The sequence below is a fragment of the Lactuca sativa genome, chromosome 7, assembly GCF_002870075.4.
Source record: "Lactuca sativa cultivar Salinas chromosome 7, Lsat_Salinas_v11, whole genome shotgun sequence".
NCBI classification, from domain to species: Eukaryota; Viridiplantae; Streptophyta; class Magnoliopsida; order Asterales; family Asteraceae; genus Lactuca; species Lactuca sativa.
In genome coordinates, this window is record NC_056629.2 from 3,058,152 (window position 1) to 3,130,240 (window position 72,089).

The 72,089-nt window shown below is 34.9% G+C and overlaps 5 protein-coding genes and 1 long non-coding RNA gene across 6 annotated transcripts; 3 read left to right on the forward strand and 3 right to left on the reverse strand.

Annotated features, from left to right (window-relative positions):
- Nucleotides 1–17,233: 17,233 nt before the first annotated feature.
- Nucleotides 17,234–18,751, forward strand: LOC111894616 (mitochondrial carrier protein MTM1; the record flags this gene model as incomplete). Its single annotated transcript, XM_042896403.2, has 4 exons — nt 17,234–17,641; nt 18,338–18,453; nt 18,542–18,627; nt 18,725–18,751. Coding segments are annotated over exons 1-4 (240 nt in total), but the record flags the coding sequence as incomplete, so codon positions are not given.
- A 32-nt stretch (nt 18,752–18,783) lies between these two features.
- LOC128127089 (uncharacterized) lies at nt 18,784–19,499 on the forward strand. Its single transcript, XR_008225144.1, has 2 exons — nt 18,784–18,902; nt 19,047–19,499. It is a non-coding gene; the product is annotated as an uncharacterized LOC128127089 (long non-coding RNA).
- Nucleotides 19,500–19,998: 499 nt separating this feature from the next.
- LOC111894617 (arabinogalactan protein 20) lies at nt 19,999–21,177 on the reverse strand. The gene is made up of 2 exons (XM_023890700.3): nt 20,887–21,177; nt 19,999–20,203 (listed from the first exon to the last, which is right to left on the reverse strand). Exons 1-2 carry the CDS (start codon nt 21,008–21,010, stop codon nt 20,100–20,102), a joined length of 228 nt encoding a protein of 75 aa, XP_023746468.1. The 5' UTR covers nt 21,011–21,177; the 3' UTR covers nt 19,999–20,099.
- Nucleotides 21,178–25,165: 3,988 nt separating this feature from the next.
- On the reverse strand, nt 25,166–28,253 carry LOC111894598 (tubulin gamma-1 chain). Its single transcript, XM_023890674.3, has 11 exons — nt 27,906–28,253; nt 27,430–27,630; nt 27,221–27,332; nt 26,700–27,100; nt 26,579–26,632; nt 26,389–26,493; nt 26,241–26,315; nt 26,117–26,161; nt 25,882–26,010; nt 25,490–25,594; nt 25,166–25,408 (listed from the first exon to the last, which is right to left on the reverse strand). Exons 1-11 carry the CDS (start codon nt 28,032–28,034, stop codon nt 25,340–25,342), a joined length of 1,425 nt encoding a protein of 474 aa, XP_023746442.1. The 5' UTR covers nt 28,035–28,253; the 3' UTR covers nt 25,166–25,339.
- A 14,368-nt stretch (nt 28,254–42,621) lies between these two features.
- On the forward strand, nt 42,622–53,669 carry LOC111894567 (midasin). The gene is made up of 35 exons (XM_052765457.1): nt 42,622–42,750; nt 42,945–42,986; nt 43,150–43,277; nt 43,365–43,708; nt 43,795–43,885; nt 43,981–44,276; nt 44,359–44,472; nt 44,584–44,753; nt 44,855–44,963; nt 45,053–45,173; nt 45,278–45,356; nt 45,463–45,585; nt 45,668–45,752; nt 45,831–45,927; nt 46,013–46,147; nt 46,237–46,293; nt 46,388–46,564; nt 46,652–46,777; nt 46,850–48,520; nt 48,583–49,989; nt 50,070–50,250; nt 50,341–50,406; nt 50,529–50,611; nt 50,700–50,951; nt 51,276–51,411; nt 51,505–51,590; nt 51,690–51,775; nt 51,876–52,017; nt 52,097–52,171; nt 52,271–52,391; nt 52,468–52,622; nt 52,697–52,810; nt 52,904–53,053; nt 53,142–53,321; nt 53,418–53,669. The coding sequence occupies exons 3-35, from the start codon at nt 43,173–43,175 to the stop codon at nt 53,613–53,615; spliced, it is 7,332 nt and encodes a 2,443-aa protein (XP_052621417.1). The 5' UTR covers nt 42,622–42,750; nt 42,945–42,986; nt 43,150–43,172; the 3' UTR covers nt 53,616–53,669.
- A 128-nt stretch (nt 53,670–53,797) lies between these two features.
- On the reverse strand, nt 53,798–56,985 carry LOC111894544 (midasin). Its single transcript, XM_023890614.3, has 7 exons — nt 56,736–56,985; nt 56,305–56,648; nt 56,128–56,218; nt 55,737–56,032; nt 55,541–55,654; nt 55,260–55,429; nt 53,798–55,172 (listed from the first exon to the last, which is right to left on the reverse strand). Exons 1-7 carry the CDS (start codon nt 56,838–56,840, stop codon nt 54,940–54,942), a joined length of 1,353 nt encoding a protein of 450 aa, XP_023746382.1. The 5' UTR covers nt 56,841–56,985; the 3' UTR covers nt 53,798–54,939.
- Nucleotides 56,986–72,089: the final 15,104 nt, after the last annotated feature.

Sequence of the window (72,089 nt, forward strand, 5' to 3'; positions counted from 1 at the left end):
CCAACTGCTAACTAGTGAATGTTATGGGCCACCCCCGCAGTCTTACATCACTTCCACCCTTCCACAATCACCGCCTAGAACCTTACTGCTAATCTAACAATTCGAACACACCCAGAGTCAAGCACACACTCGACCGAACACCCAAGTTGAACTCGAGTCATGAATGGAACCCAAACCGAGTTCCCCAAAGCCTGCTATCAAACACCAAGAGAACCCGAGCTCAAAGTTGGTAAGTTTCCCGAAGTTCCAACTCACAATCCTCAATTCAAACAGCCACTTGGGCCGCCTTCCTCCCCGACGGGGATGCGAAACTCATCCTAGTTTCAAAACCGCTCCTGCTCCTAAATTCCAGGACGATTCTCCCTCAATTTGATTTGACTAAATTCTCACAACATACGAGAATTGAATAATTCTCAATCCTTCTTATTTTCCAACGAATCGATCCGCTGACAACCTGCTTTACCAATGCTAGTGATCCATTACTAGCCAACTTAAAAGACCACACAAGCCCTGAAGACCTACTGAAGATTTCCCAAATCCCCGCAACACTGATAATCCAAGATGCTTAAAATGATATCCCACTCAAATCTTGAAGTCCAAAGGACGAATGCCCCAACCAAGACCTCAACAACAAACCACTTCCCTTGGCACCTCCAAAAGCCAATTCAAGCACAATTGCTAAGACCACTAATTCCTGGCGATACTGGACAACTAATCCGCAGAATCCTGAACATAAACCTTCCACATAATGCCCCCGAACCGATCCCGACTACAACCAACATAACACAGAACACTCTAAACCCGCTATAAGAGAAACAACCCTTCACTAAACCACTAATGATTCATGGCATGCAAATGGAATATAACATGTCTTGAAGATATAATCCAATCATAAGCAGAGAAATAAACCAAAGATAACGTTTACCCAAAATGATATGGAATACAAAGTATGAAAAGCACGAATAACAACCAAATAAGGCAAAAGATAACATAACCGCAATATTGACCGAAGAAACCCTGAATCCATCTTTTTGCCGAAGTACCTGCGATGAAACATGAGTTTCCCCAACCACTAAACGGGGGCAATTCGCCATGATATGACCATATTGATGACAATGATGGCATAACTCCACTTCCAATGTGCATTATTGGCGGTTGTGACCCTTCCATCCACACCTGCCGCACTTAGACCTGTTGCGCATATCCTCATGTGTCCCTTCATCCCTCGTGCTACCATCTCGACCTCTCTAGTCTCTAATTCTAGCTATGGCAGTGTCCAACTACTCAGATCGTCGAGCTAGACCAAAATTCTGCTTCCTCTTCCCCAACTGCCTATCTAAACTAATCACCTGCTCCCGGGTTACCCCGACCACCCCATCAACCGCCTGAAACACTGATGCCCGAACTTTGAACCTAGAGACCACTCTATCAGTGACACGCCCAACGATGTCGGGTAACTCCTCGCGAAGGGCTCGCAAAACCTCTGCGACAATCCAATCATGTGGTTGACTCTCTTGAAGACATGGTGCATAACTCACATCCGATCCCACATGACAAAAGCTAACAATAGGATCCTCCTTCCTGAAGGATTCTAGGGATCCATAAGCCTTGGGCTCTAGATAATTCCCTAATTGCCCTGCTATAAACTCGGCCTGAAAGGCCCCTAGACGACTATCCAGTAGCTGCCCTGCTATAAACTCGGCCTGAAAGGCCCCTAGACGACTATCCAATAGCTCCAAAATCCCATCCTTCACTGAACCAATGATCACAGGAGTCTGATTCAAAATACCTCAAGTAATCTCCGACGAGATGAACTCCCGCATTGCTCACTAATCGGCTCAGCACCTGCACCTGAGCCGGAACCATAACCTAAATCACTTCCCTGAGTGCTCATCATTCAAACTGAAATACAACATGCCGAAGATCAGAACATATCCAAAAATCCTCCTCCCATAAGTTTCTTAGATTCTCCAACACTCTCCCTGATTCAAGTATGGATCATGTGCTTTTAGTAGTGCGTGCCTAATACTACCCTCCACACATATCCATACTTTCCTCAGGAATCATCCTGAATCCTCTAAGCACCATCTCCAACTGATGCACCAAAAACTCACTAAACACACTACCAAACCCACTGAAGCATATCCTAGGCTCTCCTAGGTTACCGACCTCACCCACCCTCAGCTGCTGAAGGACTCTCACCAATGTCAACTAGCTTCCTCATGAATATAGCCACATGCAACTGAGATCAGATAATACTTTGAGTAAAAGACTCAACCTTAGAACGGTTAGATTGAGACGAGAGTTGCGCAATAGAGTCGAATCCATCACTCTGAGATTATTTAACATGTGCCACATATGGCTTAACATACTCACTTAGCAGCTGATTCACATCATTGAGGGTCCCACAAAGCACAAAGCAAGCAATATTCAGGAAACAAAAAATCTAACCAACATACTCTAATCAAGCCATTCTATCCACTTATCAAATCTACAGACTAGCATGCGATACTAAATCTCATACAATTAGGCATACAAAAAGGCATCTCTCCTATCATTAAATACTGAGAAGATCCTTAGCCCTAATCTAGCATGCAATTCTCATAATCATCACATATATCATAATAAATGTGTATTGGTATTCTGGGAACCACTTACTTGAGTTGGGCTGATTGCGCGCATCACACCCTTTCTTTGATTAGAAATTCCTTTTTAATTAAATGTTTTTTTTAAAAAAATCACCAAACTCTCAGTTTGAGTTCAGACACACCCGAGAGTATGCCCGAATCCCTCAAACCAAGGCTCTGATACCAACTTGTGACATCTTGAAACTCAGGGGTAAAAATTTCATTTGTATTATAGTCAAAACACTAATATAACATTATCCAAACATTCTGAAAACATTTCAAAATAAAACAATTGTCAGAGTTCATTCCCAAAATCACATGTTGCGGAAAACACGGGTGTATGCACAGCGATCAAGCCGGGGCAAAAACCACAAACTGTAAGCACGAAGCTTAGTGAGTTCCCCAAGATACCTCATACCATACATATCGTATAACGGGCCCCGCCCAAATGAGATACATGCCAAGCCCACACTCGATAACGGGCCCTGCCCACACTCGCATAACGGGCCCCACCCACTAAACATATAACCATATAATCATATAACATTCAAACACATGCAAAAATCACAAAGACGGTAGCATACAACACAATCATCGGGCCCCCACTATATACCAATCATATATGCACAACTAGATACTAGCATATAGAATAATCATCGGGCCCCGCCTAACATACATATAAATACATACACATGCAAGAGTCACGCAGACAACTGACATCCTAACATAATAACCATGAGCCAGTATCGGTGCTTTCGACTTGCTAAAGACAGTGAGGAGACTCACCTTGAATGCAGAAGCACACTGAAACAAATCCCTAGCTACTGCCCTGACGACACCTCTGAACTATCAGATCAAAATAACACCCAATTAACAATTGGGTTCCAATCCATAACCACAACTTCATACTTGGGGTAAAAAAAAGACCATTTTAACCCTAACCGAGCCTTGCCCAAATCCATGACCCAAAGTTCAATCTGAAAGGCCCAAAGGCCCACTAAACAATCAATGGCCCAATTCTCCAAATTGGGCCCAAACCCCATACATGGCATTGCCTTAAGGTCCAACCATTCTTTCTAGCCAAACACTTTGTATCCCGATGGCCCATTAATAACTCAAACCCAAAATACCAGAAACTACTAGATCCATAAAAGCCCTCTAATGGCCCAATGTTCCAAATTGGGCCCAACCCCATATGGGCCTTATCCTAAGCCCATAATTCCTTTAATTACAATTCAGATTACCTCAAGTACCCTTTGGGACAAACTTGTTATAAGACATAAATTGAAAGTCAAAGTCAACAGTCCCAGTTGACCCAACTCGTCGAGTTGTCCTTCAACTCGTCGAGTTTCTCCATCAATTGCACAGATCGGGAAAAACCAATTCAACTCGCAGAGTTGTCCAACAAACTCGTCGAGTTCTCCCAAGAACCAACAACTTAATGCATTAAGCTGCCTTCATCGAATCCAAGGGCTCCAAAGCTCAGATCTCGACCAAAATGAGATCAAGAAGGGCAAAGTTTCCAACTTTACCCTTAGGAACCACCTAAATGGGTCCAAACCCAAACCCTAGACTTAAAAGAGTGAGGGCTTAATCATTAAGCACTTAATCATCAAAGACAAAACCCCCAAAATGCAGATCTGACCCCATAAGGCTAGATGCCCATGTAAAGTTTCCAACTTTACGCTTAAGCATGACTAAGAGGAGCTCAAAAGCTCAAAAAGGGCTAAATGAAAGACTTAATGAATGCATGAAGCCCTTAACTCCATAAAGTTGGCACCTTTATGCCAAAATAGTTCATGTAGACCTTAGATCTGAAAGAATAATCATTTAGGACGTCCTAATCCCCAACATCCACCCACCCATGGCTAAAAAGCATAAACTCTAACCCAATAAGAGATCTTAAGTAACTAATAAGCAATGTGAGAACTTGATACCTCAAAAACTTGGCAAGCGAGACAGAGATTTTGGATCCAAGACTTCTTCTTCAAGCCAAGCAACTCCTAATTCCTTAGCTCCTTCGACAAGCACAAAAAATGAACTCTCAAGGCTCTCCCCAAGCTCTTACACTCAATGATGGAAGATAAGGCTCGATTTTAGGGTTTCTGGACAGATGAGGTTGGTAAGGAGGCCAACTAAAGAACTTAAGGCATTTAAATAGGGTGAAACACCCTAACAATTTGGGTTTCTCAATCAGCGTCCAACTCGTCGAGTTCCCTTCACCAACTCGACGAGTTGGTTCATTAAAACGCACATCCCAAAAGCCTCCAACACGTCGAGTTTCCCACCATCAACTCGTCGTGTAGGTCCCTAGGAAAGGGAATTTATTTCCACAATTAATATTCTAGATTCCGGGTGTTACAGACATATTACACTCCAAATTTGGATGTTGAGAAGTCATACTTTATAAGCTCTAAAGAAGGATACTTGATGAAAAGTATGAAAAAACCCAACTTTGATCTTTCATAACTTCGCATATGGACTTCGTTTTAGTTAAAAAAAAATTCATTGTGTTCGTTGTAACACAGTCTATGTATAGACATATTTCAATCTGAATTCGGATGTCGGAAAGTCATATCTTTTAGCTCCAAAAAATATTATTCGGTGAAAATTATGGAAAAAAAACTTTGTAATTTTTGCATACAAACTTCATAACAATTATTAGACCATATGAGTTCTCACAATCACAAGGATAACCTATAAAAATCTTTAAAAAAAAAAAAAAAAAAAAAAACAATTTAAAAGACCATGCCACCTAGATTTTCACAGGTGTTGCCTGCAATTTTTTTTTTTATTTTTACTTTAGTTTAAAAAAATCGTAGGTCTTTTAGATTTTTTTTGGCGGTGACTTGCAAAAATTTCAAGAAAAAAAAATCACTAACTACCTAGATTTTCGTAGATGATGATATACGAAAATTGTGGCTATTATGATTTTTTTTTTTTTGCTATTATGGGAAAACTATAAAAAAAAATGGCAATTATGGTTTTTTTTAGAAACATGGCCTTTTTCTTATTAAAAAAACGTGTTAGAATAGTTGACATGAATCTTTCCAAATCATTAGTTTTGCTAACTTTAATGCAAACGTTCATAAATTTAAAATATGTCTTAGGACCAAAATATGATTACAAACGTGAAACATTTTCATTAGCAAATTATAAAAAATATAAATGTTGAAACAACAGTTATTCTTGATTTTTTTTAATGCACTGATCTTCATATGTATAAACTTGACACAAATAACCATAATTTGAGATAATGAACGATTACATATGATTTTCAGAAACATAATCACATAAATAACTTCCGTGTATGGTGCACAAGATTGATAATGTTTGCCAACTGAGTTATGCTATATTTTTGCAAATACGCTGTTTTTTTATGACAACTTTTTTTAAACGGCAAATATCCTACTCTTAATTTATACCTCAATACCATTATGTATTCCAATAAAACTTGAATATATGACTTCTCGTTTAAAAAAATCACTGTTTATAATAAAAAACCCTTCTTCGATTGATGATAGAATTAAAAAGTAAATAAATACTTAATGTTAGAATTAAATAGTAAATAAATACAAGTGTTCAAAAAGTAATCTTTAAATAAAAAACAAGTATACTAAGAATTATTGATTGGTCGAAATCTCAAAGCTTTGGGCCAACAAAATCTAAAAATGGGGCAAAACACATGATGAGCCATCATTCATAACCCCTTTGTGTGATGGCAAAGGGCGGTCTAATCCTAACCCTAGCCCACTTGAGCAAACTTTCAGACAAATCACAACTTACATCCACTAACTCTAACAGATTTGCTTTGTTATACCCTCTTCTCGAAAAAGATGCTTCGAAAAAACAAAAAGGTTGTTACAAAATCATGGATCCAACTATTTGGACCCTTTTTATATTCTTAAAGGACCTTTGATAATTAGTTTAATTTTTTTCCTAAAACAAACTAATTATTAACCTATTAATTACTGTAACTTTTTTTATTTTTACAGGATCCTCTCATCTCTCATGATTATTTTATATTTTATATTAAATAACACTAATCATTACATAATAAAATGGTTCAATATCAAGATTTGTTTATAGAAAAAACAATTCATTTTTATAAAAAAGTATTAAAATAAAAATATATTTATTTTTTAAAATCTATAAAATAAAATATTTTAAATAAATATTTTAATTATTTTTTCTATTTTTAAATAAAAGGAAAGAATGAGATTTTTGGTGTGTGTTTAGATTTTTATTTTAGATTGATGTATGTTTGTATATATACTTGAAATAATGGTCGCTATAGATATATGTACCGTCACTACATTTTCTATTAATAATACTTAGTTTTCATTTAAATATTTAATATCATTTTATTTTTATTTATTGGTTTATAAAAATATTAAAATTTAGAAAATATTGAAATATATAGAAAACGTTGACATGTTTTATTATTATTTGATTATAAAAAAATAAAATATATAATAAATAAAAGGTTAATAATAATTAAATGATAGGTACGAGTTTCAAAAAAAAATAGCTTTTAGTAATTACGGAAATTTATACCTAAAAATCATTAATGAGAGGTCCCCGAAGAAAATCTGAGGTCCAATTAGTAGGACCATTTTTAAATTCACTTGTATTTTACAATATAGAGGATAATTTTAAGGCATACATATAAAATATGAAAATAGTTAGATTCCATTAAGATAATATATCCTATAATTGTTAAATTAAATTATAAAGTTTCAAATAACTATCTAACTAAAAAATGTCTAGATTTAGAAGCGAGTATAGACAGATATTCGGTCAAATATATCGGAACGGAAACCAATAGTTATAAACAGGCTCGACTCAAGCTATGGGAAGCTATAGGCAGCTTGAGCGACAGCCAAAATCAACAAAGTTATGAGGGGGCATTAATTTTAGTTCAAATACACGTAAAATGATACTTTTAGTTAGACCCGATTTTCATATCTATTCCAAATGGAAGATAATTGTTACACTTAATAAATTGATTTATCCACATAAAAAACATCATATTTTAAAATATCGCACAAGTGAGTAGAACATATTTTATGTGAATAAATCATTTTTTAGGTGGAATAATAGCTCTTATTCCAAATCGACACAGCACAAAGAGAAGGTAAAATGAAAATCAAACAAGGGCTACACATAGAAGACCAAGAGATGATTGTTATATCCAAGCTCGGCCCTAACATTGGGGGGGGGGGGGGGGGGGAGGAGGGTACAACTTGTGCGACCGAACAAAGACCCGTAAAAATAGTCAAACTATATAGTTAGTATGTTAATATATATATCATTTTACATAACTATTTTTTAAAATAACTCATAGTTTAATTGGCCAAGAGCATCACCTTTACTCCTTCCTTCTAAATGACGAAGGTTTGAATCATGCTTCCTCCACCTACCTACTGTGTTTTTTTATTAATCAGTTTGTCATTAATATATATCATTTTACGTAAAGAATATCAAAAACACTTGTAGTATTGTTGGCCAAGAATGTCACATTTATCCCCTTCATTTTAAATGATCAATGTTCATCTCTTTTAAAAAAATAATCCACCCTTACCCACCTTAATCGATTACTAGAACCCATTAGTAGTATTAATGAATTTTGCTTATACACAGAAAAATTATATTTAGAGGATCGTTTTTATTTCTCGCATAATGCCCTCAAATTCAATGAACGTGCCTTGATTATAGCCGATAATCATGCCCTAGGAGGTTGCACTGTCTTAGACGATTGACAACTCCAAGAAGATGGATGTAAGATCCACAAAATCCCATGAAAACTATTGATTTTAATCTTTCTTTTTGCAACATAATTCTTTAACCAACTCCCATGAAAACAATTTTCTTTTTGATATGTGAGTTTATGCTCTTTGATATCTTTGGTAAGATGGGGATTAATTTAGACTTTCCCACTTAAATGCGATTTTAATGATTTTTTGTGGTTGTGTTTACGGCTTGTCATGTGTTAGGATCAGTTTTAAGGTCCAACAATTATGACAAATGAAATGCGAAATAAGTAAATAACATCTAAGGGTCGTTTGATAGTTGCTGATTGGGTTAGATCTGACTGAGTTAGAAGCTGACTGGGTTAGAAATGCTGACTGAATCCATCTCTGATTGAATTTATGTTGTTTGATTATTTATATGACTGATTGTGCTGAATGATAAAAGTGGTCATATTATCCTTATGTTGTCCTTTTGTGCTGGATAAAATAATTATAAAAATAAAAATTATCACATAAAATCCAAAATAAAGAGACATAATTTAAAATCCAAATACAAAGTGTAATACAAACACAAATACACACTGTCATACATAATAAAAAAGTATATCATTTAACGTGAACCATTTGAAAGTAACTGACTGGCAATCTGGTCACGCAAAGTAGTCATATACTCAACGGCTTCTGAACCCTATTATATGTCTTGTATGTTTTGTCCCTCACTTCTTCCACCTCCCACATTAGGAGTAACCATAGTGTTTTGTTCAAAGTTCGTAAATAGGTCATCTTGAATATCGTATTTCTTTATAAAATTATGGACCGCGACACAGACAATAATTATATCTCTTTGCACTAGAAAAGGATAAGGATCCATACGTTTTAAAATTGGAAATCTCGTCTTCAATACACCATAAGCACATTCAATGATATTTCTAAGTTGTGCATGAGCATGATTAAACCTTTCTTCCTTTGTTAAAGCTCTGTTTCTTTGAAAATCGGCTAACCAATACCTAGTATTGCGGTAAGGAGCCATAAATCCACGGGTATTGGTGTATGCGGCATCACAAAGGTAATATTTATCTGTACATGGGTGACAAATTAATCATATAAATAATATATATAATATTTATTTATAAAAAAATGACAAACCTGGTGGAGGGAATGGAAATCCAGAAGTCGGATTAAATGCAACTTCTTTCAAAACTTTAGAATCGTGTGCTACACCCTCCTATCCAGCCCATACAAAGGTGAATATCATATCAAAATCACAAATTCCTATTACATTCTGATAACATTCACATTTTCCTCTTCCCCTATAGCGAGTTTGTTCATCAACGGGCACAACTGCGTGTACAAGTGTTCCATCTAGTGCACCTAATGCTCCAGGAAATATGTTTTTTAGCCGTCTATGTCGTTCCGAGGGATTTCTTGGTGTATTAGAAGATGTTGGTACAATAATTTCTCTTGCAAAACACATCATTGCTTTTAGCACTTCATGAAAACATTGATGAATCGTTTGTATGGAGTGGTGAAACCTTTCTTTAACAGCACGAAAACGTTCATTATGTCCTATAACATGTAAAAATATAGTCATCTTCTCTTCAACGGTTATTGTCCTACTACGTTGCAACCAATTTCTTTGAGTAAAATGATTGCATGATAATACAAATGCATCTTGTGAAAGACGTATCATATCAAAACACTGTATAGGACACCCGTGTATCAAATCTTGTGTATATGCATGCCCGGTTTCTTTCGATTCGTAAGCTTTTATTCTTTCAATTCTGTTTTTTCTTTTTCGAACCAATATCAACCAATAGCATGAGAGTATAAGGAAACCTAAAAACTCACATTCCTTATCCATATGTAACCTGTTACATATTAAATACAAATCACATAAATTTTATAACATAAACCATAACATTAACCAATAACATTAAAATGGATGACATATAACTCCATAACATAAAAATCCATGCCATAAAAATCCATAACATAAAAGTCAATACCAAATAACAATCCTAGACATAACACATAAACAACCCAAACTTAAAATTCCTAAACAAAACACATAACAACCCTACACATAAAAATCCATAACATGTACCATAATATAAATCCATAAGGCATAAAGACAAAAACATCCTAAAGTTAGACTAAAGTCAACCAAGTAATCCAAAATTCTTTCCCGCACTTTTCACCCACAACTCACAAGTCGAAGACTCAAGGCGTAACGAAATTTTCCTGTTACCAGCATTTTCAGCAAACAACATAAGCGCAGTGATGTATTTCGGATCAGAATCTCCCCACTCCAAGCCTTTCAATTTTTCAATACATTCATCCATCTCCTTGTCAAGATTATTAGTTTGCGCGAACGCCTGAGCCGCCTTTATAATTTCCTTGCCAACCTCTTTTATGTCATCATCTAGTGTGCCCGTGTGTGCATTTTGTTTTCCTCTTTTGTTTTTGGACCGACCATACGAATCTCCACTTGCATGTGATGCACTTGTAGGTGGAGGTACTGTTGAAGCTGAGGCTGGGATATCCATTTGAGGTGGTGTATCTATCATCTCGATATCCTCATAATCTTGTGCAGTAAAGACTTTTGCAGGGTGAGGGAGTGTCGAAGATGGTCCCCAACTAGCAGCACCCGTCGAGGTCGCACCGTCAAACAACTGGGTGCATAGATCAGGGTAAAGGAGGGATGCATTTCTTAATTTCTCGACCATCTTGTTCAACTGTTTGAAAATTTGATTTTATTATTATACTTTAAGAAAATAATGTGTTTTAAATTTAAAGATTACCTTCGCCTCCGCTTTCCACTCTTCATCCGTCATTTGAAATGTGTTTGTGATAGGATTATAGAGATTCCCAGTTTTGTTTTTTAATTTCAACCAAACTGCATACTTGCTTTTCAAGTAGTCATAACGATATTTCATTTGTTTTTTGTCAACAACAAAGTCATGTTTTTTTTTTAGTTTTTCAGCTATTATATTCCATGAGGTACCTTTGAGACCACTACCCTCCCGACCGTTACTTGTCAGTTCTTGGATACATGCATCAAGAAAAGTTTTGTTCACAAAATCCGAAGACCAACTAGCTCTACTTCTCTTTTCTACCATGTCTAATGAATAAATAAATGTTTAACATGTTATGCAAATATATACACATATTAGCACATATAAACACAAATATATATATATATATATATATATATATATATATATATATATATACACACACACACATGTACATAAATACTCACAAATAGGTCATATTTATAAATATAAAAAATTATTAACAGATAAAATAAAAATGTTATTAAGATGAAAAGATACAAAATGATAAAAAGAATAAACAAATAATTCATCAAAAATAATAAATTGTTAATTTATAGTAAAAAAAATACCACACTCTAGTGTCTTGAATGTTTCAAGAAATATTTAGAATAAAAATAAAAATCATATATTTATAAAAGTAACATCACCAATATAAACTTGTTGCCTTAGATTCACACTATTATTCTACGAATTGCATGTTTCCAACATTTACTTTCTGCTTATTATTTTCAAAACTTTTACTTGTTCATTTACCTCAATACCACAAAGATATATGGTTACACAACCACTTGTGTTATATGTAATTTTCAAAGTCACTCTACTAATTAATGTATGTGTGTTAAAGTTTAGAATTGATGAAAACTTGTGTTAAAGTTTAGAATTAGACACCACCATAATTTCACATGCACCAATTTTGTTTTTGGAAGATATATAGTAATTCATCAAAAAAAATTGACTTCTTGATTTCAAGAATTAGGAAATAACATGCATGCTCCCATGGAAAGTTTAAGAATCAACAACATGAAAAACAATGACAAAAAAAAGATTCTGGACATAAAAATCAAGAGCATAAAAAACATGGAAATTTTAAGAATCAATAAATTGTGGACAGTTTTGCCCTTGATTATGAATGCAGAAAAAATAAGGATAAAATAAGATAAACAAACCCGTTGATCAAGAACATGAAAAACATTGAAATTTTAAGAATCAATAAATTATGGACAATTTTGCCCCTACTTATGAATGCAGAAAAAAAAAAAGATAAAACAAGAAAAAGAAACCTGTTGTTGATCGATGTTGTTGTTGTTGATGTTGGTCATTGCTTTGCTGATGTTGATCGTTGCTTTGCTTGACAGCTTTCAATCGCTAATTAAGTTCTTGCTTTGTCGCAGGGAAGTTAACGGGGGAGGGATAGGGCATCGATGACAGCTTTGATTTTTTTACTCGGTCCATCAAGTTTAAAGCAAGGACCGAGTCCTCTATTTTCATTGGACCGAGTCCTAATGTTGGACCGAGTCCCTTAATCTATAATCAATATCAAACTTGCTAATTGGTATTTTATGGACCCAGTTCCTCTTTGGACCCAGTTAGATCGCATATCAAACGAGCCCTAAGTAAACAAATTAACTAAGAGTAAAACATTAAAAGCATATAGATGGAGAACAAGATATCATAAGATTGGTGTCTTAACAAGACATTACAAGGTGCCTTTTAAAGGAAAACAAAATACAATATGTCCTATCATATTTTAAAAGCATGGGTCTAAGAAAATACAAAAGTAAACAATAAGGTAAAAAGTACAATTAGTTATACATAATTTGGACATATCATAAATAAACAAATAATAAAGTGTGATAGAATATGGTCTAACTATAAGAAGCAGTGTTGGTGTGTTTCTAGACTGCTGAGGACCTGATCTGCTGATGAGAAGATACTGATGAGAAGATGACTGCAAATTATATGCTATCGATCCGCATTCAGCTATTGTCACTTCTTGTGTTTCAACATCATGTGTAGTTATTGGTTGTTTTAAGAACAAAACTGAACAAGCTTCGAGCTAATATGATGTAAAAGCTATCTTTTTGGCTAGTAATTCATTGAATAAGTATTTTCTTTAATTGAATATGTTTTTTGCTTTGATATAATTATCTGCAAGTTAGAATGCTCATAAACTATTTGATGTTTTGCTTAAACAAAATTACAATTCGATAGTAGAAGTTGGAATAAACTGGTATTTTCTTCTTATCTTTTCATGTATCATGTATGCATGGTTTCTCTTATTTCTTCTAACATATTAATATTTTGATACCACTAACATTGCTTTTGTAATCAAAGAACTATAAGCATTTTAACCTTCGTACTTTTCTTTCTGATGAGAAATCTAAATGATGTGTTTCCACTTCTCACCAAAAATCATGATGCTTATAGAGATAAGTTTCTTTGGATAATACATTTTACTTCTCCAATCTACTACATATTATCTAATTGAGGTATAATAAATGAAAATTAAAGGGTGTTTGCTTGCAGAACAACTTCTCATCTATCAATCCTAAAGTAAAATTATGCTATTGATATGTGTTGGGTTCAAGATGTTCAAGAATCTCATTTTGTGACGGTCTATATTAATTTATCCATGTTGTGTGGTACGTTGTTGTGGTGAGTTGGTTAAGTGTTGTTTCTATTTGATCTTCGTTTGTTGTTCTATTTCTATTTCTATGTACTCTTCCCAACTACTTGTTTGTTCTTTCTATTTGTTCGTAATATATATAGATATTAAAAAAACATTGAATTATGCGATGTTTGTATGTTTTAGTTTATGTAGATAAAACTTTTTTGAATAAAAACTCATGTTGAACTTTTCTTCTATTGAATTATGTTATATATGGGTTAGGTGTATCGTACAATATAAACATAGGAGCATTACTAAGTATGAAAGAGTAAATTTTAAAACCATTACACTAACCGCATGAAAGAAATGTAATTTTTCAAAAATATGATTTCGTTTTTGAAAATATGAAAAACTTCATGAGGTAGTGTGGAACATTTTAGAGGCATTTTTGTCATGCTGGAGACGGCATGCGACAGACAGGCAAAGCTCATTTACTTTTTTTGTCATAACTTAAAAAAATGGAAAAACCAACGTTCTCAAAATGTTATTCTTAGGGTTGGAAGATTATGGTAGTTTTGTGATGCAGATAGAAGACAACAAATTTCTATTGTTAGAAGAGTGGAGACGATTACAGTCGACGGTGCAAGGAAAAGAAGTCAAACGAGAAGGAAATGGGAAGATAACATCATGTTTGACTTGAAGGAGTTGGCACTTAACAAAGATACAAGTTCATATAAGAGAATGTGGAGTCTTAGAATTAGGATATCGAAGTAGTATTGGCACAGTGTACGAACTAGATTCTCCATTTTTGTTTGTGCTTGTCAAACAATATTCTCCTACCGTCACCTAAATGATTATTTTGGTATCTATTTCTACTAGTTGTATATTATCCATAATATATTGCTAACCTTTAATCCTCATCATGTGTAGACTATCGTGGCTTTAGTCTTTTTTCTTCGACACACCTTTTTTTAATTTATCTCGGACTAACTGTTTTTATTCGTAGATCTTTATGTAGGGCCACTTAGGGTGGGCGTGATTATAACATTTCATTATTTATATACTTTTTTTTGGGGGGGGGGGGGGGGTCTTCTACGAAAACAACTTTTCCAACCATATGGTAGGAGCTGCCAACCATTTTAACTTTTACCTCCTCATTACTTCTCTTATATGAGATTGATGTAATGTTGTTGTTGTTAATATTCTTTAATCGTTATAGTAGTATATTCTTGAGAAAAAGGCACATGTCTAATCTAATCAACCATGTTCCAAAAAATAATCAAAAATTAATCTAATTACAAAATAACCATCAATTTTGCATATGACATCTCCAAAATGATGACATCATTTAACAAATTATGATGTGCCAACCAAAGCAAGGTTAGTTTGAATGACAATAATTCAAAAAAATATGTAGATGACATCTGTGAATCATATGTTTTAGGGTAAATTACACCAATCGTCCCTCGTGTAGGTGCCAAAAAGCATGTTTGGTCCTTATTTTCAAAAGTCAACTCGGATCGTCCCTTATATGGTAAAAAGATGCACGTTTCGTCCCTCATTAGTTTAAATTTGCATGCTTCATCCCTTATGAGACATGGAATGACTAAAATACCCTTTACAATTTATTTTTCATTTATTCTTGATTTTTCTAATTAATTATTAAACCGAATATTTATATCTATCTGTTTCATTTCGTTGAAGAAGACTTAAGCACCACCACAACCACCAGAAAGCACAACTATCACCACCAGAATACACAACCACCACTGGAATGCATAATCACCACCGAAATTCGGTTCTACCACCACCTATTTCCCTAGAAAATAGCCACGAATCACCACCTCATTCACCATCGCCACCCTCTTTGTACAACAACCAATAATCAACCTCGTCGAACACCATGTGTCACCGTTCCATCATCAGTACCGTCAAAGGATCTAGCCTCTTGTTGGAGTGCATATCTAAATGGCAAGGTAGAAGCTTTGGGAGGATGCAGATTCGCTACCCTCTTACAAGAAAAACAAGAGGCGACTAGGGTTTATGCGCCACCATCAACGTCGGCTAGGGTTTTGATAGATCGTGTTTCACCGCCATTGACATCAGCTAGGGTTTCGTCACAGATGTCATCGATCTCTTAGGTTTTGAGATCAAGCTCCGCCGCTGCCGCCTATATGCTTCTATAACAACATCACCTCTTTCTTGAATTTCAGAGGTTTCAGTGAGTTGTAGATCGAATATTCACACCAATATGGATATGCAAATCTGCAAATATGCCTTCAAGAACTACAACCATCTGCAAATCGAACCCTTTAGAACGAAATCCTTCAAGTACTTGTGTAGATTTGGAAAACTTCAAATCAGTGTTCATCATCCCAGAAACAAACATGAACACAAATACATACATATGTGTGTGTTTATCAGCAAATCGGTGTTTATCTGCAACTCTGTTCTAGGGTTTGTTTTTCAGACAAAAAATCTTAAATCGTTGATCTTTTTGAACACCGTGATTATGGATATGAGATCGTCGGAGTAGCTGATTACAGGTGGTTGTTGGAAGTATTGGGTGGTGGTTGTCGGTGGTATTGGGTGTTGCTTGTCGGATGGGTTTTCCAGGGGTGATATAAGAACCAATTGATTTTTTAAAGAATTATAATTAATAAAATAAATTATAAACCTGAAAAATAAATGAAAATAAAAGGAAAAGGGCAAGATAGTCATTTATGTCTGTGGGGGACCAAACGTGCACCTTTTAATCAAATGAGGGACGACCCGAGTTAATTTTTGAAAATAGAGACTAAACGTGTTTTTTGACACCTGCACGATGGACGATTGGTGTAATTTACCTTATGTTTTTTCTACAAAAATGCAAAAAAAAATGATGTTATTTTTTGTTAGAAAAAAGCTAGGGATGCCAACCAAAATGATGACATCATTGTAAGCACGGTACAAGTTACAAAAAAAAAAAAAAAGTTCAGGATTCAAAGTGCAAATTACTCCAAACCACAGAGACCATCCGTAATTTACTCAAATATTCAAATACCATTTGCACAACAAAAAAAAACTTTGGAGATTTCTAACTAAAAAAATAAACTTCAAAAAATTAATTCTTTTTTGTATTTTCATTGAAAAAACTACGATTTTATAGACGGTATTTGCGATTTTTTTCTTCAAAATAAAGATGTTTTTGTTCACATCACTATTATGTTACGTGTGGTATTGATTTTTATTTTGGTGACTGACCTAATTTTTTATTATGTTTTAGAAAATAATTTTATAAAAAAATATAATCAAAAAATATTTGTTAAGTAGATCAAAATATCACAAGTAGTATTTTTTTTGTGTTTATAACACTATATTTATAAAAATAATTACAATGTTTGTGAAGTATGAGGTAACTTTTTTTTTTAATAGAGATGTTGGTAGCTTTTGTTCCACGCTAGGAATCACGCACCCTGTGATTCTAACACCTTCCACCGTCTTCACCATGAAAACTAAAACCAATTCAACAGCACCACAATTTCCCTCTTCGTGGTGTTTAATCAAACACTTGATCTCCATTCATGTGAACGAAAGAAGCAATTGAAGGAATGTGGTAGCTGTTCAAAGGCATAACATCATCATCATCTGATCTGAAGTTGAATTAGCGAAAAACTTTCAGCAGATATGCCCAATCAAAATTCTTCTTCATTTCAATCGAATCAGACAACGTCTTCGTCGCCTGACTTCAATTTGAGTTTATCAGAAAGGGCGTTTGCCGCAGCTGGAGCCGCTTTTCTATCTGCAGTTATAGTAAATCCTCTCGATGTCGCAAAGGTACTCTTCTCCCTCGATTATTTTCCTTACACATGTTAGTTCCAATTTCATTCTCGACTTCTAAATATACTCTGGTTGTGGATCTCGCATGTCAATTGTATTGGATTCCCTCATTTGATCGATTGGCTTCGTGTATTGCCTGATTATGCAGACTAGATTGCAAGCTCAGGCTGCTAGTGTTCCATATGATATCAGAATCTCCACTCCACATGTCGCTTTGAACCAAACACAGTACATTAAACCTTGGTCTTCGCCCTGATCAAACTTTTTTGCGTACTCAAAGTGTCTAATTTTGTATTTAATCGGTGTTAATTTGGTTATCAGAAGTATAAAGGCACTCTAGATGTGTTCCAGAAAGTTATTCATGAGGAAGGATTTTCCCGACTTAAGTTTAGCATTGGCAGTAGCCACGGTAATAAGTGTGTGTGTTATTTTGTGAAAGATTGATTGTTTTAATATTAGGTGGGTATCTACATCACATGCCTTGTTATGATATATTGAGAAACTATATGGAAGCATATACATCACAAAATGCTCCAAGTGTGACACCTTATGTCCCCTTAGTTATTGGCTTGTGTTACTTGTTACCCTGTTGAATTTGCAAGAACTCATATAACTAGTAACATGAGTATGTGTAAATGTAATGTTTTATTCTTTTATCTTCAAAACCTGTATCCATTGTTTTATTTATAACAGGCATTTAAAGATGGCCAACAACATGGAACAAATTAAGCTTCCTGGAGTTGGGGTTGTTTCTGCAGACACAAACACCACGAAGAACCTTAATAATAATAATAATAATAATAGCAGCTGTGAGTTACTTGTGTTGGATATGTGTCTCTTTTTATGTATTGAAAATTTGACCTGAATTTATTTGGGATTTGAACAAATTATATTTAGCATTTCGATTCTTATGGACGGGTCTTGGGGCACAACTATCTCGTGATGTTCCATTTTCTGCGGTTTGCTGGGTTACCCTGGAACCAGTAAGTAGGACTTGTAAAACTTAAGAGTTTTTTGTTTTTTTTTTAAATTTTTATATGGGTGATTTAAAACCTTAAAGCTTCCTTTGTGTTTGTGCAGGTGAGGAGGCGGATACTAGGAATGTTGGGGGGGGGGGGGGGGGGGGGGGGGGGGGGGGGGGGGGGGGCATGAAACTTGTGGTGTCAGTGTTGTTGTTGGTGCAAACTTTGCTGCTGGATGCGTTGCAGGTGCCTCAACATGTCCGTTAGACATTGCAAACACTCGCCGTCAAATAGAGGTATACTATATATATCTTTGTATTTTATGTTATGCAAGCATTAAAAAAAAAAAAAAAAAAACATGTTGGGATTTTGTAAATTGGATCTAGCGATTATTTTTGTTGGTAATACTAATGGTGTAGTTGTTCAATTGACATTTTCAGAAGGATACAGTCCAAGCATTGAGGATGACAACAAGACAAGACACTGGTGGAAATATGGAGGTATGGATTTTGGTTTTGTTGATTACAACTTAGAAGGTTGATTTTATGGAACAGGGATGGAGGAATGAAGGGACTTTTCACAGGAGTTGGTCTTCTGTTGGGATTGTGGTGTCCTTAATTTTATTAAGTTGTCAAGTATCTTCTACACGGCTACACAACACAACACTAGAATACCACAACACATTGCCATCAATATCATTTGGAAATGCCCAAAGACTAGAATTACTACAACTCTAAATCATGAAAATTGGACCCACAAACTCTTTCCGTATGATTGATTTTAGTAATCTAGAATCCTTGATTGCTTATTTGTTCAAGTATATGTAAATATATGCATGTTGATGACAGATTCATAGTATATTTCTAAATGGATAATATTCTTCACCTGGTTCACAGCCATGTTTGTATCGTTGATGTGATGGAATAACAACTAAATATCACCAATTTCTTTTTAAAACTTATCTTATTATTGTCACTACACAACGATTTTTGGTTTTATTTACCTGGAACCAGATTTGAAGCCTCCCTCCATACTAGCAGACTTTAATCACCGTGGCATGTAGACATTTTGTTAAGTCTTATAACTTCTTTAAAGTTAAGCTCGATAAAATATAAAGAAAAGGAATTTTTAATAAAAGAGATTTAGCTTCTTTAATTCATAATTAAAAACGAATATTTGAAGTTACGCTATAATTAAACAAAAATACCTTGCATAGACATAAAAATCACAATAGCCAAATGAAATCAACATTAACTTAATTTGATCCCGAGTTATGTTATGTGGTTTCTGTTTCAAGTTTTGCATTTTTCAATTTTCATCATTCATTCCGCCAAGTGTTGTTGGTCCACCAAATCCATAAAAACATCACATACCAAGATAAGATTCAATAAATGATCAAGAATAAAACTTGATGATTGCATTTGTCATAGTGTAATAATTCTGATTATAATTTGAAGCAAACTCAAAGCTAATAATACATGTAAAGGAAATTATTAAAAGAGACCATACGGGAAGGCGTCCAAAGGATGGATAAGGTAGGTTAGAAGTAATGCGCCAATCATCAATGCGTATGCAATTCCCTGATCAATCGAAGTCCCTACAATACATACAAATGCAATTTTCGTCACTCACCATGGCTTTCAAGTTTCAAGTATATAGCTAAAGTTTGTTCAGAGAATGTGTTTTCTACAGTAACTCTAAATCGTCTTCATGTTGTAATTTGGATATAAGAAATCGAATAAAAGAAAGTGTATACTGTATACACTTAACTGGTTGCTTTGCCAATTATCTAGTCTTCATAACAAAAAGGTCGAGGTAAAAAAAATAGTAAAAAAATACAACGTGTTAGGGCTAGTGCAGGTTGCTTGCAGTTGAGGTAAATTAGCTCCAAATCAATGAATTTTGCTTTCGCAAACAATGAAAAAACAGCTAACCTATATATATATCAGATCTTTTGTACAAACAACCATCAATTTCATTTAAAACAGCGTCACAGAATATCAGAGAAGAAAATTTATTCAAAATTTTTGAACAAATACTTTGAAAAGTAAGAAACAATGAAAACAGAGCTAAACAGGTTGTTACTGGTTGAAGTAAATTAGCTCAAAATCACACAAGACCAAATGTTTTTTTTTTTTCGTAAATGATGAAAACAAAGTTAAATCAGATCTACATATGAATGCAACAATACAACTCGATTTAATTTAAAAAAAAAAAAAAAAAAAAAAAAAAAAAACCGCAGCAATGAATATCATAGAAAATTTTAAGCAGATGGTTTACCATCGCTAGAAGGAGCAGGAGCAGGTGCCATCGATTGAGCTCTAACATTTGGACAAACAATGCCTACAAACACCGCGAACATCGCCGCTATTGCAGTAACCAACAGCATCCGATTCACCGCCATTACTCTCCGTTTTAACAAAATCAACAATGCGAAGTCCCAAACGAAGATAAATCACCGAACTAAGTCGGTCTCCTCCACGGATCGGAGGAGAATCACACAGATTACTCAGATCAAAACCCTAGAAATTTCAGAGCTCAAGTCGTGTGTGTGTGAGTGTGTGTTTCAAGGGGTGGGTTATTAATATACAATGGGAAGCAAGGCAGACGGCTATCCTATCATTTAATTTCTAGTAGATTCCGTTGTTGTTAAATATTTTTTGAAATGTACACATTTAATTTTTATTTTTTTTTTTGTAAAATAAACCATTATATTTTATTTTTTATAATAATGCAGTCCTTATGACCGGCTATACCCGGTATACTGGTCATATACGAATTTTCTTTTAGGAAAAATGACTTGATAGGGTAAGAAACTTTTTGAAATGTACACATTTAGTCCTTATTCTTTTTTTTTGTAAAATAAACCCTTATACTTTATTAATATGTACACATTAGGTCTTTTTCATCAGATTCTACAGGTTTTGCTGATGTGGAAGCACAAGTGGCACTAAATATCAATTAATTAGCTTAGTCACCAGAGGTGGGTGATCCTCCAGCAACAAGAAAAGGGCGGCGACCCTTCTCTTTCTCGTCTCTCTTCCTTCCGGTTGAACAACAACAGCCAAACACACTTTACCTGTTGTATTTCTCCGATCTGTCTCTCTTTGCCTCCATCTTTGAGATATGTTGCCAGAAAAAGAAGAAAGAATCGACGAGGGGGCTACCAGAGCAGCTCTTCGCCGCCAACTACCGTCTCTACTTCCTCCTGCCTCCCCCTTCGACCTTGTTGTTTTTGTCATCATTCCTCCTTGCTACCAGTGATGTGTAGGAACACACAAAGGAGTCGCCGGAGATCGGTGTTCTCCCTCTTTTTCATGATGAATAAAAGTTGGAAAAATTTCATTGTGGATATGTGGATGCCACCTGGGTATTTCATTTCAACAAAATAAAAGAAAGAGAAAATTACTTGATAGGGTAAGATATTTTTTGAAATGTACACATTTAGTCCTTATTCTTTTTTTTTTGTAAAATAAACGCTTCCACGCCAGCAAAACCTGTAGAATCCGGTGAAAATGACCTAATGTGTACATATTAATAAAGTATAAGGGTTTATTTTACAAGAAAAAAAGAATAAGGACTAAATGTGTATATTTCAAAAAGTATCTTACCCTATTAAGTCATTATCCCTTAAAAAGGATACATGATTGGTTTAGTTTGGGTCGGTTTTGTTATGTTTAAGTTTTCGATTTTATAGTTTCTGCTATTTTCTAGTGGTGCTATGCGTTCCAAGAATTACGTTTTGGTGTTAAAAAATGAAGTATTATTGTATGAAGATAAAACACTATTTGCATCATCTTTATACTATTTTGGTGCAGAAAATAATAGTATGTCCAAGATGGTCTAAGTTGTTAATTTTCATTTATGTAATAGACTTAGAGGTTGTTTGTTTTTTTGCTACAGATCTGCGAAATCACTTTTGTCTGCGTCACACAGACATAGGTCCTCGCATGGTGTTTGTTTTTTCGAAGTGGGCAGATCCAAAAACGTCTGCGCGAGGTCTTCACCACACAGACATGGACTAACATCTTCTAAGATCTGCAAAGTCATTTTAACCTAAAAAAACACATCTTTTTTTTTCTTTCTCTATTCGGCCCATCCATTCTCACGTTTCACCCACCATCGACGCTCCTGTCTCGCTCCAACATCGTCTTCATCGTTCATCTTCTCCAATCAGCACCGCCGTCCACCGCCGCCTCCTCTCTGATCACAGGCAACAGAAAACGCCTCCTCTCCCATCGCAGACGAACAGCAACGCAGCGAACAGGTTTGCTTTCTTTTTTTCTTTGTTTTTTTTTATGGTTCTAACATCAAATTGATGATTAATCTTGCTTGAAAACTCTCTAATGTACTGAAATATGTGGTTTAATTTTGCTGAAATTGCTTCTTGTTGTATAAATTTATTGTTGGATAGTGGAAATCCGAAAATATGGTTGAAAATAGATTTTCCTGTGTAAACTTCTTATTAAATGTTGCTGGAAATCATATTCCTTGTGTATTTTGCTGGAAATTTCATGAGATTGCTGAAAATCAAGTTTTTTGTTGCTAAAAATCAAGTTTTTTGTTGTTGAAAATATGAAAATAGTGCTGAAAATCATATTCCTTGCGTATTTTGCTAGTAGTTTCATAAGATTGCTGAAAATCAAGTTTTTTGTTACTGAAAATCAAATTTTTTGTTGCTGAAAATAAGAAAATAATACCGAAAATGTGAAAATAATTTCTAGAAATTCCATAACATTGCTGACAAATTCAATTTTGATGTTGAAAGACCCTTTTAAGTTGAAAATTGTGAATGTTGTTTATTCTTGCTGAAAAGTCTATAATCTAGTCAAATTTGTTGATTCTTTTTGCTGAAAATAGTTGTTTTTTCTTAAATTTGATGTTAGATGTTGCTGAAAATGCTGTGAATTGTTGTTTAATATTGTTGTGAAAATTGTTGTTGAAATCAAGTTTTTTTCTTGATTAAAATATGAAAAATTGTGCTAGAAATATGAAATATTGTTGTGAATGTTGTGATTTTTTTTGAAAATACTTTTTACAATACCTTATAAAATCTTATTTGTCTATGATATATTGGTTATTGTAAAACCATTTTTTTTATTGTATGACTAATTCAGTTGAATGAATTTTATTTTCAGTGTTGTATGATTATTATTATTAAAATTTTGGTGTTGAAAAATCATTTGAAGTTTGTAAAATAATTTTATTTAAAATTCAGTTTATTTTAGCAGATTGCAGATGTTAAAAAACAAACAGTCTTCTTATTGCAGACTGCAGATGTTTGGTCCATCTCTTCTGTTGCAGAGGGTTGCAAATGTGGTTCGCGGACTGCAGACATTTTGGCTTCAGAAAAACAAACAACACCTTAATCGATTAGAAATATATATCATTGTACAATTATTCAGTACCATACGTCCATACCTATATGTCCATCCAATATTTTATTGAAAAAATTAATTATAAAACTACACAGTTTCAAGTTTGAGAAATATAATCTTCAAAAAAATACCAAAATGAAATCAAAAAATATTTTTGACAATACCATACACAGTTTCAAGTTTGAGAAATAAAATCTTCAAAAAATACCAAAATGAAATCAAAAAATATTTTTGACAATACCTTGAGCTGAGAAACGTGTTTGGAAACACGATAATCAGGAACCCAACTAACTCTATATAGCATGTTCCGGTGAGCCATTGTTTGGCTTTGGACCGATTTTGTACACCCTTAGCTAAAATAAAATATATTTATTACAAACTTTTTAACAAATCAAGACATGATAATGCATCAAATCCTATATAATTTAATAGATTGCTTCATCACTATTTTAATTTTTCTTACAGCTCTATCATCTTATAATGCATTTAACTATACAAAATTTCAATAAAATATATATTTTAAACTTTAAAAAATAATAATAATAAATAAATAAATCCTACTGACCTCTATGGTTGAGTTTTAATCCATTCAACTTTTTAGTTGAACTAATGTATGCATTATGATGATGTGAGTTGAGTTGGAAGCAATAATGATAAATTGTATATTATTCCATAAAAGTAATGGCTTTATCTGAATTTTCCATAGAGGTAGAAAACAGAAGACAAGTTGATGAGATGGATGATGCCAACGACCAAAGGGACAATAGCATGAGACGAGCATCAGTCATCAGCATGCATGCATAAAAAGACTTGTATAATCTGGGACCACAAATGCAGCAAGGCTCAACCCCAACCAATTAAACCCGCTTCAAATAATCTTCACCGATATGTCAAGATTTAGCACCCATGTTCGGATGTGACGCGAATCAAGATATCATTGTCCTTTTTTTTTTTTAAGGCAAATTGTATGTAAAAAATTGCCAACTGTTTGTTTCTTAGATACCCTGCCTGAATCCACCGCTCATATGTTTTGGTCCAATTTACCTATGAAATGACATTATTCTTGTTCTCATTAATCTTATTGTTCTATTTGAGATAAAGGTAAAAAAAAAATGTTCATTGTTGCAATACCAGAGTAAAAAGCTTGTGTAAAAATGGTTGTCAAAGGTAGCCAATCGACATGCGAAGAGAAGAGTGTTTAAAAGATCACAATGTCAAATGCACACATAAGATTTACAATCTCCATTTTAATGCACATGAATCAAGATGTTATGCTTGCTAATGCTACACATCATTTTTTAGAAGCAAACCAAAGTATTGTTGCACCATTTTTACATAGTCATTCATGGTTGGTTTCACATTGCTAACTTTGGATCTACTGTCCCTGTAGCACTTCCTTCCCCTGTTAGGAGATGATCAGGATCCTGAAAAACACAACACATTAAACATTAAAATTGCAACGAAATTCATCACCAAATAAATTATAAAATTAAAGTAATAAATACCTCCATGCCCCATTTTATATAATCTGGGGATTCACATGCTTTATATTCATCAACCAAACTCTCGATTACATCCCTTGACTCATCAAATTCAGAAAGATCATTGTCCTGGATGAATAATAATACCCACGTGATTGCAATAAGTATACAAAAAAGGTTAGGTTAGGTTAAAATACCAACATACTTTCATTTCTTCCTATTATTTACAGCATTGTACTATATAATGCATTAAATACAAAGTAATTTTCACTGCTAGTTACAAACAATGCCTTAATAAGTAGAGAGACGATAGTAAGTCTATAAAATTAAAAAAAAAAAAAAAAAAAAAAAATTAAATGGAAGTATGTATGCAATGCATCAACATTCAACAAAAAGAGTAGAGTAGAGTAACTTACATCAAACAAAGGGAAACCCCTGTATTTGTCAAGAAAGGCCTGTCTCTTTCTTAAGAGAGAATACTGACTCAAACATTTAGAGAATAGATGCCGAATTCCCGTGTAACTTGCTAACATCAGCCCACTCACCTGAAAAAACAATAATAACACATTAACACCACTTTACTTTTCATAAATAAATAAATAAATCCCACAACAATTTATAAAAAAAAAAAAAAAAAAAAAAAAATCTTACCCTGTGGGCAGTTTGAACATATGGAGACTTTCTTGAAAGAGCAACCTGTCCCATAAAAATCAACATCAGAATTTAAAAGAGGAGAATTGGTTTGGTTAATACCTTAGCAGGAAACATTACATACCTGAATGCTAGCAGGGCCCCATTCAATGAAATTAACAAGCTTTCTTTCACGTATTCGCTGCAAACTATCATGAACCTAATAAAAGCATCACAAATGTCATACTCATATAACTCATCCATGGATGTGTAACTGAAGATTGAAAAATGACCTGAGTAGGGTCAACTTCCCCCTGAATGATGTTCAGTATGGATATATATTTTGCCTGACTAGCTTCTTTTGTCCTGGCATGTGATGAAACCATGATATTCTTTGTCTGCAAAAAACATACCAGCACCCATGAGTAACTAAGTATCACAATCAAAGCTTCACTAAAACAACTTCTTCTAACGTTTTCTTGCCTGAAGAAGTCTTCTCATCACATCCAATACGGTGGTTTTTCGGATCATATTAGCCTGCCGATAACAATAGTTTCAATAATATTAATAATAATTTTAACAGGTATTTGAAAATCCTACATACCTGGCGTTCCACTGTCAGTGGTGTATACCCTGTCATAAGAAAGTGGCATCTTGGTGTTGGGATCAAAGAAGCAAGAAGTCCAACCAGATCATTGTTCATATAACCAGGGTACCTCAGTGTAGTTGTACTCGCAGACATTACAGTAGAAACCAGAGAATTTGTCTGAGAAACAGAAGGATTTTGTATATGAAGTCTCTCTACTGCAATTCTATTAAGTGCAGTGTTATCAAGAACAACAACACAGTCAGCATTTAGTGTGAGTCGTTTCAGAGTCAAAAGGGAGTTGTAAGGCTGGACCACCACATCACTTGTCTCGTTTTGGTTAGGGAAGACACTGTATGTCTGAACAAGTTTCTTGCTGTATCGATCATTTAAAGTCTCCAGAAGGTATGAACCCATACCTACAAATAACAAGTTTAATAATTTCTTTGTGTATCAAGTTCATATGAATGAGATAAAACCAGCCATAGCCCTTAGCCCTTAGCCCTTAGCCCCTAGGTAAGTAAGTAAAAGCCCAAAACCTGAGCCTGTTCCTCCAGCAATTGAATGACATAAAACAAATCCTTCAAGACTATCACTTCCATCTGCTTCTCTGTCAATCATGTCCATCAAATCCTCCTCAAAATTTTTACCCTGCCAAAAAAAAAAAAAAAAAAAGACACAGAATCATTATTGAAATTTGAGAATTATACAAGATAATGTGATCACAACAAACCAATTAATTGTTAACCTGATGATATCCACTGGCCCAATTGTTTCCTGCACCGCCTCCTTCCTTTGAGGTAAATATATTCTCGTGATTGTAGAGATTTCTGTATTCACCGGTTTGGATTCCATTAATCACTCTAGGCTCCAAATCCATAAGCAATGCTCGTGGTATGTAGTGCTGATCATCAGCTTGATAGAAAAACACATCTTTCCTGTCACCTCCCTGCAGCAAGTTTGTACACAGAAAATGGTCACACTTACGTTTTTCACTTAATATTGTAGTACAATGACACTCGCACAAATTCCGAGGGCTCAATTTCCATAGAAACAACCGCTTCGCGAAATGCAAGGGAAAGAGAACCATCTTCCACGAATGGTCCACCGGGATCGCTCTTTTAAATGACATTTGCTCAACATAATACGCACTAACTTAAGGTAGAGTCAGATGAGACTGATTAAACCACCAAGCATAACCAAAGATACAGTTAAAGTAGTGACCTGAGTAGCGAAATCTTCAAGTATGCCGTCCTTGGAGATACCGTGTTCCAAACAAAGCTGCTTCCAGAACTCCATTCCGATCTGGTTCCCGCATTGTCCTACTTGCAGTGTTATGATTTCACGAGGCATATCTTTTGCTTCTTCTTCTTCTTCTCCGATTACTTTTATTTATCCCCTTTGTTTCTGGGTTCCTAGGGTTTCGAAACTCTGTCTGTGTAGTGTGTGTGGGAGAGGCGGGACAACGTTGGTTTTAGAAATAAAGAGAAAAAGGGTGGAAAAAGTGAAAGCCGGCAAACGTTCGATTGACCCCCGTCTTGTTAGCGGGTGAGGGTATCATGCGCACCAAATGATTTTTTTTTTGAAGGGCAGGTATAATATATTAGCTCTTAAATTTATCTATATTCAGGACGGTACTTCCTTCGATCTCAAAAAGAAACGACACCACCGTTAGATTATAAGCCCTTTTGAAACCTGGTTGCCCATGTATTAATTAGTTAATTTTGTTTTAAGACTATTAAATGTGAGCAAACATTTAAGACATTATCATGTCATGTCACAGATGGTGTTATAATATTAATTATAGAAATGGTGTTGAAATGTAATAACATATTAAGAAAAAGACAGACAAAATAAGAAAAAAAAAATAGTGATTGATTAATTTTTTCATGTTGAGGTATGTTGTTAGTCGTTATCACATCTTGTGTATTCGGTGACTTTTATTTTTTTTGCATGTTTATTTAATCGTTTAAGGAAAAATGATCTTGTAGTACAATTAAGTTTAGGCAATGTCTCGGATTGATCACTGAAGTTTATTTGTTGCACAATAGATCATTAAATTATCATTTTATGTGTCAATTACATCAGTTTGCAATATATGAAGCGGTCAACCAGCAACACCGGTGACTTGGCAAACAACATTGCATATTTGACAAAAAAGATACATAAGTGGTGTTGATGTTTAACTTAACTTTCTGATTTCTTCCACCCCGACCCTCACCATTACAACCACCGTCCACACCACCCTACCCCCGCCCTTATTATCACAACCACCTTCCATCTCACACCACCATCTTCTACCAGTCCACTTCCCACCATCATCATTTATCTTCCTCTAATCCTCCTTAAACACACTAATCTCATTTTTTAACATTAAAAAAATCTCAAATATCATAACACTAGGCTTGGAAAAGAAAAGTTGAAAACAATATAACGATCTAGTCTCATTCCCATTCGGTTACAGCTGCACCTTCAGAGGGACGGGAACAAAATCAGCCTCCTATCCATCGCCACACTTTACCAGAACCTTGGCTCCAATCCAACCATTGACACCTGTCACCACAGGGGCACCAGAATTTAGTGGTGGCGCAATTTCACTAACCCATTGAGCATCAGGAAACAGGGCAGACCAATTATCACCCATGCCAAGAATCCTGAATTCTTCTACCTCCCCACCACCACCATCTTCCACCTTTACCCTCACCTAACTAAGTTTTTTTAAAAAAACTCCCCAAAACTTTCTTTTTGTCGCACGCTCTGTCCAGTCAAATCGAATTTTGAAATCAATATTGTTGGAACAAAGTTCTAGGAGGATCAATAGATTCTAAGCAGATAAACAATTAGAGACGTAATTAAGAACACATGAATGGCTTTAAAGATGGCGTATGATTAAACTTTAACATCTCAGGAGAGCTCGATTAAGAACTTCGACTGTAGAGATGTTTAGGGTTACAAACGCAATAATCACTATAATCATGTTAGTTTCTATGCATACATGCATGCACTATTTATAACTAAACCCTATAATAATCACTGATGGACAGGCCCAATCCGGATATACAAAATAAGCCCACGACGCAACATACAATACCCAACAATCTCCCCCTCTGCGTCAATGGAGCCGAGAGCTCACTTCGGTTGATCTGCAGCAGACTTCTTGATAGTCTTGAACACGCTCAGTATGATGACCAAAAGAGTTTGTCTGAAAGTGATGTACCATCGGAGCATGTCTGTGAAGTTCTTCTTATCAGAATTGGAATTCGCCTTGCATCGATGAATGATATTAATGATATGTTCCAGGCAGTCGGTCGAGAATAAGTGTTTGTCAACAAGAGCAAATAAGAACCTTTCATCTTTGGCTCTTGTAAACATAATTGTGAGGTAAGCAGAATCAATTTGATCAAGAGTCATTTTGTTGACATCTCTTGGCTTTGTAGCAGGCTTCACCGTTGGTTTCTTCCTCATGACACTTGCCACTTCTTGATCCATCTTTACAACTTCGTGGATATAAGAGGCTAACATCCTTTTAAGATGACCTAAGATTGGTTCATACTCCTTCGCATTAGTGAGCAAAATATTGAAGAGCATAATCCAATCATGAGGATTCAGGTTAGGAAGGTCTGCCAGGGAGATGATAGGAACCGAGTTATTCGAACCTCGGTTTGTCCTGAAAGAGACATTAATAAACTTCCCTGCAAACAATGGTTTCAGCACCTTGACCGTAGTAATCTTCTGTGCACTCCAGGTCGGATACTGAGGCTGACTGAACTCGAGATAAAAATCATAAGTTCACGGTCGACATGAGGATGGGGTGAAGGGACTCCAACTGTCGGCTCAAAACAATGGAAAACAAATGCCTTTCGAGTAATAGGCATGTCGAACTGTGAATCCCTTTGTATTCTCACAATCAAAAGAGGTTACAGGCTCCAGCCAGTAGGTGCTTGGAAACTTTATTGTCTCCTTGATGAGTGTTTCTCTTGTCCAGAGAGGAAACAAGGCCTTTTGCAGTCTAAGGCATCTTGTTCTTCCTTATTCTTTCTCTCTCTCTTTCTTCAGCCTCCTTCGCAACCCGAAGGGTTTCATCAAACTTTATGTCCTTTTTCTTTCTTTTTAGGGCCTCAACAATTGTCTCTCCTTCTTCATCACTATCATCATCTACACCTTTCTTTTTATCCTTGTCACCAGAACCTGAAGCTTCGTTACCCTTCGGTTTGTTTTTAACTGTGACCTTCTGTTGAGTAGCACCTTCTCCCCCTTGTTTTGGAGGTACAGAGCTCTCCGAAACACCCTTCATTTCATGTAACATTGCAAGGGCAGGAAGAAGCTTTGTGTAACGTCCCAAAATTCAAGACTAAAAATTTCTTTTAATAAAACATTACTTTAAGCAAATTCATCTTTTCAAAACATAAACAAAGTATTAGTTTCCAAAATACATGTTTGTTATCAGAGTAAACATTCCCAGGCTGTCTAAGCTATGGTGTGTGCCATGCGATCACCTCGAGCTCTTTCCTCCGCTACCGGAAGTACCTGAAACCAAAACTGAAAACCGTAAGCACGAAGCTTAGTGAGTTCCCCACCCTACCACATACCATGCATAACCACATACTACATATACTGGGTCACGCCCGCTATCCTGGGCCTCGCCCGCTACAACGGCCCCGCCGCTCCAGGCCCCGCCTGGCTTCGAGCCCCGCTCGGATACAGATCTGTTTCACTTAGGCCTCGCCTGTCACAGGCCCTGCCCACTAACATGTAATAGCACATAAACATCTCACATCACACCACATAAGCTAAACACACACTAACAGATCTTGTCCTAAGGCCTCGTCTATCTCTGGGCCCCGCCCCTGACCTGCTACTGATGCGTCACGGAACCCCGTCCATGCTCCTACTGGTAGTGAGATACGGGCCCAACCCACGCTCACTCCTTTCCTAACTTGGGCCTCGCCCCTGCTTTGCTGCTACTGAGATGTGGAACACCATCCACACTCTGCTATTGGTGAGATACGGGACCACGCCCACACTCACCTCCCTACCAGGCACATACAAGTATCACACAGACAACAAGTATAAACTATCACATAAACCCTTCCTTGGGCACCCGCCCTCCATCATTGGACCTCGTCCCGAATATTATACTAGCATACTGTGCCTAAGGCTAACCCCCGGGTCTTCTACTCATATCTACATGGGCCGGCATTGTGGTCGTAGACCCATTCATACAAAGGGAAACTCACATGCACTGGCTGAACTTGCTGATGATCCCACTAGCTGCTGCCCGACCTATGACATCCCCATTTTCGCGGCCAAAAAAGACTGATTTTGTTTATGCTTTATAAAAATCAGAGTACTTCTTTTAATAAAAATGTTGCGGAATTTGTTCCCAGAAAAACATGATAATCGCGTTATCAAGGCATTTCTACAAAAACATATTTTTATTCACTTTTAAAAACATTTGGGATGTCATCGTCAATACAGAAACATAAGCATAAACAGAACTTACATTTATTTACACTAGTGATCTACATCTCTTTTAAATCTCTCAGTGTAATGTGACTTCATATCGACACCTGTGATACAAATAAACTGAGTGGGTCAGGTTGGGAAACCTGGTGAGTACATAGGGTTTTCAACCCACAATAATATACTTATTATGTTTTAACAATCAAACAATCAACCCAATTACCCATCCCTATTATCTTCTTTATTCTTAAGGATCTACCCTAAGAACCAGCTATTTCTCATTCATTCATTCCTAAGGATCATCCTAAGGAAACAACATGAAGTCCATTGTTGCCAATGACACTTTGGTCAAGCGCAGCTGCTAATCTTGTCACTTAGGCACAACTGCCAGAATTGGGACATTTCCTATGAGGCGCTTCTGCCGGTATTGACCTTTTAACGCCATTGTCATGGTCATAAGGCTCCCTATTAGGCACAATTGTCGATACTGTCCTTAGAGCGCAGCTGCTAGGACGTTTACCGTAGATCTAAAACATCTACGGGTTGTGGCGCAGCTGTCAGTGCTCATCTATAGGGTACTAGGTACACCGATGCCAATGTATACCTATAGGGCACTAGGTCCATGCTACTAATGTTCCTTTATTTCAGCTTTTATCCCTCATCATTCATCTACCCATGTTTTACCCAACATATCTTGTAGATATAAAATACTTTATACAATTTACATCATTTAAAACATGTATAAAAATCTTTCACCAGCATAGACAGCAAGTATTCAGATAATATGCACACATAGCACGTAAATTAATAATAAAATACTTCATATATATGTGTAAGATGAAAGGGACCATGCACTCACAACACGTAATATATATTAAATACTTCATATCTATGTGTAAGATGAAAGTAACTATGCACTCACAACACGTAATATATATTAAATACTTCATATCTATGTTAAGATGAAAGTAACTATGCACTCACAACACGTAATATATATTAAATACTTCATATCTATGTGTAAGATGAAAGTAACTATGCACTCACTTGAGAAGGTGGTGATTCCAAAATCGGGCAGCGCTTGCTTCAAACGATTCTATTTTCCTTCGACGAAATCTAGCATTATTATCGCTAAATGTTAGTCTAATATTTACCGTGACCAACTATTAGTCTTAGTATTATTATTATTATTATTATTATTATATAAGCGTTAAACAATATTTTCCAACCACTATGTACAGACAGGGGCCAGACATAAAACACCGGAGGGCAGGACCATTTTGGCATATAGCACTTCTGAAATCCAACAACCCTATGCGGCCCTTTAAACCAGATTCCCCGTACTGCGAGTAGTTAAAAAAAATTATAACGACACTTATATAAGTTATAATAATAGCTCAAATATTTATTATAAGTTCATAATAACAATACTAATTTTAAATATAAGCTATATTAAAATCAGGTAAACATAACTTACTTACAAGGGGATTTTAGCTAGGAGTCGGGCTCTGTAGAGGCAGAACTTCGTCGTTGAATCTTTCTAAGAAAGATTCGTGCAGTGCTTCAGCGCTCACCTTACTATACTAAAACTACAGAAAGAGAAGTCGAATCACGAGGGACCGAAATGCTCGGGGGATAAGGAGAGAAAGACTCTTGAATCAAGAGAATGGTGCAAGAAATATGAGAGCCCAAGCCTCTTATTTATAGTAATTGAATTTACAAAAACTACCCCCATAATTACTTAATGACCTTATAGTTATATAAACAACTAAACACCCCTTTATAATACTATTTTAAATAGATTTAAAGATATTTGTACTAAACTAATGTCGAAAGAACTCAACATTAGTCTTATAATGACCGCATCGTCGATACCTTTCTAATGATATATACATATGTATATATATATATGTGTGTGTGTGTGTGTGTACATATATATGATTTATACTTTATTTTAATATGTAAATATGCTATTATAATTTGTAACTCGTTCATACGAACTCCGTTTTTGACATTCTTTATATTCACGCGTAGGTGGAGACGCACTCTACAACTTTCGTTTAGACTCCGTCGGCTAATTTTGAATTTATTTTTAAAGTTATATTTTTAACAGGCCGGGACAGGATTGGTCCGTTATAATCTCATAACTTTTTCGTTATAACTCGGATTTCGGCGTTCTTTATATGTACGGAAACCCTGTGACATATTCTACAACTTGGTTAAGATTATTTATTCTAAATAATCTTTTTGTCGAAAAGTCGTTTTCGACCCCTATTGCCTCTAAATTGACTAGCCCGGATATGCGGGCGTTACACGACCACTCACTGAACTCCTGCTCTACTAGCTTGCCGAGCTATCAATATCAATGCAACACTTAGTCTAACTGACCCCCGACAGTTAACCAAGTCAACTCTGGCCTAAGTCAAAGTCCTGGTCAAAGTCAACCTTCCAAGTCAACCCTACTTGCCGAGTCCACCTACTGACTCGCCGAGTTCACAAACACAGGGTCCTTCCGTTCGCGACATGACTCGCCGAGTCCAACGATTTCCGAGTCCTAACCTGTCCAACTCGCTGAGTCTCCACCCGACTCACTGGTTCGAGTCTCCACTCGAAGGGTTTGGGGCTACGCGACCTGACTCGCCGAGTCTAAGAACAGACTCGCTGAGTACCAGGCAATCTTCATCCAACTCGCCGAGTTGTTCCTCCAACTCGCCGAGTTCATGCCCAACATCATCCGACTCGACGAGCCGTTCATCCCACTCGTCGAGTTCCTCCTCATCTTCATGCTACTCGCCGAGTCCACTCGAAGGACTCGCCGAGTCCATTCAGATCTACATACATGCATAGGACTTTTGAGTCATGCATGGACTCCAAACTGTAGATCTACCCTTCCCAAGCATATTCCCCACGTAAAGTTGCAAACTTTACGTGTAGAGATGGAGATCTAGGCAAAATGCACCCTAAACTAGGGTTTAAGGCCAAGGGGCTTCAAAATCGACTCAAGGGCTGATACTTTATGCTTCTCCAGTCCATAACACACTTGGATCTGAAGTAGCAACTCCAGATCCGGCTCCTAACTCAAAATAATATCATTGTGGCTAAAGAGCCCCAACAACCACACATAAATCTAGATGCAAAAGGGTCCAGGAACTAGTTTATTACCTCCAGATGCTCAGAATGAACTCACAATCCCAGATCTATAGTCCCTTCTTGCTCCTCCAAGCTCCTTCTTCCTTCTCCAAGCTTTAATGCACCTTCCAAGGCAACAAATGGCTCAAATAGAGGATATGGTGGCTAGGGTTTGGTATCCAGGGCTAAAGAGGCAGTAAGGAACCCTAGGAAGAAGATTAAGACGTTTATATAGGCTCCAAGTCCCGAATTTATGGTTTTCCACGCACAGACCAGACTCGCCGAGTCACCTTGGCCGACTCGCCGAGTCGGTCACTTACTCCTCGACCCGGATCCCGCTCTGACTCGCCGAGTTCCTCCTTGGACTCGCCGAGTCGCCCCTAACATTAAGGTTTTCTTTCCTTTCTTGGCCTTCAAAACTTTGGGTGTTACACTTTGTTGTCAAATGGTTTATGATGGTCAGAGTCAGTATGGGATCATGAGCACTGAGAAGATTAGATAGCATATTCTTGACATCTCCAACACAACTACGAAAGACAGCTCTGAAACGACCCTAAAATACGACCCAAAAATTTCGTTTTTCAACATAACCAAAAACCATAATCTGAGTGTCATATCATAACCCATACATGATGTATCTCAAAATAATAATAAAACACTATGCGAAAAACTGTATCATATCCATGTTATATAAAAATCAAGAACCAATCAACTCCCAGGATAAAAGCTAAAGCTGTGGTGTGTGCGATGCCATCATCCCGAGCTCCTCTCTCTACAAGTGGAAGTACCTGAAACAAAACTGAAACTGTAAGCACGAAGCTTAGTGAGCTCCCCCAAACTACCACATACCATACAATACATATAAATCACATACTGGGCCTTGCCCACTGCATCAGACCGAGGTCTGGAACTAGCTGCATCGGACCGAAGTCCGGAACTGACCGGGACCTTGTCCCCTGCATCGGACCAGAGTCCGGAACTAACTGCATCGGACCGGAGTCCGGAACTGACTGCATCGGACCGAAGTCCGGAACTGACTGCATCGGACCGAAGTCCGGAACACATAACACAAAAATGCTTGAATCACAAAGACGTCAATCCAACTAGCTACTATATCAAACTAAAGACCGGACTACTGATAATTACACGGGCCGTCATTGTGGCCGTAGACCCGATCCTACTGAAAGGAGACTCACCTCGCGAACTGGCTGCTGAGTGAATAGCTCTGAGGGCTAACTGCTGCTGCTCCGGTATCTCCCCGGCTACAAGACCATAAACATACTCAATCAAACACTAAACACTGCACTGGGTAAAATGACTCTTTTACCCCAGGTCAAAGTCAGCTCTCAGACAAAGTCAACTCTCGGTCAAAGTTAACTCATAGTTGACCTGACTCGCCGAGTTGGTCCGCCAACTCGTCGAGTCCCTATTCTCACTCTTCGACTTAACTCGCTGCTACTCGTCGAGTATGGCATCGACTCGACGAGTACTCTCCCGATCCAAGAACTCAGACAATCTTCATCCGACTCGCCGAGTCCTATGAACAACTCGACGAGTTGTTCTTGAGCTTAAGAAGATTGCCTTGGACTCGCCGAGTTGTATGAACAACTCGCCGAGTCCCTCCATCACCTAGTCTACTCTCAACTCGCTGAGTCCACTCTCTAACTCACTGGATCCACTCGACACTGATAAGATGAAGGAATCGGGGACTCGCGACCCAACTCGCTGAGTCGTTCTTCCCGACTCGCCGAGTTGCCGCCATGCAACCGATTTTTACTCGATTTTGTTTGAATCCAACACATACAATTGATAAATCTGAGTCCAATAAGCTGATTTACCACGTAAAGTTTCCAACTTTACGTGTACAACCTCATGAGCAAGGGAAATAAGGCTAAAAGGTGCACAAAATGGGTAGATCTATGGTTAATATGCAAGGTAACTCCAAAAAGACAGTAGATCTGGGCTCTACAACACCCCATCATTCAGATCTAAAGATATCTCGACTTATTAAGGCATTCATGCACACATAAGGCTTGGAAAAAGCATCAACTAGCTCTTAGGAGAGCCCTAATGGAAGTTTAAAGCATATAACAAGAGGGAACTTCGAAAATACCTCAAATAACTCAGACTTGCCCTTGGATCTTTGCACTCCAACTCTTCTCCTTGCTTCCTTCTTCTTCTCCTTCTTCACACCTTCACAAAATGGCACCAAAACACTTATAAGCTCTCAAGGAAGGATTAGGGTTTTCTCACTGCGTTCACAGGGTGAGGGAGGCGAGAATGGGGTTATAAGGTGGTTTAAATAGTGGGCAACCCGGGGATTTAGGGTTTCACCCAGATGGATGGACTCGCCGAGTCCAGGATATGGACTCGCCGAGTCCAGGATATGGACTCGCCGAGTCCCCGGCTCACGCGTGCTCGCAGCCGCGACCCTACTCGGCGAGTCAGGCTATGAACTAGCCGAGTTCCTCTTGCAAAACTTACAACAATTACCAATAAATTAACATACCGAAAACGGGTCGTTACAAGCTCTCTCAGTCTTCAACAATGTTGATGTAGCTCAAAACAATGTTGATTATGATGATGAGGACGAGGCTGGAGTACCTCCACCAACGGGTAGAATCGATAATGCTTCCGAGGAAGAGACTGATTATGATGATGATGATTCTGATTATGATACTGATGAAGAATACATTGAAGTATATGATGGAGATTCTGATTAAAAAAGTCAAATGTTTTTTTTTTTTTTTTTTTTTTTTTTTTTTTTTTTTTTTGTAATTGTAACTTTATTTGAAGTGTGACTTTCATTCATATTGTTTGTCTAACTTTTATTCATGTTGCTTGTCCAACTTTTATTCATATTATGTTTCTATATTGTACATCATGTAATTTTACAGGCTACATATGAGGTTTACTTGGGCAATACTATTTACCATGATGGCTGGTGTTATGGGCCTTGGACATGGAGGTGATGGAGTCAGGGATCCATCACCTCCGGTAGGCTTTGGTCACGGTCATCACGAACATGATGGTAAGTCTTATTAGGATATATTTATTAGCTATTTTTATTAATTTGTTATAAATTATCATGACTAATATTTTTAATTGTATTTTTTCAACTGAGCTTCCAAAAAAAGAAGGGTTTATCTAAGAACACCGAGCTAGGAAAGTTGATACGGGAAAACAAGAGAAAGCCCATGGATATGGAATTTGACAGGGAGATCACATATTTCCCTGTCGGGAAGCCTGCTAAATGGTTTACCCATGAGATTAGGAGGTATGTGTGGATGAACATCCCTTTCAGCGTATTTGGTTGGGACAATGTTTGTGACATCCCCATTTTCACGGCCAGAAAAGACCGATTTTGTTTATGCTTTGTAAAAATCAGAGTACTTATTTTCATAAAAATGTTGCGGAATTTGTTCCCAGAAAAACATGTTAAATATGTTATCAAAACATTTTCGAAGAAATGTATTTTATTCATTTTAAAACGTTTGGGATGTCATCGTCAATACAAAAACATAAGCATAACACAAAACTTACATTTATTTACACTAGTGATCTACATCTCTTTAATCTCTCAGTGTAATGTGACTTCATAACAATACTTGTGATATAAATAAACTGAGTGGGTCAGGTTGGGAAACCTGGAGTACATAGGGTTTTTAACCCACAATAATATAATTATTATGTTCAATCATCAAACAATTAACCCAATTACTCATCCTCATTATCTTCTTTATTCCTAAGTACCCTCCCTAAGGATTTATCCTAAGGGTCATCTCCTACATCATATTTTACCTCTCATATCCTTACATCGCCTCTCCTTTGATGTTTGTTCCTAAGGACTTTCCCTAAGGATCATCGCCTACATCGCATAGACAATGTTGATTCAGGGATTACTCCCTCAATACATGCCCACCAAGGGTTAGGGTATCATTGCATGAATACGTAGTTACAACATCGCCTGAACTCGTAATTCATAGTAAGGGGGTTAGATTATCATCGCATGAATACGTAGTTACAACATCGCCTGAACTCGTAATTCATCACCTACAGGTTATGAGCCTGCTGGTGTTTCCACGGGGTTGTCTATAATAGTTCGTGGTCGCCATCTAACTCTGGTAGATGACTACACCTCCAAATTGTCGGACAAGGCTGTAGTATCCTACATCACAATTCATCATCACCTATCCATCCTCACCTAACTATCATCACATATATCTCATTAGTTAGCATCAGTTCCGGACTTCAGTCCGATGCAGTAGTTCAGTATGCTTGGTGTCTTTGTGATACAGACATGGTATGAGTTATGTGTCCACACTATGGTCCAATGCAGTATGCAGTACATGTGTTTATATTATATGCTATAATTATGTTATGCTTTGTTCAGTTAGTTCCGGACCTCGGTCCGATGCAGTAATTAGAGTGCTTGATGTCTTTGTGATTCAAGCATGTTTTGTGTTATGTGTTCCGGACTCTGTTCCGATGCAGTATGCAGTATATGTATTCATGCTAGTTGATATGTTTATGCTATGTTATGTTCAGTTAGTTCCGGACTTCGGCCCGCTGCAGGGGACAAGGTCCCAATCAGTTCCGGACTTCGGTCCGATGCAGTTAGTTCCGGACTTTGGTCCGATGCAGAGTGCAAGGCTCTGGTTAGCTCCAGACTCCGGTCCGATACAGTGGGCAAGGCCTAATATGTGTTTACATGTTATTGTATGGTATGTGGTAGTTTGGGGGAGCTCACTAAGCTTCGTGCTTACGGTTTTCAGTTTTGGTTTCAGGTACTCAGTTTTTAAAAGAGGAGCTCGGGAAGATTGCAGTACACACACCATTTGTTCAGCCTGGGATGTTTATACTCTGATATATTTGACAGTTGTTAAGATATTTTGAGATACATTCTTTATGATTCTTATATGACGTTTGATGAATATGGTTTTATTACTAATTTAAAACGAAATTTTCAGACTGTATTTTTGGGATGTTTCACTAACATTAACATTTTCAGCAACACTGTGAAATTGAGGTACACTAAGAGTATTGAAAGTACCTATCAGATTGTTGCTCCCTTTATAACTACATAAATTAGCAACCGACTTATTTCCACTATGACCAACCTCATTAACCTCATCTCCTTCATCAACCACCACAAACACTTTCACAACCCTTCCTCCACTACATTTGATTACATTTATCAACATTCTAACATCCATGTCTTCAACCATGACTATATAATGATTCAATTCAGGATGATGGAAACGAAGACTAATTTTATATTTGTCTGACAAACCAATTTTGCTTCTCACCAAAGATACAAATTCAATATAACTAATATACTCATAAAATATCAAAGCGAATTCAGAAATACCTCCCTGTGGACATACGTATTTCATATTTGTTTCAATAAATTGTCATCTCCCACCGGTTACAAGACAAACCAAATATTCAATCATTTTTGTACAGAGGTTTTAAAGAAATTTTCTAAAGAAATAACAAGTAAACTGATAATTTTTTTGCAAAAGTTTATATATAATAAAGTTATTTCGTAGTGAAACCCATCAATTTCGTAGCAAAAAAAAATAACAAAATCGCAGATAAAAGAGAGAGGAAATCGCAGATGGACATAATCCATCTACGATTTTACCCTGAAATACATTCTATATATAGAAAAAAAACATCTGCGAATGTACAAGTGGCTAAAGGCTAGTGCTTTAGCCACTTGTATATTCGCAGATGGTATTGCAAAATCACAGATGGGGTAGCTCCATCTGCGATTTCAGTGGCTAAATTTGTAACATTGATTTTTTTTTGCTATTTTCCATAAAGTAATTAGTGTATTAGGCTAAATTTGTAATTTTCTCTAATAATAATAATAATAATAATAATAATAATAAATTGTTAAAAGAACATAAAAATGAAAAAGGAAGGTTAAGTAAAGCAAGGACAAAAACTATAATATTGATAAACCATAAAATGCCTGTTTAGTGATCAAAACAAAAAATCTGAACAAAGCATAATTACCATGTCTATAATTTACTCTTTATTGGAAACTAATACACTATAGCAATATGATGTTTTCAGTCCCTTCAGTTATTTCTTTGAGTTCGAAAAGTCAAGCGAAAGTCATGCATGTGATAACATACAAAAGCAGGATATTTCATTGGAATATGATCGAGATACAACCGGTTGAATAAACATTAGTAACAAAATAACCTAAACATGTATTATTTAAGAGTACGACACAAAAATAAAAGGGTTATATATATATATATATATATATATATATATATATATATATATATATATATATATATAAATATAATATTAATTATCTATACAATAAAAGGATTAAGGGGCTGTTTGTTTGGCATGAATGGAATGAAATTCAAAGGAAAATTATTCCAATTAGGAGTGAACATGGTGCGGTTTGGTGCGGTTTTTGGACTAAAACCGAACCGAAAACCGAAATTGCGGTTTTTATATCTATAAAACCGATAGGTGCGGTTTTTGTTTCGGTTCGGTTTTGCGGTTTCTTATGCGGTTTCGTTTTTTTTTGCGGTTTCGGTTATTAACCGCAATATAAAAATGGTGTGGTTTTATTTGGTTTGGTGCGGTTATTTTTATGTCAAATCTCAATTTCATTTTCAACTTTTTGACTTTCCTTTATTTCCTTTATTAAGATTTGAGTTTCGAGCTTTCTTTATTACCTTTATTTAGCGGTTGTTTTTTTTTTTTATTTTTTATTTTTTTATTTTCAACTACAATATGTTTTTTATTTTCAAATAAATGGGCAGTAGCATCGACTAATATTTTTTTTATCAATATGTTCCGTTTAATTTTTTTCAACTAGCAACTTCAAATCTTCAACAACAAGGTAAATAAATTAGATATATAAACACACGATCTATTCCAACCACATTTTAAAACTAATCAATTCATTTTAATTCCTAACCATTAAGCCATCAACATCTTAGTTTAAACTTCATCCAAATAATAATAATATTTTAATATTGCGGTGCGGTTCGGTTATTGCGGTTTTTCTGAAAATATAAAACCGCACTGCACCGAAAATTTGCGGTTTTTTGAAATTTTAAAACCGCAACATAGGTTATATGTTCGGTTTCGGTTTTTTTTATGGTTTTTCGGTTTGCGGTTCAGGTTTTGTTTACCCCTAATTCCAATTCCCTTGAATTCATGTGTTTGGTTGAGGACTTGAGGTTTAAGGTTTAAGGGAAGAAAAAGAAATCTTCAAAGAAAGGAAAGTTCATTCCTTCACCATCCTTATGGAATTAATTCCTTCCAAACATGCAAAGTACCAGATTACAATTTTGCCCTCACTAAATATTACTATACGCTTCATCAGACACCTTCTCATTCTCGTTCAGCCACAACCTCTCCATTGCGTCTTCTCCGCTTCGTCTTCTCCACTTCGTCACAGGGTCGTTCAACCGGCTTCACCGCAGCTTCATTACAGGTAATTTTCTTTCTCTCTCTCTGTACCCCTCTCTCTCCCTCTCTCCCTCCCTCTCTCTTTCATCGCCCAGCTTCATCCAGAGCTGCTGTGACATCGCTGGAGGTTTTTTTCTTCATTCGCTATTGTGACCCCTATGATATCATGATATGAGAATCTGAAAAAAAAGTCCCTTTAATCACATTTTATACATTCAGGTCATATTTCGTCTTCAATCAATTACCTTCTCTCCAACTCAGGTCAGTCTTCCCTTTTAACAAACATATTTTGTTCATTAGAGCCTGTAATGGCGGTCGTCGTTCAATAATTTGTTTGTTAGTATATGTCCACTTTTATGCTCTTTTGATTCCCACAGCATTCGAAAAGTTGCATATTTACCTGATAGGAGAAGTTTGAGTTCAGTTGGTAAGCAGGTAGAAACATAAATGGCGATTGATGGGAGTTTTGGTGTTGAATATGAGCTGCAAAGGTTTCTTCTTCGGTGTCCCAAGCTTGCGGCTGCTCCCCAATTAGATAACTTAGTCGAGAAGGTATTGAAGAGTTCATCTTTTCTCCAAGGACCTTTTTTTTTTCTTCACATGCTGCTCTTCTCTCGCATCTGATTTTGGGTTCTACAGGGGAAAATTTTGACAGAGAAAGAGTTGATTGATGGAGTAGCTGAGTTACTTTTACATCCTCGATATACAATTCCATTATTGGGATGCTTTCGTCCAATAGCACGAAAGGTTGTCGACCGGGTTGTTGCTTTACTACATTTGGTGCCCGATTTGACATCAAATTCCAATGATTCGATGATTGAGTTCGATGATGGAAGATTATTTAAGGATAATGAAAGTTCAGATTATGAACAAGATATTTCTGTTATTAATTTATATGTCAAATATGGGAGAGGTCTGGGACTTCACGAGCTTTCCTGTTTGGCATTTTCACGAACACTTGATATGCTACCTTATCTTACTGGGTAAGTTCACTTTGTACACTCTCCCTTCTCTCTCAACTATGCTCCACAGTAACTTACTTACCCTGATTACTTTACATTTTATGCAGGTCTGTAAAGGATTACTTTAAGTTTGCACCTCCTCCATTTAAAAGGATGATGGAAAAGGAATCAATGGCCCAATCATTATCATTAGTGCAGGTACTATTTCTAAAACGTATATGTCACTCATGGGTCTATACTGGTAAACCCTGTCATATATGGCAATTAAGTAATTTTGCTTCTGATTTTATCAGCCAGGAACACATCTATTAGATGCTGTGCGAGTATCATATCGTCTCCTTTTAGCAGAGCCTGAAGTTTTTGCTAAGCTATGGGATTGGTCATGTTATATGGACCTTATACATGAGATCACTAGTCTTAACAATGGAGAAAATACAGAGATTTTGATGGACATAAGATGGTGTGCAGTGCAAACATTAACAATGGTTTTGAACATGAGTGACAAGTTTATTAGAAAAAGTAAAACGAGTGACTTGGCAACTTCAGATTTTGGGTTCGATGATGAAAAAGCATATGGGTGTTTATTAAGGTTAGTTTTTTCATCAGTGACAGAGTGAATCTATTTCCTGATTTGTTCACTTCTTATATTATTTATGTTTATTTGTTTATAGGTGGAAGGAATTTCTTCAGGACGTGTCATTAGAGAAGGCTGGTTGGTATCTTGAACCATTTGGGGAAAACACAAGTGTAGGGCAACCAAATTGGAGCAATATGGAGGCAAAATGGTGAAGCCTTATTAATCTAATTATTCTATATGCAACATATCTTGTTGATGTCCTCTCTTGTTCATTCCTTTTATATGGAGTATTTGAAGTTGTTTTGTTATATGCTATTAGGGATACACTTAAAACTGGAAGTCCTTTTGTTTTAACATCTGCTGTGAAGAAAAGTTTTGAGATGGTATTGTTGGCAGTGAGTCAGAGGTGGCCTGTTCTTCTTTATGGTCCAGCTGGCGCAGGCAAAACTGCTCTCATTAGCAGGTTAGCCCAGGGGCATGGGAGTCAAGGTATGTTATTTTTCTTTATAGTATTTGAAATTTGAAATTTGAAATTCTTTCACACCTTTAAATATTTCCTTTTTATATCTCTCATGTTTTCTCCCTTTTAGTTCTTTCTATTCACATGGATGAGCAAATTGATGGAAAAACACTAATCGGGACTTATGTATGTGCTGAACAACCTGGTGAATTTAGGTGGCAGCCTGGTTCCCTTACTCAGGTTAGTTACTTCATTTTGTTTTGTTTATTTTGTAATTATTAGTTAGCTGTAACTCTAATATGGATGCTTTTTTTTTTTGCTACTTATTGGCTATCATTAATGGACTTTGGGTTGTTTTCGAGGACATTGATAAAGCTCCTGCAGATGTACAATCCATCTTGTTACCTTTGCTAGAGGGTGCTACTTCATTCTTAACAGGCCATGGGGAGGTTTGTTGTAGTTAAATTCTTAAAATAGACAATAATAAATATACCTAGTTTACACAAAGGATTCCTTCAAGAATACACTTTGAGTCATTTTCCACTATATACAGGCAATAAGGGTTAGTGAAAGCTTTAGGCTTTTTTCTACAGTATCGAGCTCAAGATTAGATGCATCATCTATGACAACAGGTCTGTGATCACATATTTATAGTTAATTCCCTTTTGTGGGTGAAGGGCTTAATGGTCAAGATTTGTTTTTTTTTTTTTTTTTTTTTTTTTGTCATTTGGTATGTAGGTAGGAACTCCCTTGGTGCACTATGGAGGAGAGTAATGATTGGTTCATCAAGTAGTAGTGACCTAGAAAGTATTTTGAAAGCCTGGTACCCAGATTTGGAATCTCTTTGTGGAAAACTTATAGGTGCTCATTAAAGTTTTTACTTTGAAAAGCTTCATTCTTTTTGGCATAAAACAATACATTTAAATCTTTTTCCATCTTGCAGAAACCTTTGAAAAGGTTAATCATCTCACAGGCTTTCAACTAGGAACTTGTGTTACTCTCTCATCTGCTGGCAGGTTTTCACTGAGGTATTTAGCCATGAATGTAGATTACTAGTTTCTTATTTATGGATAGTGATTTACTTATTTACCCTTCTGTACTGGTAGGGATCTTTTGAAGTGGTGCAAGATAATTGCTGGTTTGGGTTTTCATTTTATGGGTGAAAGGCTGTCTGGTCATGTGGCCAAGTGTATCTATCAAGAGGTTTTAATAAACTCCTGCTCTTCTTTTTTCCCCCATATATATATATCTAAATTTCTTGATTTGTTAATATGATTTTGTTTTGTAGGCTGTTGATGTTTTTGCAACTTCTTCAAGCTCAGTGGAAGCACGAATGAGAATTATGAGAGAGTTGGCAGAGATTTGGGGAATACCAATTTCAGATGCTGAGACTTTGTTTCCTGTTGATAAGCCTGATATTCAGGTTTCTCTTCTTATAACAGGAGATATATAATATATTGATACCAGAAAATCTAGTTACTCTTATTAACATCATATATTAAACATCTGCAGGACTTGCGGTCTGATATACGCATTGGCAGAGTAACTCTTCAACTCACACGTATACCTGTAAGTTATACTATTTAGTATTATTATATTTAAAAAAAATGTATAATCATACTTTTTGCTTGTTTTAATTATATGTGTAATGTGCTTTTTGTAGTCATCTTCTGTGAACAAATCATTCGTTGAGATTCGTACTTCAATGCATATCCTTGAAAGAATAGCTGGATCTGTTAAGTATAATGAGCCTGTTCTTTTGGTTGGTGAAACTGGTACTGGAAAGACAACTTTAGTACAGAATCTGGCTGCAAGACTTGGTCAAAAACTTACAGTTTTGGTATTTTTTTTAAAACAAAATCTGATTAAATTTTCTTCAATGACATAAATAGCATATAATATATTTTTGCTTAAATTTATGCTGCAGAATTTGAGCCAGCAAAGTGATGTTGCAGATCTGTTGGGAGGATTTAAACCTATGAATGCACAGTTTCTATGCCTTCCGCTTTATCAGGAGTTTGAAAATCTCTTTAGAAGTACCTTCTCTTCAAAGGTATACTCTATCTAAACACTAAATCCTAAACTTAAACACTAAACCCTGATGTCTTTTGGTGATGAAATGCAGGACAAGGAGAATTTTCTTGCCATATTAAGAAAATCAGTCAGTGGCAAGAATTGGAACGTGTTATTTAGTGGTTTACAAAAGGGTGTTCGTACAGTGGTCAAAATTGGAAAGCAGAAGCCTGGTGTAAAAAGGAAAAGACCTTTAGGGGAAAAACTAATAAAATCATGGGAAAAATTCTCTTTAAAACTCGAAGCAGCTCATGGTCAGATTAATGCTTCAGATGGGATGGTTTTTTCATTTGTAGAGGGAGTTTTTATCACAGCTTTGAAAAATGGTGACTGGATATTACTAGATGAGATCAATTTAGCCCCTCCAGAGACTCTTCAGAGAGTAATTGGTGTTCTTGAAGATGAAGGTGGGTCCCTTTGTTTAGCTGAAAGAGGTGATGTTGATTATATATCCAGACACCCGAATTTCCGTATATTTGCTTGTATGAATCCTGCAACTGATGCTGGTAAAAGAGATCTTCCATTGTTTTTAAGAAACCGGTTTACAGAGTATTTTATGGATGATGTGTTGGAAGATGAGGATTTGAAACTGTTCATCAATCGGTTCATGGAAGCAGCAGACAATTCAGTCAAAGATATCACAACCAAAATCTTGAAATTTTATAAAATAGCAAAAAAGGAATCTGAAGAGAGGCTACAAGATGGGGCGAATCAAAAACCTCAATACAGTTTAAGGTCTGTTTATCGTGCAATGGAATATACAAAGAAGGCAAGGCGAGCTTTTGGGTTTTTAAAAGCTATTTATGATGGTTTTTCAATGTTCTTTCTTACAATGTTAGATCCTCCAAGTGCCAACTTAATGAAGAAGTTAATTACAGGATACCTTTTAGATGGAAAAGACCCCACACATGTGTCATTCGACAGGTACATTGTGGTTGGGAAAAACACCAAAAATGATGAGTTTTTAGAGAATTATGTTTTGACAAAAAGTGTGAGAGATCAACTTAGCAACTTGGCTTGTGCTATTTTCATAGGAAGGTATCCGGTTCTTTTACAGGGGCCCACATCTAGTGGAAAAACTAGCCTTGTTCAGTATCTTGCTGCGATCACTGGGCATGAATTTGTTCGAATTAACAACCATGAACACACTGATTTACAGGAGTATTTGGGATCTTATATAACTGATGCAAGTGGGAGACTTGTTTTCCAAGAAGGGGTGCTGGTTAAAGCAGTTAGAAATGGTCATTGGATAGTTCTTGATGAACTTAATCTTGCCCCTTCTGATGTTCTAGAAGCATTAAATCGATTGCTTGATGATAATCGTGAACTTTATGTTCCTGAATTATGTGAAACTATTCACGCACATCCAGATTTTATGCTTTTTGCTACTCAAAATCCACCCACTTTTTATGGTGGACGCAAGATGCTTTCTAGAGCTTTCCGGAATCGGTTTGTTGAAATCCATGTTGATGAAATCCCTCAAGATGAATTGAGTACAATTTTGGAAAACCGTTGCAAAATTCCAGGTAGTTATGCGAAGAAGATGATTGAAGTCATGATAGATTTGCAAAAACATAGACAAAGCAGTAAAGTTTTTGCGGGAAAACACGGGTATATTACCCCGCGTGATTTGTTTCGGTGGGCTGATCGGTTTAGGATGTTTGGAAAGTCCTATGAAGATTTAGGGCGCGACGGTTATTATCTGTTTGTAAATCTGTTTAATGTTTGATTATTAATTAGTGTGATTTCTTTGATTAACCTTTTTTTGGTTTTCTCTTAATATAGGTTCTTGATAGAATCAACTCTCTAGTTGAACAATCCGGATCGATAACTGTTAATGAATGTGGTACCATAGAAGGAAAACCAATGGTTCTTCATCCTCACCCTCAATTTCGGATGTTCCTCACTGTAAACCCTACATATGGTGAAGTATCAAGAGCAATGCGAAATAGAGGTGTTGAAATTTACATGATGCAGCCTTATGGTGAGAATGAACTCATAGATGTGAAGAGATTTCTAGCCCTTTCAGACATACCTGGTGAACATTTAGTCAATGCAATGGCTAAAGCACATCTTTCTGCTAAAAGAGACGGGTTGAAACATAATGTTAGCATTTCAAACCTTGAGCTTATGCGTTGGGTACAGTTATTTCAACGACTTGTTACAAATGGAAATCAGGCCACGTGGAGTTTGAAAATTAGCTTTGAGCATACGTATCTTTCCTCTTTAGGTGAAATTGAAGGAAAAGATATTATCAATGAAGCAATCAGTTGTTACTTGTCAACACAAGAACTTCACAATTGTAGTTCTCTATGCTTACCTGGCGGATGGCCCACAACCTTGAATGTACGTGATTTTGTATGGTACTCAAGAGAAACATCTGTAAAACAAAATTGTATGTATCTGGAATATCTTGCTGCTCAAATGGCCTCACATTCATTTCGGGCTTCTTTTGGTCGAATGGATAATGTTCTATGCCCTAGTGATTCAATGAGGGCATACTTGGTGGATTTAGAGACATTGCATGCTATGACATTTCCGAAAGCTGATGTGGCAGGGTTGGACAAAGTTAACCAAACAGAATTAGATTTTGCATTCATGAACAAAAGGCTTTTGTTTGCAGCAAACTGGACCATGGAACAGGCTACTGAAAGTGACCTTAAGTTGTATCTAGGTGATCATTTAAACAGGCATTGTTCATTCTTTTCTTCTTTCCGGAAACTTCTGGAAAAAGAATTGGACCATTCTATTTGGAACTGCATTAGAACATCTCATGGAGCACAATATTCATCGCCAATGCTTTCACTGGATTTTGGAAAATCAACTCCATCAGAATCAGAGTCTAACAGCCGAAATCTTTCTAATGCAGTGAAGTGTGTTGGGTTGTTGAGGGTTAGTTATCAACAGTGGCATAATGAGAGTGAGTTTAAGTATAGTGAACAAACTCGGTGTTTCATTCCTGTCTTACAATCTTTAAAAAGGCTTGAAGAAAGAATCCTTGATATGCTTGTTGAGTCTCCTTTCTTTGATGTACTTTTTGTACTTTATAAAGAGCTCATTAATGATCACTTATCTGCTTGGAATGGGTTAGTTTCGTGTCAGTATGATTGCATGTTAATCTCATGGAGGTCTTTGGTGAAAGATGCTAAAAAGTTGAAGGAGTTTTGTGCAAACGAAGTGGAAAATTTTCAGGTACTCTTTCTTAATCTTAAATCACTTCCCCCTTAATCTTTTATTCACATGTTTCTAAGTATGGACTTAAAATCGTGTAGAATGAAATGAAGAATTTGGAAAGAGTTCTTTCATGGTCTTTGAGTTCACAGAGGTCATTGCTGTGGGCATATGGTGGTCATCCGTATTCACCTTCTTCTGTTGAGATATATAGAAAGCAACAGCAGCTTGTCAATCTTTGTCATTCAATTTGGACAAAAAACATCAACTTGCAGGAATTAGGTACATCTTTATTTTTTTTTCTTGTAATTGACTAATTGCTACAAGTCTATTCTTATCATTATTGTTATTTATTCTGCATGTGTTTTTTAGCCCATAAAGGCTATATTGAGGCTGCTGTTGCTACCAATCCTGAACTACGCTTTCTTGCCATGCAAGGTAAAGTATTAACACTTTTTGGTTGTAAATTTTCCTACTTTTTGTATGCTACATAACATAGCAATCTATCTAGAAGCATTTGTACATTCATGATGAACTATTATTATTTTTTCTGTATGAAGGTGTTTGCATGTCTGCATTTATCATGAGCAAAGTAGATGAAGATGACCATGATGTTTTAAATCAGTTGGAGGAGATGTATCAGGTATTATCATGCATGGAATTTCCATTTTTTCCTTCTGTATACAAAGATTTGAAACAATAAAAAGTGGAGGCTTATGTTAATTTTGCAGGTGCTTTCGAGTAAGTTCCATTACGAAAAGGACAAGATGGAAAGAAATGCTGGGACTAATGACAAAGCATCTCTTTTTGGTGCTCTATCTAGTTGTTGCACTATGAACCCTGACATGTTATGCCTACCTTCTGGCTTCAACTGTTGGCTTGATACTCTGCCTTTAAATGATAACAATAGTTTTGGTCTTGATATGAGGCTTCTTCAAGAGCTTTCCAATATCATCACTCTTGATGGGAAGGATCTGGAATCTGTAAGATTCATTGCCATCTTTTATTGCTAGTATATATCCACTTGCATTGTTTGTGTATCCATACAATATTTACCTTCTTACCCTTGGTCCTCTTTACTTTCATCTTTATTGCTTGTATTCTGTTTATTCTTTGTTGTGAGCTGACTTATCACGTGAAGGAGATCATCCAATGTGGGCTCACTTTTTTTTTTTCTTTTCTTATGGGAGTTGGGTATTGTTGCTATTGTTGTATCAGATAAAAGGCTTTTGTGTTTGTTAGTGAATGTATCTTACTTTTGGATTTACATTTACTATCAATAACATGACCATTACTTTGTTTTCTAGGGTTTGTCTCGTTTACGTTGGCTTCTAGAATCCACCTTGAAGTTTTCACTAAACTCTTCTTCAAGGCCTCCAACCGATTTCTCTCCTTATCAAAAAATCTCATGGGTTCTTGAAGCTTGGACCTCTGTCAATAATGGTCAGTGCAACTTTCTCCCATAAGAGGCAATTCTAATTCCCCTTAAAAGTTAAAATACCTAATTTATTTATATGCTTATAAATCTTCTTACAGCACATGCAAGCATTTCTAGTACTGTTCTTGAAATGTGGTTTAATTGGCACACATCGTTGTGGAAGCATCACTCAAATCGTGAGAAGGTATGCATCGGTGCATTGCAGTTTATAAATGAAAAGGGCAATTTAGTAATTTGTGCAGGAAGTTACTTTTTGTTGTACTTGTTTGTCAATGTGATGCAGAAAAATTCGAGCCAACATGGCAATGCAGATCTGGTACCTGATATGCTTTTTCAGCCTGTGGCAACACTGGCTCTAGACAAGATTCTGTAAGGAACTACTTTATACAAAGATTGTGTAGAGCTATTAGTCTCAGTTGGTAGTTCTTTCTGGTTACCACATTTGATTTGTTAAACTTTTTTTTTAAAGGGGGAATCCAATTGGCATCAAGGATCTTAATGCACATAGCTTGAAACTTGGAGTGGCTTCTCGTAATCTTTGGCTAAGTTCTCCACATGTTGCTGATTCCCATAGTTTCTTTTTGTCATCTGCTAGATCTCTCTTTCAGCAGGTATATATTTTAGTAAGAAGTTTCATATTGTTAACAGGAGTTCCCAAATTTCTAATCTTGTTTTTCTGTTTTCATCCAGATAATACTTGCCCACGAGAGGTCCTTTGAAGCTGATAAATATTCCTTGATCAAATCTATATTCTTTTCAGCTCAGGTAAATTTTCTTATGGTAAAAAATGAGTATTTTTTTTTTTTTATCTGAAAACAAGGGTCTTACTGTATATTCTTCACATATTTTCTTCCTCTATAACAGCAAGCGGATGTGCGTGTGATTATATCTCTTCTAGCATCATCAACCCACCATGTTTTGAAGTCCTTAATAAGACCATTTATCGAGCCGTTGCTTCATGCGCTATATGTTAAGAACTCTGCAGGTAAACAGATACTAAGTCATTGATTTGTGCTCTATTATATAACTAGTCCATTACTTAACCATTTTTTTGTGTGTAGATTCCTTGTTTGATCTTGGTTGTGCTTGGCTACATATTGGGGGTTTACGTTATCATCTTCTACTATGCTGTGATGATGTGGATCCAGCTGTCAAGAAAAATCTGAAATATTTTCAACTGACAGAGAGGATTGCATCACTTGAACTTGATATCGAAGTAATTTTTTTCTCACATAAATTAATATGATATTAGTCTTCAGATATTTTACAGTATTGTTCAACTTCATACAGGTGCGTAAGGAGTGTGTACAGCTGGCAGGATGTTTCTCTCTGAGCGAGGCTGACAAGGAAAAAACAGAATTACTAAACGATCTTAAAGCTGAAAGAAACAGACTCCAAAAACAGGTACTGTTTAGCTGTTTTTCAAAATTTTCTCCATCTGTATATAAATATGCTCATACATTTGCATGCATGATGTGCTGCTTTTTTTATCTTCAGGTTGTGTTTCGATCTGATCCTAGGAAATTTAAGAAGCTGAGATCCGAATGTGATGAATTTATGAAATTGGTTGCAACACCATTTGATCTTTTAAAGAACATTGGGAATTTGAGTATGCAAGGGGTTGCTGACCAAGTGCATAATTGGCAGGTATTGATGACTTATCTGAATGTAATTTACTTGTAAAGGTGAATCAACATCTACCACTATGGAAATTTTCTTATGTTATTTTCTGTAGGAAACTGCAACACGTTTTGTGGATCGATTATCCAATGAATACTCGGAGTATGTTGATATTGTTCAACCTGTTCAGATTGCAATATATGAGATGAAATTAGGCTTGTCATTGGTTCTTTCAAACAGCCTACGTGATCAGTTTTTGGACAGAGTTGGGCAGAAAGATATTGATGTTGTTTTGGTAATATATAAATCTTTTATCACATTTGTCAAAGCAATACAATATTATTGACATAATTGGTCTGTTGATTCTTGATACTGACTTCATGAATGACAGGGGGCAATTTATTCGTTTATGAGGTTCCCTAGGGGCATATCGGGAAAAGATGATTCTTGTGTAGACGACAGTTTCCATGTCAAACTTTCATCCTTTGATAAAGCCTTCCCTACTTACATTGGGGAAGCTGACGTGGCCATGGTGGAAACCTTGGTTACTTCTGCTAAAGACAATAATAGTGATGAAGTGGTCTGTTAATGTCTTTTATTGTGCATCTTACACTTACAATATATATATATATATATATATATATATATATATATATATATATATATATATATATATATATATATATATATATATATATAATACTATTGATTTGACGTTTTTAAGATATTAGTTGTTTGTGATTTAAGTTTATTGTTTCATACCTTATGGTTTTTTTTTTATTATTATTACAAGTAATATGTTGAAACTCTTAAAACTATTTTAGCTGTAAACTGTGGTTAAAAACCACACAAAATAACCGCACCAAATCCATGCGATTAATAACCGCAACATAGAAAAAACAAAACCGCACCGCAAAAATAACCGGACCATTCGGTTTTGAAGACGGATTAACCGCATTTGTGGTTAGTGGTAAGGTTTTAGCTAATAACCGCACCACGCTCACCTCTATTTTTTATGAAGAAGTTGTTTGAATTTCATACATGAACAATGACCATTTGAGAGAGAGAGAGAGAGAGAGAGAGAGAGAGAGAGAGAGAGAGAGAGAGAGAGAGAGAGACCCTTCTTTATTTAATTTAACAAAGACCAATCCTGCAATGAAACTAGCTGAACCACCAATTCAAAAAAATCGGAGTTTGGACTAAAACCTGAAAAAAATTCATACACAAGACCATTTGTAGTTTTGTCTTTTTTTTTTTTAATTATTCCAAAATATATTTATATATAATTTAATTTTCGCTTAAAAAATTCAAATCACGATGATGGGCCGAACGTTAATTCTAAGGCGGTAAGATCTGGCCTGTTAGACATTTATCCCTCGTCTCTAACGTACACACAGAAATGTATTTAGAGGGTGTTTGACTTGTCTTTTTGAGAGACAAAAGTCCTTTTTGAAAAAGTTACAAAAAATTAAGTTTTCCTAACTTTTCCAAAAAATCATTTTTTTTCTATCTAAAATCCAAAAGTCACTTTTAAAATGTTTTTATCAAACAGCCAACCATCCCCCTTTAACATTATTTTACTTTTAAAATGTTCAGCCCTTTATCTTTTTTTAAAAAAATTTTTGTCTCTCAAAAAGACAGGCCAACCACCCCCTTTAACGTTATTTTACTCTTAAACCCTAAACCCTTCTACAGCAATACATTTCTTCACCTGAAAACAACCTTTACAATCATATTTCGTCTTCAATCAATTACCTTCTCTCCGACTCAGGTCAGTCTTCCCTTTTAACAAACGTATCTTTGTTCATTAGAGCCTGTAATGGCGGTCGTCAGTCAATAATTTGTTTGTTAGTATGTGTCCACTTTTTATGCTCTTTTGATTCCCACAGCCATCGAGAAGTTGCACATTTACCTCATAGGAGAAGTTCGAGTTCAATTTGTAAGCAGGTAGAAGTGTAAATGGCGATTGATGGGAGTTTTTGTGTTGAATATGAGCTGCAAAGGTTTCTTCTTTGGTGTCCCAAGCTTGTGGCTGCTCCCCAATTAGATAACTTAGTCAAGAAGGTATTGAAGAGTTGTTCAGCACATACATAAGTCCCGATTAGTGTTTTTCCATCAATTTGCTCATCCATTTGAATAGAAAGAACTAAAAGGGAGAAAACATGGGAGATATAAAAAGGAAATATTTAAAGGTGTGAAAGAATTTCAAATACTATAAAGAAAAATAACATACCTTGACTCCCATGCCCCTGGGCTAACCTGCTAATGAGAGCAGTTTTGCCTGCGCCAGCTGGACCATAAAGAAGAACAGGCCACCTCTGACTCACTGCCAACAATACCATCTCAAAACTTTTCTTCACAGCAGATGTTAAAACAAAAGGACTTCCAGTTTTAAGTGTATCCCTAATAGCATATAACAAAACAACTTCAAATACTCCATATAAAAGGAATGAACAAGAGAGGACATCAACAAGATATGTTGCATATAGAATAATTAGATTAATAAGGCTTCACCATTTTGCCTCCATATTGCTCCAATTTGGTTGCCCTACACTTGTGTTTTCCCCAAATGGTTCAAGATACCAACCAGCCTTCTCTAATGACACGTCCTGAAGAAATTCCTTCCACCTATAAACAAATAAACATAAATAATATAACAAGTGAACAAATCAGAAAATAGATTCACTCTGTCACTGATGAAAAAACTAACCTTAATAAACACCCATATGCTTTTTCATCATCGAACCCAAAATCTGAAGTTGCCAAGTCACTCGTTTTACTTTTTCTAATAAACTTGTCACTCATGTTCAAAACCATTGTTAATGTTTGCACTGCACACCATCTTATGTCCATCAAAATCTCTGTATTTTCTCCATTGTTAAGACTAGTGATCTCATGTATAAGGTCCATATAACATGACCAATCCCATAGCTTAGCAAAAACTTCAGGCTCTGCTAAAAGGAGACGATATGATACTTGCACAGCATCTAATAGATGTGTTCCTGGCTGATAAAATCAGAAGCAAAATTACTCAATTGCCATATATGACAGGGTTTACCAGTATAGACCCATGAGTGACATATACGTTTTAGAAATAGTACCTGCACTAATGATAATGATTGGGCCATTGATTCCTTTTCCATCATCCTTTTAAATGGAGGAGGTGCAAACTTAAAGTAATCCTTTACAGACCTGCATAAAATGTAAAGTAATCAGGGTAAGTAAGTTACTGTGGAGCATAGTTGAGAGAGAAGGGAGAGTGTACAAAGTGAACTTACCCAGTAAGATAAGGTAGCATATCAAGTGTTCGTGAAAATGCCAAACAGGAAAGCTCGTGAAGTCCCAGACCTCTCCCATATTTGACATATAAATTAATAACAGAAATATCTTGTTCATAATCTGAACTTTCATTATCCTTAAATAATCTTCCATCATCGAACTCAATCATCGAATCATTGGAATTTGATGTCAAATCGGGCACCAAATGTAGTAAAGCAACAACCCGGTCGACAATCTTTCGTGCTATTGGACGAAAGCATCCCAATAATGGAATTGTATATCGAGGATGTAAAAGTAACTCAGCTACTCCATCAATCAACTCTTTCTCTGTCAAAATTTTCCCCTGTAGAACCCAAAATCAGATGCGAGAGAAGAGCAGCATGTGAAGAAAAAAAAAAGGTCCTTGGAGAAAAGATGAACTCTTCAATACCTTCTCGACTAAGTTATCTAATTGGAGAGCAGCCGCAAGCTTGGGACACCGAAGAAGAAACCTTTGCAGCTCATATTCAACACCAAAACTCCCATCAATCGCCATTTATGTTTCTACCTGCTTACCAACTGAACTCAAACTTCTCCTATCAGGTAAATATGCAACTTTTCGAATGCTGTGGGAATAAACTAGCTTATAAGATAAATTTTTAATAAACTATTTAATATAGCTTATGAGCTAGAGTGCCAAATACAATCTTAGTACATATCAGATGTCATTCACAAAATTGTAATACACATTTGTCATTATCATTTTTGTTGCATGATCTCTATTAACCCTTTGGATTAGTGTCAAACTCGGATATGCATGCACAATGAAACAATATGACAAAACAACGGTATCAACTAAACGGACAAACTTTGGATATAAGATGAGGGCATAACAAAGCAATGAAAAACAGGAACCTCAAACCTATATTTTGCATTTCTTCAAAATATGTGTTTACACTTAACAATGCTTATTAGTTTTTCCCGTTGTCAAATCGAAATTTTACAAAAAAAATGTTTAGATTAACTTATCTGGTATGAAAACGCAATAAGTTGATAAGTTGTATTTTGATTTTTGACAATTTCTGCTTATAGATATAAAATGATCAATAAAGATTATATATATATATATATATATATATATATATATATATATATATATATATATATATATATATATATATATATATATATATATATATATTACAATACGGCTAATATGTTAAATTAGTTTAAATAAGTCACAAGCTATTTTAAATAAGTAATAATCCATGACTTATAAAGAAACTCATCATTTTATTTAATAAACATTTTAATTTTAATCTATCCAAACACTAAAACAAAATCCCAAACGCCTTTTACATATGAACTAAAAATCCCAAACGCCCTTTACATATGAACTAAGTTGATATGGATTATTTTACATAGATTTATATCACTTTTTTAATTAATATATCATCATTTTTTTACGTGGACACCCATGTTCATTCAATATCCTTTTTTAAAAGAAGTAATAATATTTGATACTTAAACTTAACATGCATACATATACACACATACATACAAACGAACTTATATATTATGTTTGCCAATAAAAAGTAGGTTTTATACTTGTGTTCGGATTTATCTTTTACAGATTATATAAAATATATAAGTTTATTTTATATACCGTACTTGATGCAACTTTTTTCAACAATGTCTTCTAAAAAATGGCATGTTAACTTTTATTTATTATTGTTTTGTTTAAAGTTTAAACACATATAATTATTTAATGCTTCTTGTTAACTTTACAAAACCAAAGACAATAAAACCGAATATTCTCTTACCCATCGCTATCTATTGGTTTCTCCGTATTTATTTTACAACCTACCCTAACAACTCATCACGTTTTTTTCCCTCTTTTTGAGCCTATAAATACCGATGCTTCTCAACACTACTTGTTAAATACAGTATATTATAAAACACAAATATGATCAGTGGGGGAACCGAGTCTATGGTACACCCAATTCCTAATGGAAATCAAGTGCAAGATCGATGTGGGCATTTTGAAATGCCATTGCACTACCCAAGATACACACGGAAAGAATACGAGACCATGCCTGAGTGGAAGCTTGATTGCTTGCTCAAATCTTATGGTCTCCCGATAGCAGGAGATGTGAACCATAAGAGGGCATTCGCTATGGGAGCTTTTTTATGGCAATACTAATTAATCCTTTTATTATATATATATATATATATATATATATATATATATATATATATATATATATATATATATATACATATATATATATATATATATATATATATATATATATATATATATATATATATATATATATATATATATATATATATATATATATATATATATATATATATATATATAACCCTTTTATTTTTGTGTTGTACTCTTAAATAATACATGTTTAGGTTATTTTGTTACTAATGTTTATTTAACCGGTTGTATCTCGATCATATTCCAATGAAATATCCTGCTTTTGTATGTTATCACATGCATATGACTTTCATTTCACTTTTCGAACTGAAAACATCATATTGCTATAGTGTATCAGATTCCAATAAAGAGTAAATTATAGAAATGGTAATTATGCTTTGTTTAGATTTTTAGTTTTGAACACTAAATAGGCATCCTATGGTTTATCAATATTACAGTTTTGGTCCTTGCTTTCCTTAACCTTCCTTTTTTCATTTTTATTTTCTTTTAACAATTTATTATTATTATTATTATTATTATTATCATTAGAGAAAATTACAAATTTAGCCTAATACACTAATTACTTTGTGGAAAATAGCAAAAAAAAAAAAAAAATCAATATTACAAATTTAGCCACTGAAATCGCAAATGGAGCTACCCCATCTGCGATTTTGCAATACCATATGCGAATGTACAAGTGGCTAAAGCACAGGCGTGCTTTAGGCTTTAGCTACTTGTATATTCGCAGATGTTTTTTTTTTCTATATATAAAATGTATTTCAGGGTAAAATCGTAGATGGACTATGTCCATCTGCGATTTTTTCTCTATTTTATCTGCGATTTTGTTATTTTTTTTTACTACGAAATTGATGGGTTTGACTACGAAATAACTTTATTATATATAAACTTTTGCAAAAAAATTACCACCTTACTTGTTATTTCTTTATAAAATTTCTTTAAAACCTCTGTAAAAAAAATGATTGAATATTTGGTTTGCCTTGTAATTGGTGGGAGATGACAATTTATTGAAACAAATCTGGAATACGTATGTCCACAAGGAGGTATTTCTGAATTCGCTTTGATATTTCTGACACTACAAATAAAATGACATATAGTGGCACACATTTTTAGTGGCATATGGTTAATGTGCCACTATATATCATGGTTTTTAGTGACACTTATTATATGCCACTAAAAATTAATACATTTAATGACAGTTAATCTTTTGTTTCACTAAATTTCATACTTATTAGTGGCATAATGACTTGATATACCACTAAAACTTTTTTTTATTAAAAATACCGTATAAATAATTCTTATAATAACTAAAAATTTTAATTATAATGTTAACAATTTATTTTATATTTCTTATTTAAATCTGTTATTACATATTTATGGAACTTTATTATGTTAATACTTTTAAATTTTGATTTTGTTGTATTACTTTTGAAAACGAAAACTGATTTTTACTTGGGATTAATTTATATTGTTTCCATTAATTTCTCTATTTTCTTGTTTTAAAAAGATTCTAATATAACAACTGCATCGTGACTAATTAGATTTAAGAATAAAAGGAAAATTATTAATTATAACCGAATGCCCAAATAACGTTTTTAGCAAATCCATCTATTCAATTTTACATAATTTTTTTATTCAGTGAATCCCAACTTAAAGGATGACTCAAGCATAGACCCACTTATACATCCCATCTCAACAACACCACCACTTTCTTTTCTCGATTTCTCGTCTATTGTTCAATAATTCCCGATAAATTAAAATCTCGTGATAAAACTAAAAACTAGTACATAAAACAAAAGCCACACTTAAAATTAAAAAACTGATACGTACAACAATTAAGGGGGTGTTTGACTTATCTTTTTAAAGGCAAAAAGAACTTTTAGAAAAAGATAGGAAGGAAAAGATGTTTGGTAAAAGTATTTTAAAAACAACTTTTGGGATTTTGATATAAAGAAAACTGACTTTTTGGAAAAGTCAGAAATTCCTAGCTGTGACTTTTCCCAGAAGTCCTTTTGCCATCTGAAAAGATAAGATAAACCAAACACCCCCTAAATCTCACCCTCCCACTCCTGACAATGATCTGAACACTATCACCACCCTCTATTCGTCGACACCGGACGCTGTCGTTGGCCTATGGGTTCTTCCGCGGTCGTCGTTGCTTCCGATCGTCGCCGCTTCGTAGATAGTCGCCACTTCCTCGATCGTCATCGTTGCATCCTCAATCGCTGCCGCTTCCTCTATTGCCGAAACTTCCTCGATCGCTATCGCTTCCTCGATAGCTGCCACTTCCTCAATCGTCGCCACTGCATCCTCAATCTCACTGTTAGGTATTTTTGCTACTCAAATAAGCGTATTTACAAATTTCATTTGTTGGTAAATTTGAAGTTGTATACTGCTCGATTTGTTGCAAAATCATTGCCCAAATTGCTAGGGTTTATCAATTTTATGAGAGGCTGCCACTAGTACCTTTAAAAGTCCAATAGTTTTTGATTATTAGAACTGGTGATTGCATTTTGTCTTTCTCAAATAAGCGTATTTACAAATTCCATCTTAATTTCTTTGTCACAATCTGGTGACACCATTAGATCATCTAAGAATGATTATAACTTGTTATTTGAGAGGTCCCTGGTCCATTAAAAACACACCAACAATTGTTACAGTGTAAAAAATTCAATAAATTTTACAATTCTACATATGTTAGAAATATGAGTAAATAAGAGAATTTATGACTATCACTAACAGCCACTCATAGATCAGAAGGATGAACATATTTAGTTTTAGGTCCACATAAGCAATTCAAATCAATGTGCATAAGCAATTAAATATAAATATTATGAAAAGAGGCATATGACTAATTGACAACATCTTTAGACATTATTTGACTCCATTGATGATCAACTATTTTTTTCCTGTTACCAACATTGTCCTTCCTTTAGAGATGATTTTCTTGTTTCTTTTCATAAGCACATTCTTCATTCTCTTTTTGTTTCTTCAAAAGATGTTCAGGATCCAATTGTCCTGCATTATTGACTTCAACTATATCTTCACATGATAAGCTATGAATAAGAATAACTCACAAAGGCACATATACTCAAGAACTCATATGATTGATGATAGTTCTTTCACAATTATAGAGGTGAGAGTCTCTCCAAGCTCATAAGAAAAATTACAAAATTTTCCATAAACAACCCTACACCGTACACAAGCTTAAATACTCTCCTAAGGGAATAATCCTCAAAATAGGGACCATTGGGACCACAACCCAACTGGAACAATCCCCACGATTACAATAGTACAACGAAATTAGTGCTATGGTCATAACCACCTGAAGGAATAACATAAATAGAAGGATAAAGCAAAAAGGGTAAAACAGACAATTCACCACACTCCATAGCTGCTTGATTATTTATTGACCTTTCTACCCCTCCTGCTGTAAACTAGAAGTTCTTGAGGCTTATCATCACACCACAATAAGCTTATAAATTTATAGGAAATGTAATTACCTATATTGCTTCATTAGACTCATTAAGTTCATTAAATCAATGTGTTTGTTAATATGGTAAAATTAATGACTTAATAGTGAAAGTCTCATTTCCTTGACTTTCTTTGTTAGGAATCTAATTATTCAACATCATATTTAGGTTACGTTACATTAATAGTGTCGATTTGGTATTGCATAGATTCGCGATACTGAGTTTCTCCAGACTTGTCAGAAATCAGAACTTGAAGCTCTTCTTCCAGGGTCTCACTAGGCATATCCCTTAGTTCCGGTTGCAACCCACCAAAATAGAAACATACTATACTTACAAGTATGTAACCATAATAACACTATATGACTTGATACTTGTAAGCAAAGAACTAAAATAATTAGTGCAGATTTAATGTGGAGTTGGGGTCAAGTAGTAAGCAAAGACAAACAAATGTGACATAAAAGAATTAAAATATATGTTATGAAAACCAACCTTAAAATTTTCAACTCTACCCTTCAGTTTCTCCAATGATTCCTTCACTTGTAAAACAAAAAGATTTATGGACAAACCATGTAACAGCCCGGAATTTCAAGTATTGTAATAATTATGTTTTGGGGTGTTTTAAGAGGGGACTCGGCGAGTTGGAGCCTAGACTCGCCGAGTAGGATCGCAGACTTGGTCGCGGGTTCGCGACTGGACTCGACGAGTCCAGATATGGACTCGACGAGTCTACGCTGTTTAGCGAAAACCCTAACCGTTCAGGTTTGGGACGTATAAAAGGGACTTATTGGTCGTCATTGTTCATTTTAGCATTCTGAGAAGAACCCTAAATCGATTGTGTGCATCTGGAGCAAGGCTAAAGGCCATTGTTGATTTTGGAGGAGTTGTGGTGCAAGAAAGAGAAAGGCTTGGCTAAGGGAACAGCAAGGAGGTCACGTTCTGAGGTTTGGGGACACAGAGAGTACATTATCCAGGTAAGAATTCGAGTATACTCTGCTATGTTGATGTGTTTATGGAATTAGGGTTTATGGAACCCTTTTGTGATTAGATTGAATGATACCCTAGTCCCCCAAACGATTGTAACTCTGTATTGGGACCTTTGGAGGTCCAGAATGTCCCATGCCTGTACATTTCGGGAATTGATGAAGGTTTTGGATTGGAATCCTTATGCCTTAGGTCAATATGTAAATTATAAGTCTTGGGGTGTACCATGAGCACCAAAATGAGGACCTTACGTGATGGACCAGTCTAGGAAGGCCAGGCCTATGAATGGTCGGAGCAGTTCTGCCATTAGAAAGCAGTTTGAGCGGTTGCATGGCATGGACTCGCCGAGTCCGATGAACAGACTCGGCGAGTAGCTTGAAGATTAATTGGGACTCGTCGAGTTGTTCTTCAGACTCGGCGAGTTGAGTCGGGGTGGCCTCGCGATTCTTCCAGGAGGAATTCGTCGAGTAAAAAGGGGATACTCGACGTGTAGAAAGGGAGTCTTAAGGAATCGGTGAGTTAAGGGCGAGTGGACTCAGAGTGGTTGAACTCGGCGAGTCTTGGGGTGACTCGGCGAGTTAGGTCGCGGGTTGAGTGAAGTTCTGAGTATGGGGACTCGGCGAGTCATAGGGTTGACTCGGCGAGTAGGGTCAGTCAGGGGTTGACTTTGACCTTGTCTTTGACCAAGGATTGACCAGTGGTTCCAGGGGTATTTTGGTAATTGTTGTTTATGGTTTGAGTTCAGTGCATTGGTGACTGTCCAGAGGTGGAGATCGTATCAGTGATCGGAGCAGCTTGAGCTATCTGTTCAATCGGCAGTTTCGAGGTGAGTTATCCTCACTATATCGTTAGGGTTTATGGCACCAAGGCCGACCCTTTTTACCGGATGGAAATCCGGGTAGTTGTCATTATATGTTACAGGCCGGAAGACATTATTATGTGGACCGGAAGGTCATGGCCTGGAAAGGCGTATGTATGCATTTAGTATGTTGACTGATTCATGGGGTAATGTTATGCTAGTGACCGGCTAGACCGGTATCTTGTTAGAGTAATGCTATGATATGTGATCTGTTGATCGATTGTTGTCTATGAACTGTTATATGATTGTTTGTTATGTTATATATGCATTTTATGCTTATGGGCCGGAAGGCGATATGTTATGGGCCGGAAGACGATATGTTATGGGCCGGAAGGCAATATGTTATGGGTCGGAAGGCGATTATGTTGTGTGATGGACCGGAAGGTCGGCGTGGGTAGGACCGGAAGGTTTACCCAGCAGGGACGGAAGTCCCCTGAGACACATGGACCGAAAGGTCAGGGCCTGGAAAGGCGTATATGTGGTTGGTATTCTGGGGGTATCTCACTAAGCTTTCGGGCTTACAGTTGTGGTTTTATGTTTCAGGTTCTCAAGAGGCTGTGGCAAGGCAAAGGCGTGATCGTACCGTTCCTCGCGTTGGTGTTTTATGATATGAACCTGGGAAATTACTCTGTTTTAATAATGTATTGAAAACCTTTTGTAACAACGTTAATAAAATGGGTGATTTTGAAAAGTTTTAATTGTTTTGAAATTTTGGATGTTACAAACCAACACTTTGATATTAACTATTAACTCACATCAAAAGGATAATTATTTTTAATTCTGTTAACATGAAAAGGTTAGAATTTTGTGTAAACCTTGTGATGTTCTGAGGCAAGTTCAGATCTCATTTGTGTCAGCTTGTCAAAGTTAGCTTTGGCAACATCAGCCTTTGTCATTGTATTGTTGTACACATTATCCTAAAAATACAAGAGTACTTGGATTAAATATTAACTTGTATTAAACTAAGCTGTCATCCAAGGATACATACCAGATTTCCACTTTTGACTAGGGTTGTAGCATCATAGTTTCCTGTGACATAAGTTTCAAAGTTTTCATTATTATGTCTTCTTTCAACAATGTTCAACTAGGAAATGAATTTATACTTGAAGATTTAGTATCCCTGTGGTCAATTTGTGTGTTGACCTGCACCATGTTAGTTCAACATTAATAGGGGCATTTCCATCACTAGATAGTAAATAAAGTTTGTTGCTATAGTGAAAAGTCTATTAATTAATACAAGCCTCAAATTTATCACTCTCTCTTTTTAAAATAACTATCGATTTTGACTTTATCAAAATAATCTAAATTGCCATTTTTAATAAGATAAAAGAAGTGACCAAACGTGGGGTTTTCATTTTTAATGCCTGATATGTTTTTTTTTCATTTACATCTTCTTCAATTCGGCATTTATTTTGAAATAAGCTGATTTGCTTTTTTATTTCATGCACAAATAGAATAATTACAAGAAACAAAAAACTTAAATCTAATTTTCAACCTTGAACTTTTTAAGTATTGCACGGTGCCTTTTGAAGTTTTTGTTTCCTGAGCATTTCATAAACCATATAATTTCAATTAAAAACACTACTATATTATAGAGTATTATTCTTCGATTTTAATCCTTAACATATATTTATAGTAATTAATCAAATTTATTTTTATCAAAGGAAATAAAAATGAAAGTTATGTTCCATATATTTGTCGGCAAGTTTTAATAATAATATGACACTCTATTTATAACAGTAACCCACAGTTCAAATAATAATAATAATAATAATAATAATAATAATAATAATAATAATAATATTTTTATCAAAGGAAATAAATGAAACCCCAAAAGATTCGTGGCCTCGTTTGTAATTAAAAATTTGATCTTTACAATATGGCACTCGAATATTTTTTGGTTAAAAATTGTCATATACTATGATTATCACATAAGATTTTTTATACTCTATAATACGTTTGTGGTAAATATTTTTGGGGGACAAAGTGAAGCATAACTACATCTTGTTATAGAAAGTACATTGCTATTGTGGGTAAAAGATAAAGTAAATTTATGGAAAATAATTATGTAGAGCATGTGTGATTTGAGGAGAAAGAGTCGAGCAAAGATGAAAGAGCCCCATGTTTCGGGGACAAAATCATTTGCTCGACTTGATCACGAGAGGTATTATTATATTTTATTATTTTGACTTATATTATCGTCTTTTTTTTAATTATTTATTTTTCATCAAACATAACTACATCTTGTTATAGGCATTGAAAAATGGTGTATACCCAACACAAGGACAAATATATGTAAAAATCTGCATCCGTACATATGGAAATACTGTGAATGAAAAAGTCACTCAATTTATGGTAATGATTTCCCGAGGCATTATATATACATGTTTTTAATCATATCAAGTCAAATACTCTTTGTTTCATTTTAAACCTTGTAATTTGTCCCACTTTCAAATTATTAGAAACATACTTTTAAAGTAGGTTGCTATATTATGATAGTATAGCAACCACTTTCAAAGTATGTTGCTGTTAATTTGAAAGTGGGACAAAAACAGTGGTTGAGAAACACTTGTCATGTTTTTTGTATGTTGCTATTATGCAGACTTCCCTACAAGCCATTGCAAGCAATTCCTCAAATACCCTAGGATCTGTAGATGATTTTTCAAATGTTGACTACTCTAAAGTTAAAGGTCCTGAAAAAAGAGGGTACATCAGATGTGTTGGAAGGATGTGTACCGTAAAACAGAAGGTTGTTTCTTGTTTTAATGATCCAAGTGTCGAACAAATAAAAACTATGGTGAATGTTATGGCAAATATCATCCAAGAACATATCCTAAATGCAAACTTGTCTGGAATTCTTAACAATATGAACATACAGGTACATATGCCATCTATAATTGCATTGTTCCTTTTCAATTACCCTATGAACAAAAAAAACATTCATTAAAATTAGTCCATTATCATATTTCCAATTGGACTCAAGAATGACCACTTTTGCCCTTCTGAATAATCTTCTTGGTGTACATATGCATCTTCTTAAACATATTCTTCTTGTTCATTTGTACAAGACTAGTAGAAGATATCTAGAGTTGGACATTAATGTTATATGTTTTCATTAATTTGTTTCATATGCCAGGCAGCACTTCTACAGTTCCATGCAACTCTAATTCAGTTAACCAGAGAGCATCTTCTGAAAGTCATCATAATGATGGTAATCATTTTTATGAGCTTTTCTCTTTCCTTTTTTCTTATAAATATGGTTTATTTGTGTTGAATGTTATATTATTTATTTTCTAAAATAAGCCTTATTTCACTGGATTCTGGATTATCTTTGTTTTTTGACAGAGAATTGCTAGCATTGATCCTAGAGTATGAGATAACACAGTTTATTCAACCTATCATGTCTTTGTTTTTTTGTTTTATTTTATTTTTATATGCATGTTTTAACTTTTGTTCATTACTTTATGTTTAGCATGTACTTAGACATATTTGATATTTACCTAGATATTTGATTCAAAAAGTTAAAAGAATATTGATGAAAAACAATGAAATTTTGATTATTTTCAATGTGCTACAATTTAATTATTCATTTTATTTTATATTATAGATGAAATTGTATTGTGGTAAATAAAATTGACACTAAAATCTTAAAATATGTAACTAAAAGTAGTATGAATTTTTTAAATCACATGAGCATTTAATAGCACAAAATATATGCCACAAAAAAAATTCTTCTGTTGTGACACATAAAAAATGCCACTATTTTTTATTGTGGTAAATAAATAAGTGCCTCTAAAATCTTAAAATGTGTAACTAAAAGTAACATAAATTATTAAATCAAATCAGATTTAGTGGCAAAAAATATGTGCCACAAAAAAAATTTGTTTTACTGTGACAAATAAAAAAGTGCCACTGAAAGCCTAAAAACTGCAGCAGCAAAAGCAAAAAGTGCCACTAAAAGGTTTTAGTGGGAGCGTTTCTAGTGGCATTTATTAAATGTGCCGCTGATTCTTTGAGAAGCCTTTAGTGGCATTTTTTTGGACTTTTAGTGACACTTTTTGTGTGCCACTAAATGACATATTTTTTGTAGTGTGAGTCTATTAGTTATATTGAGTTTGTATCTTTGGTGAGAAGCAAAATTGGTTTGTCAGACAAATATAAAATTAGTCTTCGTTTCCATCATCCTAAATTGAATCATTATATAGTCATGGTTGAAGACATGGATGTTAGAATGTTGATAAATGTAATCAAATGTAGTGGAGGAAGGGCTGTGAAAGTGTTTGTGGTGGTTGATGAAGGAGATGGGGTTAATGAGGTTGGCCAGAGTGGAAATAAGCCGGTTGCTAATTTATGCAGTTATAAAGGGAGCAACAATCTGATAGGTACTTTCAATACTCCTAGTGTACCTCAATTTCACAGTGTTGCTGAAAATGTTAATGTTAGTTATTCACTTATTCACTATGTGGATCCTGAGAATTACAAGTATGTTGGTGATGATGATGTTGGTATATATCTTAATGACATGTATGGTCGTTGTGTTGATGTTCCCGAACAAGAAGTTAAAGTTATGAATATGCGTGTAGTAGATAAAAGTAAAAAGAAAAAAGTTATGATTCAAAAAGATGAAAAACAATAACATATTATAACCATTTTTCAATTAAACGACAAGTATATACAATTTTTCAACTTATACGACAAATATATACAAACGACCACTAACCAAACATATTTTAACCTTTTTAGTAAATGTAACATATTGTAACAATTTTTTCAACTTTCAACTTAAAAAAATAACATATTGTGACCATTTTACTAAATATACAACAAGCCAATGCTTATTTTACGCAATCTATACTTGTATATTCATACAACTACTAACCAAATAGCATTAAAACTTCAAGGATACTAATACATAATATTATATCTATCAAATATAACAAAATTACCCAATAACAAACAATATAGTTTTATTTTCTTTTATAAAAACTAATAGAAAAAATCATAAATAAATAAAACATACACTAGATAAATACTGATTAAAACATAAAATGAGTTAAAATATTATCATATTTTCGGGATTGTTAAAGAAATCGTCCATATTGTTGAAGAAATCGCCAAAGAAAATCGCAGAGAGAGAAAGTTTTTTCCAACTTAGAGAGTGAAAAATGAAGGGAAAAAAAAAAACGTTTTTATACAAAATCAAAGATGAAATCGCAGGTGGAATAGCAAAATCACAGATGGACTATTCCATCTACGAACGTATAAGTGTTGCGAACGTACAAGTGACTAAAGCATTTTGCTTTAGCCACTTGTACGTTCGCAGATGGATAGGCCAAATCGCAGATGGGTTTAATCCATCTGCGATTTTGAATGCTAAGTTTGTAATATTGTTTTTTTTGGCTATTTTCCACAAAGTAATTAGGATATTATGCTAAATTTGCAATTTTCTCTTATTATTATATAACAATTTATTTGTTTTTTATTTTAATAGATTTCATATAAAAGTATTTTTATTTTTGTAAATTAATTATCTAAATTATATATATATATATATATATATATATATATATATATATATATATATATATATAAAGAGAGAGAGAGAGTTAGGTTCATATATAAACACTATATATTGTGTGATTGTATAACCAATTTTTGACCAATCATTTAAAAAAGGTATGATACTAATTAACATATAAATCAATAAATGCATTTTCAGTTATAATCTTATAATTATTGTAACTCATTTCATTTAACTTCACTCCTATAATTTTGGTAAGTAGTTTAAATTGAATTCTTTAATATATGTATCAAGAAAGTTGGTGACTAAAACTCAGATATAGTGCCAAATCGAATATTCATTTTTTCAAAATTTATATAAAGAATATATTAGTTTATTGCATATTCTTCAAGATTATGTTACATACTGTAACATATTTTTATTTGTAAAAATAATATTTTCCTATTCTTCAAGAATTTTGAGTTGGTCTATAGTTTTGGTGAATCTATGTAAAAAGAATATTACATATACTTTAAAAAATAATATGTTATAAAATATTAATGGATCGTTCTTAAAGAATGATTTTTTTCCACATATCTCACTAATTTTATGTCAGTAGTTCACAAATATTTATTAGTCAATGCATTCTTAAAAAATGAAATGTGATTCTTAAAAAATGAAATAAGTTTCAAGTAAACTCTTGATTTTTAAAGAATCAAACCGTCCGATTCTTTAATTATATACTTTCTGAACATTGTATAAAAACATTTTGTTAATAGTTTTTAAAACTAATAGTGAAATCGTCTAATTATTATAGAAAGAAATATGTTATCAAACTAAGTAATTTTTAAAGAATGAAATCTATTTCGTTTTTCGTGATTATCGTGTAAAAAATATTGCACATTTTTTAATACGTGATTTTCTGTGATTTGGTTTTAAAAATAATAATATGGATTTTGTTAATATATTTGACTTAGTTTCCTAAAATAATTTACTTCTCTTTTTATCTCATTTAATAAAATGTCATAATTACTCTTTAATAACCTTAGAATTAATTGATTGTAATTATATACTAATTGTTATCCTACATTAATACAATGCACCCTAAAATCATAGTGATTAATTTTTTTTTAATCTAATGATCATAATTTGGTCACACATTCACACAATATTTAGAATTCACATTTAATCCTAACCCTATATATATATATATATATATATATATATATATATATATATATATATATATATATATATATAAAATTTATTCCTAACATTATTTATTTATCTTTATTTTTGGTTTAAAAATCTTTTAATATTTTGACGTCTTATTTAAATATATGATTTAATATTTTCTTTTACGTTTTGTTAATTCACATTATATAACAATTTTTATGTTTTTCTCAAATAAACAAATTAAAATAGAACGCCGAATAACTATCAAACGTTAAAAATACTTATTTAATGTTGTATTTTATGTGTTTTTCGTTTGCATCATTCGTTTTCATGTGATTTACTTTTTTTTTTATTCAACTTTAAGGGGTTTATTGTTATTTTTTAAATGTATAATATTAAATATTAGAATAAACAACTATCAAAATAACAACTATATTTTAACAACTATTTGTTAAAAGAATAATCTTAAATAAAACACTACAAGAAACGTGATCATTAGCGGCGACAAGGGTCGTCGCTAAGGAGTGCGGTTGTCGCCGCTAAAGTTATTAGCGACGACCTGTTGCCGCAAAAAGGTCGTCGTTGTTGCTTCGTCGCAAATGTTCAATCTATTGTCGCTAATACTATATGCAGCCGCTAATACCTGCATGTCGCCGTTAATGTTTTGTCGCCACTAATACCTAACTTAATTTACAGAAATATTAATCCAAAATATTAGTCCATGCACAACCAATCCAAAATATTCATCCAAATAGAATGCAATAATATATCCAAAATATTAACTCAAACAAAACATTTTATAAAATCCTAAAAAAATAGTTACTCGTCCTAATCACTCTCACGTTTCTTTCGTTATCATGAGCGAAACCATTCATCCAATGTCGCAGGACAGGACGGGTCTTTTAGTATTGTTTGCAACATTTCCAACTATAAAGAAAGCGAAAATATATTACCAACATATCATAAGAGCATTGTACTTTCCAAAAATTACCAAAATAAAAAATACCAACATATCAAACTATAACCAATATATCAAACTATAACCAACATATCATTATAGCATTATACTTTCCAAATACACTTAAACATGCATCATACACAATATATACATTATAACATTGTGATTTCCAAAAAATTACCAAACTACAAAATACCAACATATCAAACTATAACCAAACTACATGATACACAATATTGCATATACATTATAGCATAGTGCTTTTTTTTTTTTTTTTTCATTTTTCCATCATAGCATTGTACTTTCCAAAAAATTACCAAACTACAAAATACCAACATATCAAACTTTAACTAAAATACATGATACACAATATTGCATATACATTATAACATTCTACTTTCTATTATAGCAATGTATTATATACTAAACAAACAAGTACCAACATATCATTATAGCATCCTACTTTTTTTGTTTTTCCATTATAGCATTATACTTTTCAACTTAAACTAACAATTACCTGTGATTGTGGTGGTTGTTGTGTCATCGGTTGTTCCTGATCGTACATAGACACAATCGTAGAGCGTTTACACCCAATGCATCTGATATGTCCACGTTGAATATCCAA

What these genes read in the sequence shown, in the direction of transcription:
- LOC111894617 (XM_023890700.3), bottom strand. Translation starts at nt 21,010, where the DNA reads ATGGCGGTGAATCGGATGCTGTTGGTTACTGCAATAGCGGCGATGTTC. An exon ending in TCCTGCTCCTTCTAGCGATG is followed by an intron (nt 20,204 to 20,886) that starts GTAAACCATCTG and finishes TATGTATTGTAG; the next exon opens with GGACTTCGATTGATCAGGGA.
- LOC111894598 (XM_023890674.3), bottom strand. Translation starts at nt 28,034, where the DNA reads ATGCCTCGTGAAATCATAACACTGCAAGTAGGACAATGCGGGAACCAG. An exon ending in GGGAAGTTGACCCTACTCAG is followed by an intron (nt 26,316 to 26,388) that starts GTCATTTTTCAA and finishes TGCTTTTATTAG; the next exon opens with GTTCATGATAGTTTGCAGCG. An exon ending in GGGGCCCTGCTAGCATTCAG is followed by an intron (nt 26,162 to 26,240) that starts GTATGTAATGTT and finishes TTTATGGGACAG; the next exon opens with GTTGCTCTTTCAAGAAAGTC.
- LOC111894567 (XM_052765457.1), top strand. Translation starts at nt 43,173, where the DNA reads ATGGCGATTGATGGGAGTTTTGGTGTTGAATATGAGCTGCAAAGGTTT. An exon ending in GTCAAAAACTTACAGTTTTG is followed by an intron (nt 46,565 to 46,651) that starts GTATTTTTTTTA and finishes TTTATGCTGCAG; the next exon opens with AATTTGAGCCAGCAAAGTGA. An exon ending in ACCAAGTGCATAATTGGCAG is followed by an intron (nt 53,054 to 53,141) that starts GTATTGATGACT and finishes TATTTTCTGTAG; the next exon opens with GAAACTGCAACACGTTTTGT.
- LOC111894544 (XM_023890614.3), bottom strand. Translation starts at nt 56,840, where the DNA reads ATGGCGATTGATGGGAGTTTTGGTGTTGAATATGAGCTGCAAAGGTTT. An exon ending in ATGCTACCTTATCTTACTGG is followed by an intron (nt 56,219 to 56,304) that starts GTAAGTTCACTT and finishes CATTTTATGCAG; the next exon opens with GTCTGTAAAGGATTACTTTA. An exon ending in GCATATGGGTGTTTATTAAG is followed by an intron (nt 55,655 to 55,736) that starts GTTAGTTTTTTC and finishes ATTTGTTTATAG; the next exon opens with GTGGAAGGAATTTCTTCAGG.